Genomic DNA, 72,089 nt, shown 5'->3' with positions numbered 1-72,089 from the left:
TGACCTTTTTTGAGAAAGAAAAACAGGAATAGCCTTACTTTTGCGAGTTAAGGCCAAATTGGTATTTTTGCTATAAAATGAATTCCTTCAAAACAAGTTCAAACTCTTTTGTCCTTAATATATATCAATTCTAAGTTGGTTCCATGCATAAACTTATTTAAATGACCTTGTATGAGAAAGAAACACAAGAATAGTCTTACTTTGGCGACTTAAGTCGAAATTCGGATTTTTGCTTATAAACACCAATTCCTTCAGTCAAAACCAGTTCAAACTCCTTTGTCCTTCATATATATCCATTCTAAGTATGTTCCATGCATAAACCCCTTTAAATGACCTTGTTCGAGAAAGAAAAACAGGAATAGCGTTACTTTTGCGAGTTAAGGCCAAATTGGTATTTTTGCTATAAAATGAATTCCTTCAGTCAAAACAAGTTCAAACTCTTTTGTCCTTAATATATATCAATTCTAAGTTGGTTCCATGCATAAACTTCTTTAAATGACCTTGTATGAGAAAGAAAAACAAGAATAGTCTTACTTTGGCGAGTTAAGTCGATATTCGGATTTTTGCTTATAAACACCAATTCCTTCAGTCAAAACCAGTCCAAACTCCTTTGTCCTTCATATATATCCATTCTAAGTATGTTCCATGCATAAACCTCTTTAAATGACCTTGTATGAGAAAGAAAAACAGGAATAGCCTTACTTTTGCGAGTTAAGGCCAAATTGGTATTTTTGCTATAAACACATATTTCTTCAGTCAAAACAAGTTCAAACTCCTTTGTCCTTCATATATAGCCATTCTAAGTATGTTCCATGCATAAACCTCTTTAAATGACCTTGTATGAGAAAGAAAAACAGGAATAGCCTTACTTTTGCGAGTTAAGGCCAAATTGGTATTTTTTCTATAAAATGAATTCCTTCAGTCAAAACAAGTTCAAACTCTTTTGTCCTTAATATATATCAATTCTAAGTTGGTTCCATGCATAAACTTCTATAAATGACCTTGTATGAGAAAGAAAAACAAGAATAGCCTTACTTTGGCGAATTAAGGCCAAATTGGTATTTTTGCTATAAAATGAATTCCTTCAGTCAAAACAAGTTCAAACTCTTTTGTCCTTAATATATATCAATTCTAAGTTGGTTCCATGCATAAACCCCTTTAAATGACCTTGTTTGAGAAAGAAAAACAGGAATAGCCTTACTTTTGCGAGTTAAGGCCAAATTGGTATTTTTGCTATAAACACCAATTCCTTAAGTCAAAACCAGTTCAAACTCCTTTATCCTTAATATATATCAATTCTAAGTTGGTTCCATGCATAAACTTCTATAAATGACCTTGTATGAGAAAGAAAAACAGGAATAGCCTTACTTTTGCGATTTAAGGCCAAATTGGTATTTTTGCTATAAACACATATTTCTTCAGTCAAAACAAGTTCAAACTCCTTTGTCCTTCATATATAGCCATTCTAAGTATGTTCCATGCATAAACCTCTTTAAATGACCTTGTATGAGAAAGAAAAACAGGAATAGCCTTACTTTTGCGAGTTAAGGCCAAATTGGTATTTTTTCTATAAAATGAATTCCTTCAGTCAAAACAAGTTCAAACTCTTTTGTCCTTAATATATATCAATTCTAAGTTGGTTCCATGCATAAACTTCTATAAATGACCTTGTATGAGAAAGAAAAACAAGAATAGCCTTACTTTGGCGAATTAAGGCCAAATTGGTATTTTTGCTATAAAATGAATTCCTTCAGTCAAAACAAGTTCAAACTCTTTTGTCCTTCATATATATCAATTCTAAGTTGGTTCCATGCATAAACTTCTTTAAATGACCTTGTATGAGAAAGAAAAACAAGAATAGTCTTACTTTGGCGAGTTAAGTCGAAATTCGGATTTTTGCTTATAAACACCAATTCCTTCAGTCAAAACCAGTTCAAACTCCTTTGTCCTTCATATATATCCATTCTAAGTATGTTCCATGCATAAACCTCTTTAAATGACCTTGTATGAGAAAGAAAAACAGGAATAGCCTTACTTTTGCGAGTTAAGGCCAAATTGGTATTTTTGCTATAAACACATATTTCTTCAGTCAAAACAAGTTCAAACTCCTTTGTCCTTCATATATAGCCATTCTAAGTATGTTCCATGCATAAACCTCTTTAAATGACCTTGTATGAGAAAGAAAAACAGGAATAGCCTTACTTTTGCGAGTTAAGGCCAAATTGGTATTTTTTCTATAAAATGAATTCCTTCAGTCAAAACAAGTTCAAACTCTTTTGTCCTTAATATATATCAATTCTAAGTTGGTTCCATGCATAAACTTCTATAAATGACCTTGTATGAGAAAGAAAAACAAGAATAGCCTTACTTTGGCGAATTAAGGCCAAATTGGTATTTTTGCTATAAAATGAATTCCTTCAGTCAAAACAAGTTCAAACTCTTTTGTCCTTAATATATATCAATTCTAAGTTGGTTCCATGCATAAACCCCTTTAAATGACCTTGTTTGAGAAAGAAAAACAGGAATAGCCTTACTTTTGCGAGTTAAGGCCAAATTGGTATTTTTGCTATAAACACCAATTCCTTAAGTCAAAACCAGTTCAAACTCCTTTATCCTTCATATATATCCATTCTAAGTATGTTCCATGCATAAACCCCTTTAAATGACCTTGTTTGAGAAAGAAAAACAGGAATAGCCTTACTTTTGCGAGTTAAGGCCAAATTGGTATTTTTGCTTATAAACACATATTCCTTCAGTCAAAACAAGTTCAAACTCCTTTGTCCTTCATATATAGCCATTTTAAGTATGTTCCATGCATAAACCTCTTTAAATGACCTTGTATGAGAAAGAAAAACAGGAATAGTCTTACTTTTGGCGAGTTAAGTCGAAATTCGGATTTTTGCTTATAAACACCAATTCCTTCAGTCAAAACCAGTTCAAACTCCTTTGTCCTTCATATATATCCATTCTAAGTATGTTCCATGCATAAACCCCTTTAAATGACCTTGTTCGAGAAAGAAAAACAGGAATAGCGTTACTTTTGCGAGTTAAGGCCAAATTGGTATTTTTTCTATAAAATGAATTCCTTCAGTCAAAACAAGTTCAAACTCTTTTGTCCTTAATATATATCAATTCTAAGTTGGTTCCAAGCATAAACTTCTTTAAATGACCTTGTATGAGAAAGAAAAACAAGAATAGCCTTACTTTGGCGAGTTAAGGCCAAATTGGTATTTTTGCTATAAAATGAATTTCTTCAGTCAAAACAAGTTCAAACTCTTTTGTCCTTAATATATATCAATTCTAAGTTGGTTCCATGCATAAACCCCTTTAAATGACCTTGTTTGAGAAAGAAAAACAGGAATAGCCTTACTTTTGCGAGTTAAGGCCAAATTGGTATTTTTGCTATAAACACCAATTCCTTAAGTCAAAACCAGTTCAAACTCCTTTATCCTTCATATATATCCATTCTAAGTATGTTCCATGCATAAACCCCTTTAAATGACCTTGTTTGAGAAAGAAAAACAGGAATAGCCTTACTTTTGCGAGTTAAGGCCAAATTGGTATTTTTGCTATAAAATGAATGCCTTCAGTCAAAACAAGTTCAAACTCTTTTGTCCTTAATATATATCAATTCTAAGTTGGTTCCATGCATAAACTTCTTTAAATGACCTTGTATGAGAAAGAAAAACAAGAATAGTCTTACTTTGGCGAGTTAAGTCGAAATTCGGATTTTTGCTTATGAACACCAATTCCTTCAGTCAAAACCAGTTCAAACTCCTTTGTCCTTCATATATAGCCATTTTAAGTATGTTCCATGCATAAACCCCTTTAAATGACCTTGTATGAGAAAGAAAAACAGGAATAGCCTTACTTTTGCGAGTTAAGGCCAAATTGGTATTTTTGCTATAAACACATATTTCTTCAGTCAAAACAAGTTTAAACTCCTTTGTCCTTCATATATAGCCATTCTAAGTATGTTCCATGCATAAACCCCTTTAAATGACCTTGTATGAGAAAGAAAAACAGGAATAGCCTTACTTTTGCGAGTTAAGGCCAAATTGGTATTTTTTCTATAAAATGAATTCCTTCAGTCAAAACAAGTTCAAACTCTTTTGTCCTTAATATATATCAATTCTAAGTTGGTTCCATGCATAAACATCTTTAAATGACCTTGTATGAGAAAGAAAAACAAGAATAGCCTTACTTTGGCGAGTTAAGGCCAAATTGGTATTTTTGCTATAAAATGAATTCCTTCAGTCAAAACAAGTTCAAACTCTTTTATCCTTCATATATATCCATTCTAAGTATGTTCCATGCATAAACCCCTTTAAATGACCTTGTTTGAGAAAGAAAAACAGGAATAGCCTTACTTTTGCGAGTTAAGGCCAAATTGGTATTTTTGCTATAAAATGAATGCCTTCAGTCAAAACAAGTTCAAACTCTTTTGTCCTTAATATATATCAATTCTAAGTTGGTTCCATGCATAAACTTCTATAAATGACCTTGTATGAGAAAGAAAAACAAGAATAGTCTTACTTTGGCGAGTTAAGTCGAAATTCGGATTTTTGCTTATAAACACCAATTCCTTCAGTCAAAACCAGTTCAAACTCCTTTGTCCTTCATATATAGCCATTCTAAGTATGTTCCATGCATAAACCCCTTTAAATGACCTTGTATGAGAAAGAAAAACAGGAATAGCCTTACTTTTGCGAGTTAAGGCCAAATTGGTATTTTTGCTATAAACACATATTCCTTAAGTCAAAACCAGTTCAAACTCCTTTGTCCTTCATATATATCCATTCTAAGTATGTTCCATGCATAAACCCCTTTAAATGACCTTGTTTGAGAAAGAAAAACAGGAATAGCCTTACTTTTGCGAATTAAGGCCAAATTGGTATTTTTGCTATAAAATGAATTCCTTCAAAACAAGTTCAAACTCTTTTGTCCTTAATATATATCAATTCTAAGTTGGTTCCATGCATAAACTTATTTAAATGACCTTGTATGAGAAAGAAAAACAAGAATAGTCTTACTTTGGCGACTTAAGTCGAAATTCGGATTTTTGCTTATAAACACCAATTCCTTCAGTCAAAACCAGTTCAAACTCCTTTGTCCTTCATATATATCCATTCTAAGTATGTTCCATGCATAAACCCCTTTAAATGACCTTGTTTGAGAAAGAAAAACAGGAATAGCCTTACTTTTGCGAGTTAAGGCCAAATTGGTATTTTTGCTATGAACACATATTCCTTCAGTCAAAACAAGTTCAAACTCCTTTGTCCTTCATATATAGCCATTCTAAGTATGTTCCATGCATAAACGTCTTTAAATGACCTTGTATAAGAAAGAAAATCAGGAATAGCCTTACATTTGCGAGTTAAGGCCAAATTGGTATTTCTGCTATAAACATTAATTCCTTAAGTCAAAACTAGTTCAAACTCCTTTGTCCTTCATATATATCCATTCTAAGTATGTTCCATGCATAAACCCCTTTAAATGACCTTGTTTGAGAAAGAAAAACAGGAATAGTCTTACTTTGGCGAGTTAAGTCGAAATTCGGATTTTTGCTTATAAACACCAATTCCTTCAGTCAAAACCAGTTCAAACTCCTTTGTCCTTCATATATAGCCATTTTAAGTATGTTCCATGCATAAACCTCTTTAAATGACCTTGTATGAGAAAGAAAAACAGGAATAGCCTTACTTTTGCGAGTTAAGGCCAAATTGGTATTTCTGCTATAAACATCAATTCCTTAAGTCAAAACTAGTTCAAACTCCTTTGTCCTTCATATATATCCATTCTAAGTATGTTCCATGCATAAACCCCTTTAAATGACCTTGTTTGTGAAAGAAAACAGGAATAGCCTTACTTTTGCGAGTTAAGGCCAAATTGGTATTTTTGCTATAAACACATATTCCTTCAGTCAAAACAAGTTCAAACTCCTTTGTCCTTCATATATAGCCATTTTAAGTATGTTCCATGCATAAACCTCTTTAAATGACCTTGTATGAGAAAGAAAAACAGGAATAGCCTTACTTTTGCGAGTTAAGTCGAAATTCGGATTTTTGCTTATAAACACCAATTCCTTCAGTCAAAACCAGTTCAAACTCCTTTGTCCTTCATATATATCCATTCTAAGTATGTTCCATGCATAAACCTCTTTAAATGACCTTGTATGAGAAAGAAAAACAGGAATAGCCTTTTGCGAGTTAAGGCCAAATTGGTATTTTTGCTATAAACACCAATTCCTTAAGTCAAAACCAGTTTAAACTCCTTTGTCCTTCATATATATCCATTCTAAGTATGTTCCATGCATAAACCCCTTTAAATGACCTTTTTTGAGAAAGAAAAACAGGAATAGCCTTACTTTTGTGAGTTAAGGCCAAATTGGTATTTTTGCTATAAAATGAATTCCTTCAAAACAAGTTCAAACTCTTTTGTCCTTAATATATATCAATTCTAAGTTGGTTCCATGCATAAACTTATTTAAATGACCTTGTATGAGAAAGAAAAACAAGAATAGTCTTACTTTGGCGACTTAAGTCGAAATTCGGATTTTTGCTTATAAACACCAATTCCTTCAGTCAAAACCAGTTCAAACTCCTTTGTCCTTCATATATATCCATTCTAAGTATGTTCCATGCATAAACCCCTTTAAATGACCTTGTTTGAGAAAGAAAAACAGGAATAGCCTTACTTTTGCGAGTTAAGGCCAAATTGGTATTTTTGCTATGAACACATATTCCTTCAGTCAAAACAAGTTCAAACTCCTTTGTCCTTCATATATAGCCATTCTAAGTATGTTCCATGCATAAACCTCTTTAAATGACCTTGTATAAGAAAGAAAATCAGGAATAGCCTTACATTTGCGAGTTAAGGCCAAATTGGTATTTCTGCTATAAACATTAATTCCTTAAGTCAAAACTAGTTCAAACTCCTTTGTCCTTCATATATATCCATTCTAAGTTGGTTCCATGCATAAACCCCTTTAAATGACCTTGTTTGAGAAAGAAAAACAGGAATAGTCTTACTTTGGCGAGTTAAGTCGAAATTCGGATTTTTGCTTATAAACACCAATTCCTTCAGTCAAAACCAGTTCAAACTCCTTTGTCCTTCATATATAGCCATTTTAAGTATGTTCCATGCATAAACCTCTTTAAATGACCTTGTATGAGAAAGAAAAACAGGAATAGCCTTACTTTTGCGAGTTAAGGCCAAGTTGGTATTTCTGCTATAAACATCAATTCCTTAAGTCAAAACTAGTTCAAACTCCTTTGTCCTTCATATATATCCATTCTAAGTATGTTCCATGCATAAACCCCTTTAAATGACCTTGTTTGTGAAAGAAAACAGGAATAGCCTTACTTTTGCGAGTTAAGGCCAAATTGGTATTTTTGCTATAAACACATATTCCTTCAGTCAAAACAAGTTCAAACTCCATTGTCCTTCATATATAGCCATTTTAAGTATGTTCCATGCATAAACCTCTTTAAATGACCTTGTATGAGAAAGAAAAACAGGAATAGCCTTACTTTTGCGAGTTAAGGCCAAGTTGGTATTTCTGCTATAAACATCAATTCCTTAAGTCAAAACTAGTTCAAACTCCTTTGTCCTTCATATATATCCATTCTAAGTATGTTCCATGCATAAACCCCTTTAAATGACCTTGTTTGTGAAAGAAAACAGGAATAGCCTTACTTTTGCGAGTTAAGGCCAAATTGGTATTTTTGCTATAAACACATATTCCTTCAGTCAAAACAAGTTCAAACTCCATTGTCCTTCATATATAGCCATTTTAAGTATGTTCCATGCATAAACCTCTTTAAATGACCTTGTATGAGAAAGAAAAACAGGAATAGCCTTACTTTTGCGAGTTAAGGCCAAATTGGTATTTTTTCTATAAAATGAATTCCTTCAGTCAAAACAAGTTCAAACTCTTTTGTCCTTAATATATATCAATTCTAAGTTGGTTCCAAGCATATACTTCTTTAAATGACCTTGTATGAGAAAGAAAAACAAGAATAGCCTTACTTTGGCGAGTTAAGGCCAAATTGGTATTTTTGCTATAAAATGAATTCCTTCAGTCAAAACAAGTTCAAACTCTTTTATCCTTCATATATATCCATTCTAAGTATGTTCCATGCATAAACCCCTTTAAATGACCTTGTTTGAGAAAGAAAAACAGGAATAGCCTTACTTTTGCGAGTTAAGGCCAAATTGGTATTTTTGCTATGAACACATATTCCTTCAGTCAAAACAAGTTCAAACTCCTTTGTCCTTCATATATAGCCATTCTAAGTATGTTCCATGCATAAACCTCTTTAAATGACCTTGTATAAGAAAGAAAATCAGGAATAGCCTTACATTTGCGAGTTAAGGCCAAATTGGTATTTCTGCTATAAACATTAATTCCTTAAGTCAAAACTAGTTCAAACTCCTTTGTCCTTCATATATATCCATTCTAAGTTGGTTCCATGCATAAACCCCTTTAAATGACCTTGTTTGAGAAAGAAAAACAGGAATAGTCTTACTTTGGCGAGTTAAGTCGAAATTCGGATTTTTGCTTATAAACACCAATTCCTTCAGTCAAAACCAGTTCAAACTCCTTTGTCCTTCATATATAGCCATTTTAAGTATGTTCCATGCATAAACCTCTTTAAATGACCTTGTATGAGAAAGAAAAACAGGAATAGCCTTACTTTTGCGAGTTAAGGCCAAGTTGGTATTTCTGCTATAAACATCAATTCCTTAAGTCAAAACTAGTTCAAACTCCTTTGTCCTTCATATATATCCATTCTAAGTATGTTCCATGCATAAACCCCTTTAAATGACCTTGTTTGTGAAAGAAAACAGGAATAGCCTTACTTTTGCGAGTTAAGGCCAAATTGGTATTTTTGCTATAAACACATATTCCTTCAGTCAAAACAAGTTCAAACTCCATTGTCCTTCATATATAGCCATTTTAAGTATGTTCCATGCATAAACCTCTTTAAATGACCTTGTATGAGAAAGAAAAACAGGAATAGCCTTACTTTTGCGAGTTAAGGCCAAATTGGTATTTTTTCTATAAAATGAATTCCTTCAGTCAAAACAAGTTCAAACTCTTTTGTCCTTAATATATATCAATTCTAAGTTGGTTCCAAGCATATACTTCTTTAAATGACCTTGTATGAGAAAGAAAAACAAGAATAGCCTTACTTTGGCGAGTTAAGGCCAAATTGGTATTTTTGCTATAAAATGAATTCCTTCAGTCAAAACAAGTTCAAACTCTTTTATCCTTCATATATATCCATTCTAAGTATGTTCCATGCATAAACCCCTTTAAATGACCTTGTTTGAGAAAGAAAAACAGGAATAGCCTTACTTTTGCGAGTTAAGGCCAAATTGGTATTTTTGCTATGAACACATATTCCTTCAGTCAAAACAAGTTCAAACTCCTTTGTCCTTCATATATAGCCATTCTAAGTATGTTCCATGCATAAACCTCTTTAAATGACCTTGTATAAGAAAGAAAATCAGGAATAGCCTTACATTTGCGAGTTAAGGCCAAATTGGTATTTCTGCTATAAACACCAATTCCTTAAGTCAAAACTAGTTCAAACTCCTTTGTCCTTCATATATATCCATTCTAAGTATGTTCCATGCATAAACCCCTTTAAATGACGTTGTTTGAGAAAGAAAAACAGGAATAGCCTTAATTTTGCGAGTTAAGGCCAAATTGGTATTTTTGCTATAAAATGAATTTCTTCAGTCAAAACAAGTTCAAACTCTTTTGTCCTTAATATATATCAATTCTAAGTTGGTTCCATGCATAAACTTCTTTAAATGACCTTTTATGAGAAAGAAAAACAAGAATAGCCTTACTTTGGCGAGTTAAGGCCAAATTGGTATTTTTGCTATAAAATGAATTCCTTCAGTCAAAACAAGTTCAAACTCTTTTGTCCTTAATATATATCAATTCTAAGTTGGTTCCATGCATAAACTTCTTTAAATGACCTTGTATGAGAAAGACAAACAAGAATAGTCTTACTTTGGCGAGTTAAGTCGAAATTCGGATTTTTGCTTATAAACACCAATTCCTTCAGTCAAAACCAGTTCAAACTCCTTTGTCCTTCATATATATCCATTCTAAGTATGTTCCATGCATAAACCCCTTTAAATGACCTTGTTTGTGAAAGAAAAACAGGAATAGCCTTACTTTTGCGAGTTAAGGCCAAATTGGTATTTTTGCTATAAACACCAATTCCTTAAGTCAAAACCAGTTCAAACTCCTTTGTCCTTCATATATATCCATTCTAAGTATGTTCCATGCATAAACCCCTTTAAATGACATTGTTTGAGAAAGAAAAACAGGAATAGCCTTACTTTTGCGAGTTAAGGCCAAATTGGTATTTTTGCTATAAACACATATTTCTTCAGTCAAAACAAGTTCAAACTCCTTTGTCCTTCATATATATCCATTCTAAGTATGTTCCATGCATAAACCCCTTTAAATGACCTTGTTTGAGAAAGAAAAACAGGAATAGCCTTACTTTTGCGAGTTAAGGCCAAATTGGTATTTTTTCTATAAAATGAATTCCTTCAGTCAAAACAAGTTCAAACTCTTTTGTCCTTAATATATATAAATTCTAAGTTGGTTCCATGCATAAACTTCTTTAAATGACCTTGTATGAGAAAGAAAAACAAGAATAGCCTTACTTTGGTTAGTTAAGGCCAAATTGGTATTTTTGCTATAAAATGAATTCCTTCAGTCAAAACAAGTTCAAACTCTTTTGTCCTTAATATATATCAATTCTAAGTTGGTTCCATGCATAAACTTCTTTAAATGACCTTGTATGAGAAAGAAAAACAAGAATAGTCTTACTTTGGCGAGTTAAGTCGAAATTCGGATTTTTGCTTATAAACACCAATTCCTTCAGTCAAAACCAGTTCAAACTCCTTTGTCCTTCATATATAGCCATTTTAAGTATGTTCCATGCATAAACCTCTTTAAATGACCTTGTATGAGAAAGAAAAACAGGAATAGCCTTACTTTTGCGAGTTAAGGCCAAATTGGTATTTCTGCTATAAACATCAATTCCTTAAGTCAAAACTAGTTCAAACTCCTTTGTCCTTCATATATATCCATTCTAAGTATGTTCCATGCATAAACCCCTTTAAATGACCTTGTTTGTGAAAGAAAACAGGAATAGCCTTACTTTTGCGAGTTAAGGCCAAATTGGTATTTTTGCTATAAACACATATTCCTTCAGTCAAAACAAGTTCAAACTCCTTTGTCCTTCATATATAGCCATTTTAAGTATGTTCCATGCATAAACCTCTTTAAATGACCTTGTATGAGAAAGAAAAACAGGAATAGCCTTACTTTTGCGAGTTAAGTCGAAATTCGGATTTTTGCTTATAAACACCAATTCCTTCAGTCAAAACCAGTTCAAACTCCTTTGTCCTTCATATATATCCATTCTAAGTATGTTCCATGCATAAACCTCTTTAAATGACCTTGTATGAGAAAGAAAAACAGGAATAGCCTTTTGCGAGTTAAGGCCAAATTGGTATTTTTGCTATAAACACCAATTCCTTAAGTCAAAACCAGTTTAAACTCCTTTGTCCTTCATATATATCCATTCTAAGTATGTTCCATGCATAAACTTCTTTAAATGACCTTGTATGAGAAAGAAAAACAAGAATAGTCTTACTTTGGCGAGTTAAGTCGAAATTCGGATTTTTGCTTATAAACACCAATTCCTTCAGTCAAAACCAGTTCAAACTCCTTTGTCCTTCATATATATTAATTCTAAGTATGTTCCATGCATAAACCCCTTTAAATGACCTTGTTTGTGAAAGAAAAACAGGAAAAGCCTTACTTTTGCGAGTTAAGGCCAAATTGGTATTTTTGCTATAAAATGAATGCCTTCAGTCAAAACCAGTTCAAACTCTTTTGTCCTTAATATATATCAATTCTAAGTATGTTCCATGCATAAACCTCTTTAAATGACCTTGTATGAGAAAGAAAAACAGGAATAGCCTTACTTTTGCGAGTTAAGGCCAAATTGGTATTTTTTCTATAAAATGAATTCCTTCAGTCAAAACAAGTTCAAACTCTTTTGTCCTTAATATATATCAATTCTAAGTTGGTTCCATGCATAAACTTCTTTAAATGACCTTGTATGAGAAAGAAAAACAAGAATAGCCTTACTTTGGCGAGTTAAGGCCAAATTGGTATTTTTGATATAAAATGAATTCCTTCAGTCAAAACAAGTTCAAACTCTTTTGTCCTTAATATATATCAATTCTAAGTTGGTTCCATGCATAAACTTCTTTAAATGACCTTGTATGAGAAAGAAAAACAAGAATAGCCTTACTTTGGCGAGTTAAGTCGAAATTCGGATTTTTGCTTATAAACACCAATTCCTTCAGTCAAAACCAGTTCAAACTCCTTTGTCCTTCATATATATCCATTCTAAGTATGTTCCATGCATAAACCCCTTTAAATGACCTTGTTTGAGAAAGAAAAACAGGAATAGCCTTACTTTTGCGAGTTAAGGCCAAATTGGTATTTTTGCTATAAAATGAATGCCTTCAGTCAAAACAAGTTCAAACTCTTTTGTCCTTAATATATATCAATTCTAAGTTGGTTCCATGCATAAACTTCTTTAAATGACCTTGTATGAGAAAGAAAAACAAGAATAGCCTTACTTTGGCGAGTTAAGGCCAAATTGGTATTTTTGCTATAAAATGAATTCCTTCAGTCAAAACAAGTTCAAACTCTTTTGTCCTTAATATATATCAATTCTAAGTTGGTTCCATGCATAAACTTCTTTAAATGACCTTGTATGAGAAAGAAAAACAAGAATAGCCTTACTCTGGCGAGTTAAGGCCAAATTGGTATTTTTGCTATAAAATGAATTCCTTCAGTCAAAACAAGTTCAAACTCTTTTGTCCTTAATATATATCAATTGTAAGTTTGTTCCATGCATAAACTTCTTTAAATGACCTTGTATGAGAAAGAAAAACAGGAATAGCCTTACTTTTGCGAGTTAAGGCCAAATTGGTATTTTTGCTTATAAACACCAATTCCTTCAGTCAAAACCAGTTCAAACTCCTTTGTCCTTCATATATATCCATTCTAAGTATGTTCCATGCATAAACCCCTTTAAATGACCTTGTTTGAGAAAGAAAAACAGGAATAGCCTTACTTTTGCGAGTTAAGGCCAAATTGGTATTTTTGCTATGAACACATATTCCTTCAGTCAAAACAAGTTCAAACTCCTTTGTCCTTCATATATAGCCATTCTAAGTATGTTCCATGCATAAACCTCTTTAAATGACCTTGTATAAGAAAGAAAATCAGGAATAGCCTTACATTTGCGAGTTAAGGCCAAATTGGTATTTCTGCTATAAACACCAATTCCTTAAGTCAAAACTAGTTCAAACTCCTTTGTCCTTCATATATATCCATTCTAAGTATGTTCCATGCATAAACCCCTTTAAATGACCTTGTTTGAGAAAGAAAAACAGGAATAGCCTTACTTTTGCGAGTTAAGGCCAAATTGGTATTTTTGCTATAAACACATATTCCTTCAGTCAAAACAAGTTCAAACTCCTTTGTCCTTCATATATAGCCATTTTAAGTATGTTCCATGCATAAACCTCTTTAAATGACCTTGTATGAGAAAGAAAAACAGGAATAGTCTTACTTTTGGCGAGTTAAGTCGAAATTCGGATTTTTGCTTATAAACACCAATTCCTTCAGTCAAAACCAGTTCAAACTCCTTTGTCCTTCATATATATCCATTCTAAGTATGTTCCATGCATAAACCCCTTTAAATGACCTTGTTTGAGAAAGAAAAACAGGAATAGCCTTACTTTTGCGAGTTAAGGCCAAATTGGTATTTTTGCTATAAAATGAATGCCTTCAGTCAAAACAAGTTCAAACTCTTTTGTCCTTAATATATATCAATTCTAAGTTGGTTCCATGCATAAACTTCTTTAAATGACCTTGTATGAGAAAGAAAAACAAGAATAGCCTTACTTTGGCGAGTTAAGGCCAAATTGGTATTTTTGCTATAAAATGAATTCCTTCAGTCAAAACAAGTTCAAACTCTTTTGTCCTTAATATATATCAATTCTAAGTTGGTTCCATGCATAAACTTCTTTAAATGACCTTGTATGAGAAAGAAAAACAAGAATAGTCTTACTTTGGCGAGTTAAGTCGAAATTCGGATTTTTGCTTATAAACACCAATTCCTTCAGTCAAAACCAGTTCAAACTCCTTTGTCCTTCATATATATCCATTCTAAGTATGTTCCATGCATAAACCCCTTTAAATGACCTTGTTTGTGAAAGAAAACAGGAATAGCCTTACTTTTGCGAGTTAAGGCCAAATTGGTATTTTTGCTATAAACACATATTCCTTCAGTCAAAACAAGTTCAAACTCCTTTGTCCTTCATATATAGCCATTTTAAGTATGTTCCATGCATAAACCTCTTTAAATGACCTTGTATGAGAAAGAAAAACAGGAATAGCCTTACTTTTGCGAGTTAAGGCCAAATTGGTATTTTTTCTATAAAATGAATTCCTTCAGTCAAAACAAGTTCAAACTCTTTTGTCCTTAATATATATCAATTCTAAGTTGGTTCCAAGCATAAACTTCTTTAAATGACCTTGTATGAGAAAGAAAAACAAGAATAGCCTTACTTTTGCGAGTTAAGGCCAAATTGGTATTTTTGCTATAAAATGAATGCCTTCAGTCAAAACAAGTTCAAACTCTTTTGACCTTAATATATATCAATTCTAAGTTGGTTCCATGCATAAACTTCTTTAAATGACCTTGTATGAGAAAGAAAAACAAGAATAGCCTTACTTTGGCGAGTTAAGTCGAAATTCGGATTTTTGCTTATAAACACCAATTCCTTCAGTCAAAACCAGTTCAAACTCCTTTGTCCTTCATATATATCCATTCTAAGTATGTTCCATGCATAAACCCCTTTAAATGACCTTGTTTGAGAAAGAAAAACAGGAATAGCCTTACTTTTGCGAGTTAAGGCCAAATTGGTATTTTTGCTATGAACACATATTCCTTCAGTCAAAACAAGTTCAAACTCCTTTGTCCTTCATATATAGCCATTCTAAGTATGTTCCATGCATAAACCCCTTTAAATGACCTTGTTTGAGAAAGAAAAACAGGAATATTCTTACTTTTGCGAGTTAATGCCAAATTCGTATTTTTGCTATAAACACATATTTCTTCAGTCAAAACAAGTTCAAACTCCTTTGTCCTTCATATATATCCTTTCTAAGTATGTTCCATGCATAAACCCCTTTAAATGACCTTGTTTGAGAAAGAAAAACAGGAATATTCTTACTTTTGCGAGTGAAGGCCAAATTGGTATTTTTGCTATAAACACATATTCCTTCAGTCAAAACAAGTTCAAACTCCTTTGTCCTTCATATATAGCCATTTTAAGTATGTTCCATGCATAAACCTCTTTAAATGACCTTGTATGAGAAAGAAAAACAGGAATAGTCTTACTTTTGGCGAGTTAAGTCGAAATTCGGATTTTTGCTTATAAACACCAATTCCTTCAGTCAAAACCAGTTCAAACTCCTTTGTCCTTCATATATATCCATTCTAAGTATGTTACATGCATAAACCCCTTTAAATGACCTTGTTTGAGAAAGAAAAACAAGAATAGCCTTAGTTTTGCGAGTTAAGGCCAAATTGGTATTTTTGCTATAAAATGAATGCCTTCAGTCAAAACAAGTTCAAACTCTTTTGTCCTTAATATATATCAATTCTAAGTTGGTTCCATGCATAAACTTCTTTAAATGACCTTGTATGAGAAAGAAAAACAAGAATAGCCTTACTTTGGCGAGTTAAGGCCAAATTGGTATTTTTGCTATAAAATGAATTCCTTCAGTCAAAACAAGTTCAAACTCTTTTGTCCTTAATATATATCAATTCTAAGTTGGTTCCATGCATAAACTTCTTTAAATGACCTTGTATGAGAAAGAAAAACAAGAATAGTCTTACTTTGGCGAGTTAAGTCGAAATTCGGATTTTTGCTTATAAACACCAATTCCTTCAGTCAAAACCAGTTCAAACTCCTTTGTCCTTCATATATATCCATTCTAAGTATGTTCCATGCATAAACCCCTTTAAATGACCTTGTTTGTGAAAGAAAACAGGAATAGCCTTACTTTTGCGAGTTAAGGCCAAATTGGTATTTTTGCTATAAACACATATTCCTTCAGTCAAAACAAGTTCAAACTCCTTTGTCCTTCATATATATCCATTCTAAGTATGTTCCATGCATAAACCTCTTTAAATGACCTTGTATGAGAAAGAAAAACAGGAATAGCCTTACTTTTGCGAGTTAAGGCCAAATTGGTATTTTTTCTATAAAATGAATTCCTTCAGTCAAAACAAGTTCAAACTCTTTTGTCCTTAATATATATCAATTCTAAGTTGGTTCCAAGCATAAACTTCTTTAAATGACCTTGTATGAGAAAGAAAAACAAGAATAGCCTTACTTTGGCGAGTTAAGGCCAAATTGGTATTTTTGCTATAAAATGAATTCCTTCAGTCAAAACAAGTTCAAACTCTTTTATCCTTCATATATATCCATTCTAAGTATGTTCCATGCATAAACCCCTTTAAATGACCTTGTTTGAGAAAGAAAAACAGGAATAGCCTTACTTTTGCGAGTTAAGGCCAAATTGGTATTTTTGCTATAAAATGAATGCCTTCAGTCAAAACAAGTTCAAACTCTTTTGTCCTTAATATATATCAATTCTAAGTTGGTTCCATGCATAAACTTCTTTAAATGACCTTGTATGAGAAAGAAAAACAAGAATAGTCTTACTTTGGCGAGTTAAGTCGAAATTCGGATTTTTGCTTATAAACACCAATTCCTTCAGTCAAAACCAGTTCAAACTCCTTTGTCCTTCATATATATTAATTCTAAGTATGTTCCATGCATAAACCCCTTTAAATGACCTTGTTTGTGAAAGAAAAACAGGAAAAGCCTTACTTTTGCGAGTTAAGGCCAAATTGGTATTTTTGCTATAAAATGAATGCCTTCAGTCAAAACCAGTTCAAACTCTTTTGTCCTTAATATATATCAATTCTAAGTATGTTCCATGCATAAACCTCTTTAAATGACCTTGTATGAGAAAGAAAAACAGGAATAGCCTTACTTTTGCGAGTTAAGGCCTAATTGGTATTTTTGCTATAAACACATATTTCTTCAGTCAAAACAAGTTCAAACTCCTTTGTCCTTCATATATATCCATTCTAAGTATGTTCCATGCATAAACCCCTTTAAATGACCTTGTTTGAGAAAGAAAAACAGGAATAGCCTTACTTTTGCGAGTTAAGGCCAAATTGGTATTTTTGCTATAAAATGAATTCCTTCAGTCAAAACAAGTTCAAACTCTTTTATCCTTCATATATATCCATTCTAAGTATGTTCCATGCATAAACCCCTTTAAATGACCTTGTTTGAGAAAGAAAAACAGGAATAGCCTTACTTTTGCGAGTTAAGGCCAAATTGGTATTTTTGCTATAAAATGAATGCCTTCAGTCAAAACAAGTTCAAACTCTTTTGTCCTTAATATATATCAATTCTAAGTTGGTTCCATGCATAAACTTCTTTAAATGACCTTGTATGAGAAAGAAAAACAAGAATAGTCTTACTTTGGCGAGTTAAGTCGAAATTCGGATTTTTGCTTATAAACACCAATTCCTTCAGTCAAAACCAGTTCAAACTCCTTTGTCCTTCATATATATATTAATTCTAAGTATGTTCCATGCATAAACCCCTTTAAATGACCTTGTTTGTGAAAGAAAAACAGGAAAAGCCTTACTTTTGCGAGTTAAGGCCAAATTGGTATTTTTGCTATAAAATGAATGCCTTCAGTCAAAACCAGTTCAAACTCTTTTTTCCTTAATATATATCAATTCTAAGTATGTTCCATGCATAAACCTCTTTAAATGACCTTGTATGAGAAAGAAAAACAGGAATAGCCTTACTTTTGCGAGTTAAGGCCAAATTGGTATTTTTTCTATAAAATGAATTCCTTCAGTCAAAACAAGTTCAAACTCTTTTGTCCTTAATATATATCAATTCTAAGTTGGTTCCAAGCATAAACTTCTTTAAATGACCTTGTATGAGAAAGAAAAACAAGAATAGCCTTACTTTGGCGAGTTAAGGCCAAATTGGTATTTTTGCTATAAAATGAATTCCTTCAGTCAAAACAAGTTCAAACTCTTTTATCCTTCATATATATCCATTCTAAGTATGTTCCATGCATAAACCCCTTTAAATGACCTTGTTTGAGAAAGAAAAACAGGAATAGCCTTACTTTTGCGAGTTAAGGCCAAATTGGTATTTTTGCTATAAAATGAATGCCTTCAGTCAAAACAAGTTCAAACTCTTTTGTCCTTAATATATATCAATTCTAAGTTGGTTCCATGCATAAACTTCTTTAAATGACCTTGTATGAGAAAGAAAAACAAGAATAGTCTTACTTTGGCGAGTTAAGTCGAAATTCGGATTTTTGCTTATAAACACCAATTCCTTCAGTCAAAACCAGTTCAAACTCCTTTGTCCTTCATATATATTAATTCTAAGTATGTTCCATGCATAAACCCCTTTAAATGACCTTGTTTGTGAAAGAAAAACAGGAAAAGCCTTACTTTTGCGAGTTAAGGCCAAATTGGTATTTTTGCTATAAAATGAATGCCTTCAGTCAAAACCAGTTCAAACTCTTTTGTCCTTAATATATATCAATTCTAAGTATGTTCCATGCATAAACCTCTTTAAATGACCTTGTATGAGAAAGAAAAACAGGAATAGCCTTACTTTTGCGAGTTAAGGCCTAATTGGTATTTTTGCTATAAACACATATTTCTTCAGTCAAAACAAGTTCAAACTCCTTTGTCCTTCATATATATCCATTCTAAGTATGTTCCATGCATAAACCCCTTTAAATGACCTTGTTTGAGAAAGAAAAACAGGAATAGCCTTACTTTTGCGAGTTAAGGCCAAATTGGTATTTTTGCTATAAACACATATTCCTTCAGTCAAAACAAGTTCAAACTCCTTTGTCCTTCATATATAGCCATTTTAAGTATGTTCCATGCATAAACCTCTTTAAATGACCTTGTATGAGAAAGAAAAACAGGAATAGTCTTACTTTTGGCGAGTTAAGTCGAAATTCGGATTTTTGCTTATAAACACCAATTCCTTCAGTCAAAACAAGTTCAAACTCCTTTGTCCTTCATATATAGCCATTCTAAGTATGTTCCATGCATAAACCTCTTTAAATGACCTTGTATAAGAAAGAAAATCAGGAATAGCCTTACTTTTGCGAGTTAAGGCCAAATTGGTATTTCTGCTATAAACACCAATTCCTTAAGTCAAAACTAGTTCAAACTCCTTTGTCCTTCATATATATCCATTTTAAGTATGTTCCATGCATAAACCCCTTTAAATGACCTTGTTTGAGAAAGAAAAACAGGAATATTCTTACTTTTGCGAGTTAATGCCAAATTCGTATTTTTGCTATAAACACATATTTCTTCAGTCAAAACAAGTTCAAACTCCTTTGTCCTTCATATATATCCATTCTAAGTATGTTCCATGCATAAACCCCTTTAAATGACCTTGTTTGAGAAAGAAAAACAGGAATAGCCTTACTTTTGCGAGTTAAGGCCAAATTGGTATTTTTGCTATAAACACATATTCCTTCAGTCAAAACAAGTTCAAACTCCTTTGTCCTTCATATATAGCCATTTTAAGTATGTTCCATGCATAAACCTCTTTAAATGACCTTGTATGAGAAAGAAAAACAGGAATAGTCTTACTTTTGGCGAGTTAAGTCGAAATTCGGATTTTTGCTTATAAACACCAATTCCTTCAGTCAAAACCAGTTCAAACTCCTTTGTCCTTCATATATATCCATTCTAAGTATGTTCCATGCATAAACCCCTTTAAATGACCTTGTTTGAGAAAGAAAAACAGGAATAGCCTTACTTTTGCGAGTTAAGGCCAAATTGGTATTTTTGCTATAAAATGAATGCCTTCAGTCAAAACAAGTTCAAACTCTTTTGTCCTTAATATATATCAATTCTAAGTTGGTTCCATGCATAAACTTCTTTAAATGACCTTGTATGAGAAAGAAAAACAAGAATAGCCTTACTTTGGCGAGTTAAGGCCAAATTGGTATTTTTGCTATAAAATGAATTCCTTCAGTCAAAACAAGTTCAAACTCTTTTGTCCTTAATATATATCAATTCTAAGTTGGTTCCATGCATAAACTTCTTTAAATGACCTTGTATGAGAAAGAAAAACAAGAATAGCCTTACTCTGGCGAGTTAAGGCCAAATTGATATTTTTGCTATAAAATGAATTCCTTCAGTCAAAACAAGTAAAAACTCTTTTGTCCTTAATATATATCAATTGTAAGTTGGTTCCATGCATAAACTTCTTTAAATGACCTTGTATGAGAAAGAAAAACAAGAATAGCCTTACTTTGGCGAGTTAAGTCGAAATTCGGATTTTTGCTTATAAACACCAATTCCTTCAGTCAAAACCAGTTCAAACTCCTTTGTCCTTCATATATATCCATTCTAAGTATGTTCCATGCATAAACCCCTTTAAATGACCTTGATTGAGAAAGAAAAACAGGAATAGCCTTACTTTTGCGAGTTAAGGCCAAATTGGTATTTTTGCTATGAACACATATTCCTTCAGTCAAAACAAGTTCAAACTCCTTTGTCCTTCATATATAGCCATTTTAAGTATGTTCCATGCATAAACCTCTTTAAATGACCTTGTATAAGAAAGATAATCAGGAATAGCCTTACATTTGCGAGTTAAGGCCAAATTGGTATTTCTGCTATAAACACCAATTCCTTAAGTCAAAACTAGTTCAAACTCCTTTGTCCTTCATATATATCCATTTTAAGTATGTTCCATGCATAAACCCCTTTAAATGACCTTGTTTGAGAAAGAAAAACAGGAATATTCTTACTTTTGCGAGTTAATGCCAAATTCGTATTTTTGCTATAAACACATATTTCTTCAGTCAAAACAAGTTCAAACTCCTTTGTCCTTCATATATATCCATTCTAAGTATGTTCCATGCATAAACCCCTTTAAATGACCTTGTATGAGAAAGAAAAACAGGAATAGCGTTACTTTTGCGAGTTAAGGCCAAATTGGTATTTTTGCTATAAACACATATTCCTTCAGTCAAAACAAGTTCAAACTCCTTTGTCCTTCATATATAGCCATTCTAAGTATGTTCCATGCATAAACCTCTTTAAATGACCTTGTTTGAGAAAGAAAATCAGGAATAGCCTTACATTTGCGAGTTAAGTCCAAATTGGTATTTTTGCTATAAACACCAATTCCTTAAGTCAAAACCAGTTCAAACTCCTTTGTCCTTCATATATATCCATTCTAAGTATGTTCCATGCATAAACCCCTTTAAATGACCTTGTTTGAGAAAGAAAAACAGGAATAGCCTTACTTTTGCGAGTTAAGGCCTAATTGGTATTTTTGCTATAAACACATATTTCTTCAGTCAAAACAAGTTCAAACTCCTTTGTCCTTCATATATATCCATTCTAAGTATGTTCCATGCATAAACCCCTTTAAATGACCTTGTTTGAGAAAGAAAAACAGGAATAGCCTTACTTTTGCGAGTTAAGGCCAAATTGGTATTTTTTCTATAAAATGAATTCCTTCAGTCAAAACAAGTTCAAACTCTTTTGTCCTTAATATATATCAATTCTAAGTTGGTTCCATGCATAAACTTCTTTAAATGACCTTGTATGAGAAAGAAAAACAAGAATAGTCTTACTTTGGCGAGTTAAGTCGAAATTCGGATTTTTGCTTATAAACACCAATTCCTTCAGTCAAAACCAGTTCAAACTCCTTTGTCCTTCATATATATCCATTCTAAGTATGTTCCATGCATAAACCCCTTTAAATGACCTTGTTTGAGAAAGAAAAACAGGAATAGCCTTACTTTTGCGAGTTAAGGCCAAATTGGTATTTTTGCTATAAACACATATTCCTTCAGTCAAAACAAGTTCAAACTCCTTTGTCCTTCATATATAGCCATTTTAAGTATGTTCCATGCATAAACCTCTTTAAATGACCTTGTATGAGAAAGAAAAACAGGAATAGCCTTACTTTTGAGAGTTAAGGCCAAATTGGTATTTTTGCTATAAACACATATTCCTTAAGTCAAAACCAGTTTAAACTCCTTTGTCCTTCATATATATCCATTCTAAGTATGTTCCATGCATAAACCCCTTTAAATGACCTTGTTTGAGAAAGAAAAACAGGAATAGCCTTACTTTTGCGAGTTAAGGCCAAATTGGTATTTTTTCTATAAAATGAATTCCTTCAGTCAAAACAAGTTCAAACTCTTTTGTCCTTAATATATATCAATTCTAAGTTGGTTCCATGCATAAACTTCTTTAAATGACCTTGTTTGAGAAAGAAAAACAAGAATAGTCTTACTTTGGCGAGTTAAGTCGAAATTTGGATTTTTGCTTATAAACACCAATTCCTTCAGTCAAAACCAGTTCAAACTCCTTTGTCCTTCATATATATCCATTCTAAGTATGTTCCATGCATAAACCCCTTTAAATGACCTTGTTTGAGAAAGAAAAACAGGAATAGCCTTACTTTTGCGAGTTAAGGCCAAATTGGTATTTTTGCTATAAACACATATTCCTTCAGTCAAAACAAGTTCAAACTCCTTTGTCCTTCATATATAGCCATTCTAAGTATGTTCCATGCATAAACCTCTTTAAATGACCTTGTTTGAGAAAGAAAATCAGGAATAGCCTTACATTTGCGAGTTAAGGCCAAATTGGTATTTTTCCTATAAACACCAATTCCTTAAGTCAAAACCAGTTCAAACTCCTTTGTCCTTCATATATATCCATTTTAAGTATGTTCCATGCATAAACCCCTTTAAATGACCTTGTTTGAGAAAGAAAAACAGGAATAGCCTTACTTTTGCGAGTTAAGGCCAAATTGGTATTTTTGCTTATAAACACATATTCCTTCAGTCAAAACAAGTTCAAACTCCTTTGTCCTTCATATATAGCCATTTTAAGTATGTTCCATGCATAAACCTCTTTAAATGACCTTGTATGAGAAAGAAAAACAGGAATAGTCTTACTTTTGGCGAGTTAAGTCGAAAATCGGATTTTTGCTTATAAACACCAATTCCTTCAGTCAAAACCAGTTCAAACTCCTTTGTCCTTCATATATATCCATTCTAAGTATGTTCCATGCATAAACCCCTTTAAATGACCTTGTTTGAGAAAGAAAAACAGGAATAGCCTTACTTTTGCGAGTTAAGGCCAAATTGGTATTTTTGCTATAAAATGAATGCCTTAAGTCAAAACAAGTTCAAACTCTTTTGTCCTTAATATATATCAATTCTAAGTTGGTTCCATGCATAAACCCCTTTAAATGACCTTGTATGAGAAAGAAAAACAAGAATAGCCTTACTTTGGCGAGTTAAGTCGAAATTCGGATTTTTGCTTATAAACACCAATTCCTTCAGTCAAAACCAGTTCAAACTCCTTTGTCCTTCATATATATCCATTCTAAGTATGTTCCATGCATAAACCCCTTTAAATGACCTTGTATGAGAAAGAAAAACAGGAATAGCCTTACTTTTGCGAGTTAAGGCCAAATTGGTATTTTTGCTATAAACACATATTCCTTCAGTCAAAACAAGTTCAAACTCCTTTGTCCTTCATATATAGCCATTCTAAGTATGTTCCATGCATAAACCTCTTTAAATGACCTTGTTTGAGAAAGAAAATCAGGAATAGCCTTACATTTGCGAGTTAAGTCCAAATTGGTATTTTTGCTATAAACACCAATTCCTTAAGTCAAAACCAGTTCAAACTCCTTTGTCCTTCATATATATCCATTCTAAGTATGTTCCATGCATAAACCCCTTTAAATGACCTTGTTTGAGAAAGAAAAACAGGAATAGCCTTACTTTTGCGAGTTAAGGCCTAATTGGTATTTTTGCTATAAACACATATTTCTTCAGTCAAAACAAGTTCAAACTCCTTTGTCCTTCATATATATCCATTCTAAGTATGTTCCATGCATAAACCCCTTTAAATGACCTTGTTTGAGAAAGAAAAACAGGAATAGCCTTACTTTTGCGAGTTAAGGCCAAATTGGTATTTTTTCTATAAAATGAATTCCTTCAGTCAAAACAAGTTCAAACTCTTTTGTCCTTAATATATATCAATTCTAAGTTGTTTCCATGCATAAACTTCTTTAAATGACCTTGTATGAGAAAGAAAAACAAGAATAGCCTTACTTTGGCGAGTTAAGGCCAAATTGGTATTTTTGCTATAAAATGAATTCCTTCAGTCAAAACAAGTTCAAACTCTTTTGTCCTTAATATATATCAATTCTAAGTTGGTTCCATGCATAAACTTCTTTAAATGACCTTGTATGAGAAAGAAAAACAAGAATAGTCTTACTTTGGCGAGTTAAGTCGAAATTCGGATTTTTGCTTATAAACACCAATTCCTTCAGTCAAAACCAGTTCAAACTCCTTTGTCCTTCATATATATCCATTCTAAGTATGTTCCATGCATAAACCCCTTTAAATGACCTTGTTTGAGAAAGAAAAACAGGAATAGCCTTACTTTTGCGAGTTAAGGCCAAATTGGTATTTTTGCTATAAACACATATTCCTTCAGTCAAAACAAGTTCAAACTCCTTTGTCCTTCATATATAGCCATTTTAAGTATGTTCCATGCATAAACCTCTTTAAATGACCTTGTATGAGAAAGAAAAACAGGAATAGCCTTACTTTTGAGAGTTAAGGCCAAATTGGTATTTTTGCTATAAACACATATTCCTTAAGTCAAAACCAGTTTAAACTCCTTTGTCCTTCATATATATCCATTCTAAGTATGTTCCATGCATAAACCCCTTTAAATGACCTTGTTTGAGAAAGAAAAACAGGAATAGCCTTACTTTTGCGAGTTAAGGCCAAATTGGTATTTTTTCTATAAAATGAATTCCTTCAGTCAAAACAAGTTCAAACTCTTTTGTCCTTAATATATATCAATTCTAAGTTGGTTCCATGCATAAACTTCTTTAAATGACCTTGTATGAGAAAGAAAAACAAGAATAGCGTTACTTTGGCGAGTTAAGGCCAAATTGGTTTTTTTGCTATAAAATGAATTCCTTCAGTCAAAACAAGTTCAAACTCTTTTGTCCTTAATATATATCAATTCTAAGTTGGTTCCATGCATAAACTTCTTTAAATGACCTTGTATGAGAAAGAAAAACAAGAATAGTCTTACTTTGGCGAGTTAAGTCGAAATTTGGATTTTTGCTTATAAACACCAATTCCTTCAGTCAAAACCAGTTCAAACTCCTTTGTCCTTCATATATATCCATTCTAAGTATGTTCCATGCATAAACCCCTTTAAATGACCTTGTTTGAGAAAGAAAAACAGGAATAGCCTTACTTTTGCGAGTTAAGGCCAAATTGGTATTTTTGCTATAAACACATATTCCTTCAGTCAAAACAAGTTCAAACTCCTTTGTCCTTCATATATAGCCATTCTAAGTATGTTCCATGCATAAACCTCTTTAAATGACCTTGTTTGAGAAAGAAAATCAGGAATAGCCTTACATTTGCGAGTTAAGGCCAAATTGGTATTTTTGCTATAAACACCAATTCCTTAAGTCAAAACCAGTTCAAACTCCTTTGTCCTTCATATATATCCATTCTAAGTATGTTCCATGCATAAACCCCTTTAAATGACCTTGTTTGAGAAAGAAAAACAGGAATAGCCTTACTTTTGCGAGTTAAGGCCAAATTGGTATTTTTGCTTATAAACACATATTCCTTCAGTCAAAACAAGTTCAAACTCCTTTGTCCTTCATATATAGCCATTTTAAGTATGTTCCATGCATAAACCTCTTTAAATGACCTTGTATGAGAAAGAAAAACAGGAATAGTCTTACTTTTGGCGAGTTAAGTCGAAAATCGGATTTTTGCTTATAAACACCAATTCCTTCAGTCAAAACCAGTTCAAACTCCTTTGTCCTTCATATATATCCATTCTAAGTATGTTCCATGCATAAACCCCTTTAAATGACCTTGTTTGAGAAAGAAAAACAGGAATAGCCTTACTTTTGCGAGTTAAGGCCAAATTGGTATTTTTGCTATAAAATGAATGCCTTCAGTCAAAACAAGTTCAAACTCTTTTGTCCTTAATATATATCAATTCTAAGTTGGTTCCATGCATAAACTTCTTTAAATGACCTTGTATGAGAAAGAAAAACAAGAATAGCCTTACTTTGGCGAGTTAAGGCCAAATTGGTATTTTTGCTATAAAATGAATTCCTTCAGTCAAAACAAGTTCAAACTCTTTTGTCCTTAATATATATCAATTCTAAGTTGGTTCCATGCATAAACTTCTTTAAATGACCCTCTATGAGAAAGAAAAACAAGAATAGCCTTACTTTGGCGAGTTAAGGCCAAATTGGTATTTTTGCTATAAAATGAATTCCTTCAGTCAAAACAAGTTCAAACTCTTTTGTCCTTAATATATATCAATTCTAAGTTGGTTCCATGCATAAACTTCTTTAAATGACCTTGCATGAGAAAGAAAAACAAGAATAGTCTTACTTTGGCGAGTTAAGTCGAAATTCGGATTTTTGCTTATAAACACCAATTCCTTCAGTCAAAACCAGTTCAAACTCCTTTGTCCTTCATATATATCCATTCTAAGTATGTTCCATGCATAAACCCCTTTAAATGACCTTGTTTGTGAAAGAAAAACAGGAATAGCCTTACTTTTGCGAGTTAAGGCCAAATTGGTATTTTTGCTATAAACACCAATTCCTTAAGTCAAAACCAGTTCAAACTCCTTTGTCCTTCATATATATCCATTCTAAGTATGTTCCATGCATAAACCCCTTTAAATGACCTTGTTTGAGAAAGAAAAAAAGGAATAGCCTTACTTTTGCGTGTTAAGGCCAAATTGGTATTTTTGCTATAAAATGAATGCCTTCAGTCAAAACCAGTTCAAACTCTTTTGTCCTTAATATATATCAATTCTAAGTTGGTTCCATGCATAAACTTCTTTAAATGACCTTGTATGAGAAAGAAAAACAAGAATAGCCTTACTTTGGCGAGTTAAGTCGAAATTCGAATTTTTGCTTATAAACACCAATTCCTTCAGTCAAAACCAGTTCAAACTCCTTTGTCCTTCATATATATCCATTCTAAGTATGTTCCATGCATAAACCTCTTTAAATGACCTTGTTTGAGAAAGAAAATCAGGAATAGCCTTACATTTGCGAGTTAAGGCCAAATTGGTATTTTTGATATAAACACCAATTCCTTAAGTCAAAACCAGTTCAAACTCCTTTGTCCTTCATATATATCCATTCTAAGTATGTTCCATGCATAAACCCCTTTAAATGACCTTGTTTGAGAAAGAAAAACAGGAATAGCCTTACTTTTGCGAGTTAAGGCCAAATTGGTATTTTTGCTTATAAACACATATTCCTTCAGTCAAAACAAGTTCAAACTCCTTTGTCCTTCATATATAGCCATTTTAAGTATGTTCCATGCATAAACCTCTTTAAATGACCTTGTATGAGAAAGAAAAACAGGAATAGTCTTACTTTTGGCGAGTTAAGTCGAAATTCGTATTTTTGCTTATAAACACCAATTCCTTCAGTCAAAACCAGTTCAAACTCCTTTGTCCTTCATATATATCCATTCTAAGTATGTTCCATGCATAAACCCCTTTAAATGACCTTGTTTGAGAAAGAAAAACAGGAATAGCCTTACTTTTGCGAGTTAAGGCCAAATTGGTATTTTTGCTATAAAATGAATGCCTTCAGTCAAAACAAGTTCAAACTCTTTTGTCCTTAATATATATCAATTCTAAGTTGGTTCCATGCATAAACTTCTTTAAATGACCTTGTATGAGAAAGAAAAACAAGAATAGTCTTACTTTGGCGAGTTAAGTCGAAATTCGGATTTTTGCTTATAAACACCAATTCCTTCAGTCAAAACCAGTTCAAACTCCTTTGTCCTTCATATATATCCATTCTAAGTATGTTCCATGCATAAACCCCTTTAAATGACCTTGTTTGAGAAAGAAAAGCAGGAATATTCTTACTTTTGCGAGTTAAGGCCAAATTGGTATTTTTGCTTATAAACACATATTCCTTCAGTCAAAACAAGTTCAAACTCCTTTGTCCTTCATATATAGCCATTTTAAGTATGTTCCATGCATAAACTTCTTTAAATGACCTTGTATGAGAAAGAAAAACAAGAATAGCCTTGCTTTGGCGAGTTAAGGCCAAATTGGTATTTTTGCTATAAACACCAATTCCTTAAGTCAAAACCAGTTCAAACTCCTTTGTCCGTCATATATATCCATTCTAAGTATGTTCCATGCATAAACCCCTTTAAATGACCTTGTTTGAGAAAGAAAAACAGGAATAGCCTTACTTTTGCGAGTTAAGGCCAAATTGGTATTTTTGCTATAAACACCAATTCCTTAAGTCAAAACCAGTTCAAACTCCTTTGTCCTTCATATATATCCATTCTAAGTATGTTCCATGCATAAACCCCTTTAAATGACCTTGTTTGAGAAAGAAAAACAGGAATAGCCTTACTTTTGCGAGTTAAGGCCTAATTGGTATTTTTGCTATAAACACATATTTCTTCAGTCAAAACAAGTTCAAACTCCTTTGTCCTTCATATATATCCATTCTAAGTATGTTCCATGCATAAACCTCTTTAAATGACCTTGTTTGAGAAAGAAAATCAGGAATAGCCGTACATTTGCGAGTTAAGGCCAAATTGGTATTTTTGCTATAAACACCAATTCCTTAAGTCAAAACCAGTTCAAACTCCTTTGTCCTTCATATATATCCATTCTAAGTATGTTCCATGCATAAACCCCTTTAAATGACCTTGTTTGAGAAAGAAAAACAGGAATAGCCTTACTTTTGCGAGTTAAGGCCAAATTGGTATTTTTGCTATAAACACATATTCCTTCAGTCAAAACAAGTTCAAACTCCTTTGTCCCTCATATATAGCCATTTTAAGTATGTTCCATGCATAAACCTCTTTAAATGACCTTGTATGAGAAAGAAAAACAGGAATAGTCTTACTTTTGGCGAGGTAAGTCGAAATTCGGATTTTTGCTTATAAACACCAATTCCTTCAGTCAAAACCAGTTCAAACTCCTTTGTCCTTCATATATATCCATTCTAAGTATGTTCCATGCATAAACCCCTTTAAATGACCTTGTTTGAGAAAGAAAAACAGGAATAGCCTTACTTTTGCGAGTTAAGGCCAAATTGGTATTTTTGCTATAAAATGAATGCCTTAAGTCAAAACAAGTTCAAACTCTTTTGTCCTTAATATATATCAATTCTAAGTTGGTTCCATGCATAAACTTCTTTAAATGACCTTGTATGAGAAAGAAAAACAAGAATAGCCTTACTTTGGCGAGTTAAGGCCAAATTGGTATTTTTGCTATAAAATGAATTCCTTAAGTCAAAACAAGTTCAAACTCTTTTGTCCTTAATATATATCAATTCTAAGTTGGTTCCATGCATAAACTTCTTTAAATGACCTTGTATGAGAAAGAAAAACAAGAATAGCCTTACTTTGGCGAGTTAAGTCGAAATTCGGATTTTTGCTTATAAACACCAATTCCTTCAGTCAAAACCAGTTCAAACTCCTTTGTCCTTCATATATATCCATTCTAAGTATGTTCCATGCATAAACCCCTTTAAATGACCTTGTTTGTGAAAGAAAAACAGGAATAGCCTTACTTTTGCAAGTTAAGGCCAAATTGGTATTTTTGCTATAAACACCAATTCCTTCAGTCAAAACCAGTTCAAACTCCTTTGTCCTTCATATATATCCATTCTAAGTATGTTCCATGCATAAACCCCTTTAAATGACCTTGTTTGAGAAAGAAAAACAGGAATAGCCTTACTTTTGCGAGTTAAGGCCATATTGGTATTTTTGCTATAAAATGAATGCCTTCAGTCAAAACCAGTTCAAACTCTTTTGTCCTTAATATATATCAATTCTAAGTTGGTTCCATGCATAAACTTCTTTAAATGACCTTGTATGAGAAAGAAAAACAAGAATAGTCTTACTTTGGCGAGTTAAGTCGAAATTCGGATTTTTGCTTATAAACACCAATTCCTTCAGTCAAAACCAGTTCAAACTCCTTTGTCCTTCATATATATCCATTCTAAGTATGTTCCATGCATAAACCTCTTTAAATGACCTTGTATAAGAAAGAAAATCAGGAATAGCCTTACATTTGCGAGTTAAGGCCAAATTGGTATTTCTGCTATAAACACCAATTCCTTCAGTCAAAACCAGTTCAAACTCCTTTGTCCTTCATATATATCCATTCTAAGTATGTTCCATGCATAAACCCCTTTAAATGACCTTGTTTGAGAAAGAAAAACAGGAATAGCCTTACTTTTGCGAGTTAAGGCCAAATTGGTATTTTTGCTATAAAATGAATGCCTTCAGTCAAAACAAGTTCAAACTCTTTTGTCCTTAATATATATCAATTCTAAGTTGGTTCCATGCATAAACTTCTTTAAATGACCTTGTATGAGAAAGAAAAACAAGAATAGTCTTACTTTGGCGAGTTAAGTCGAAATTCGGATTTTTGCTTATAAACACCAATTCCTTCAGTCAAAACCAGTTCAAACTCCTTTGTCCTTCATATATATCCATTCTAAGTATGTTCCATGCATAAACCCCTTTAAATGACCTTGTTTGTGAAAGAAAAACAGGAATAGCCTTACTTTTGCGAGTTAAGGCCAAATTGGTATTTTTGCTATAAACACCAATTCCTTAAGTCAAAACCAGTTCAAACTCCTTTGTCCTTCATATATATCCATTCTAAGTATGTTCCATGCATAAACCCCTTTAAATGACCTTGTTTGAGAAAGAAAAACAGGAATAGCCTTACTTTTGCGAGTTAAGGTCAAATTGGTATTTTTGCTATAAACACATATTCCTTCAGTCAAAACAAGTTCAAACTCCTTTGTCCTTCATATATAGCCATTTTAAGTATGTTCCATGCATAAACCTCTTTAAATGACCTTGTATGAGAAAGAAAATCAGGAATAGTCTTACTTTTGGCGAGTTAAGTCGAAATTCGGATTTTTGCTTATAAACACCAATTCCTTCAGTCAAAACCAGTTCAAACTCCTTTGTCCTTCATATATATCCATTCTAAGTATGTTCCATGCATAAACCCCTTTAAATGACCTTGTTTGAGAAAGAAAAACAGGAATAGCCTTACTTTTGCGAGTTAAGGCCAAATTGGTATTTTTGCTATAAAATGAATGCCTTCAGTCAAAACAAGTTCAAACTCTTTTGTCCTTAATATATATCAATTCTAAGTTGGTTCCATGCATAAACTTCTTTAAATGACCTTGTATGAGAAAGAAAAACAGGAATAGCCTTACTTTGGCGAGTTAAGTCGAAATTCGGATTTTTGCTTATAAACACCAATTCCTTCAGTCAAAACCAGTTCAAACTCCTTTGTCCTTCATATATATCCATTCTAAGTATGTTCCATGCATAAACCCCATTAAATGACCTTGTATGAGAAAGAAAAACAGGAATAGCCTTACTTTTGCAAGTTAAGGCCAAATTGGTATTTTTGCTATAAACACATATTCCTTCAATCAAAACAAGTTCAAACTCCTTTGTCCTTCATATATAGCTATTCTAAGTATGTTCCATGCATAAACCTCTTTAAATGACCTTGTATGAGAAAGAAAAACAGGAATAGCCTTACTTTTGCGAGTTAAGGCCAAATTGGTATTTTTGCTATAAACACCAATTCCTTAAGTCAAAACCAGTTTAAACTCCTTTGTCCTTCATATATATCCATTCTAAGTATGTTCCATGCATAAACCCCTTTAAATGACCTTGTTTGAGAAAGAAAAACAGGAATAGCCTTACTTTTGCGAGTTAAGGCCAAATTGGTATTTTTGCTGTAAAATGAATTCCTTCAGTCAAAACAAGTTCAAACTCTTTTGTCCTTAATATATATCAATTCTAAGTTGGTTCCATGCATAAACTTCTTTAAATGACCTTGTATGAGAAAGAAAAACAAGAATAGTCTTACTTTGGCGAGTCAAGTCGAAATTCGGATTTTTGCTTATAAACACCAATTCCTTCAGTCAAAACCAGTTCAAACTCCTTTGTCCTTCATATATATCCATTCTAAGTATGTTCCATGCATAAACCCCTTTAAATGACCTTGTTTGTGAAAGAAAAACAGGAATAGCCTTACTTTTGCGAGTTAAGGCCAAATTGGTATTTTTGCTATAAACACCAATTCCTTAAGTCAAAACCAGTTCAAACTCCTTTGTCCTTCATATATATCCATTCTAAGTATGTTCCATGCATAAACTTCTTTAAATGACCTTGTTTGAGAAAGAAAAACAGGAATAGCCTTACTTTTGCGAGTTAAGGCCAAATTGGTATTTTTGCTATAAAATGAATGCCTTCAGTCAAAACAAGTTCAAACTCTTTTGTCCTTAATATATATCAATTCTAAGTTGGTTCCATGCATAAACTTCTTTAAATGACCTTGTATGAGAAAGAAAAACAAGAATAGCCTTACTTTGGCGAGTTAAGTCGAAATTCGGATTGTTGCTTATAAACACCAATTCCTTCAGTCAAAACCAGTTCAAACTCCTTTGTCCTTCATATATATCCATTCTAAGTATGTTCCATGCATAAACCTCTTTAAATGACCTTGTATGAGAAAGAAAAACAGGAATAGCCTTACTTTTGCGAGTTAAGGCCTAATTGGTATTTTTGCTATAAACACATATTCCTTCAGTCAAAACAAGTTCAAACTCCTTTGTCCTTCATATATATCCATTCTAAGTATGTTCCATGCATAAACCCCTTTAAATGACCTTGTTTGAGAAAGAAAAACAGGAATAGCCTTACTTTTGCGAGTTAAGGCCAAATTGGTATTTTTGCTATAAACACATATTCCTTCAGTCAAAACAAGTTCAAACTCCTTTGTCCTTCATATATAGCCATTTTAAGTATGTTCCATGCATAAACCTCTTTAAATGACCTTGTATGAGAAAGAAAAACAGGAATAGTCTTACTTTTGGCGAGTTAAGTCGAAATTCGGATTTTTGCTTATAAACACCAATTCCTTCAGTCAAAACCAGTTCAAACTCCTTTGTCCTTCATATATATCCATTCTAAGTATGTTCCATGCATAAACCCCTTTAAATGACCTTGTTTGAGAAAGAAAAACAGGAATAGCCTTACTTTTGCGAGTTAAGGCCAAATTGGTATTTTTGCTATAAAATGAATTCCTTCAGTCAAAACAAGTTCAAACTCTTTTGTCCTTAATATATATCAATTCTAAGTTGGTTCCATGCATAAACTTCTTTAAATGACCTTGTATGAGAAAGAAAAACAAGAATAGTCTTACTTTGGCGAGTTAAGTCGAAATTCGGATTTTTGCTTATAAACACCAATTCCTTCAGTCAAAACCAGTTCAAACTCCTTTGTCCTTCATATATATCCATTCTAAGTATGTTCCATGCATAAACCCCTTTAAATGACCTTGTTTGAGAAAGAAAAACAGGAATAGCCTTACTTTTGCGAGTTAAGGCCAAATTGGTATTTTTGCTATGAACACATATTCCTTCAGTCAAAACAAGTTCAAACTCCTTTGTCCTTCATATATAGCCATTCTAAGTATGTTCCATGCATAAACCTCTTTAAATGACCTTGTATAAGAAAGAAAATCAGGAATAGCTTTACATTTGCGAGTTAAGGCCAAATTGGTATTTCTGCTATAAACACCAATTCCTTCAGTCAAAACCAGTTCAAACTCCTTTGTCCTTCATATATATCCATTCTAAGTATGTTCCATGCATAAACCCCTTTAAATTACCTTGTTTGAGAAAGAAAAACAGGAATAGCCTTACTTTTGCGAGTTAAGTCCAAATTGGTATTTTTGCTATAAAATGAATGCCTTCAGTCAAAACAAGTTCAAACTCTTTTGTCCTTAATATATATCAATTCTAAGTTGGTTCCATGCATAAACTTCTTTAAATGACCTTGTATGAGAAAGAAAAACAAGAATAGTCTTACTTTTGCGAGTTAAGTCGAAATTCGGATTTTTGCTTATAAACACCAATTCCTTCAGTCAAAACCAGTTCAAACTCCTTTGTCCTTCATATATATCCATTCTAAGTATGTTCCATGCATAAACCCCTTTAAATGACCTTGTTTGAGAAAGAAAAACAGGAATAGCCTTACTTTTGCGAGTTAAGGCCAAATTGGTATTTTTGCTATAAACACCAATTCCTTAAGTCAAAACCAGTTCAAACTCCTTTGTCCTTCATATATATCCATTCTAAGTATGTTCCATGCATAAACCCCTTTAAATGACCTTGTTTGAGAAAGAAAAACAGGAATAGCCTTACTTTTGCGAGTTAATGCCTAATTGGTATTTTTGCTATAAACACATATTTCTTCAGTCAAAACAAGTTCAAACTCCTTTGTCCTTCATATATATCCATTCTAAGTATGTTCCATGCATAAACCTCTTTAAATGACCTTGTTTGAGAAAGAAAATCAGGAATAGCCGTACATTTGCGAGTTAAGGCCAAATTGGTATTTTTGCTATAAACACCAATTCCTTAAGTCAAAACCAGTTCAAACTCCTTTGTCCTTCATATATATCCATTCTAAGTATGTTCCATGCATAAACCCCTTTAAATGACCTTGTTTGAGAAAGAAAAACAGGAATAGCCTTACTTTTGCGAGTTAAGGCCAAATTGGTATTTTTGCTATAAACACATATTCCTTCAGTCAAAACAAGTTCAAACTCCTTTGTCCCTCATATATAGCCATTTTAAGTATGTTCCATGCATAAACCTCTTTAAATGACCTTGTATGAGAAAGAAAAACAGGAATAGTCTTACTTTTGGCGAGTTAAGTCGAAATTCGGATTTTTGCTTATAAACACCAATTCCTTCAGTCAAAACCAGTTCAAACTCCTTTGTCCTTCATATATATCCATTCTAAGTATGTTCCATGCATAAACCCCTTTAAATGACCTTGTTTGAGAAAGAAAAACAGGAATAGCCTTACTTTTGCGAGTTAAGGCCAAATTGGTATTTTTACTATAAAATGAATGCCTTACGTCAAAACAAGTTCAAACTCTTTTGTCCTTAATATATATCAATTCTAAGTTGGTTCCATGCATAAACTTCTTTAAATGACCTTGTATGAGAAAGAAAAACAAGAATAGCCTTACTTTGGCGAGTTAAGGCCAAATTGGTATTTTTGCTATAAAATGAATTCCTTAAGTCAAAACAAGTTCAAACTCTTTTGTCCTTAATATATATCAATTCTAAGTTGGTTCCATGCATAAACTTCTTTAAATGACCTTGTATGAGAAAGAAAAACAAGAATAGCCTTACTTTGGCGAGTTAAGTAGAAATTCGGATTTTTGCTTATAAACACCAATTCCTTCAGTCAAAACCAGTTCAAACTCCTTTGTCCTTCATATATATCCATTCTAAGTATGTTCCATGCATAAACCCCTTTAAATGACCTTGTTTGTGAAAGAAAAACAGGAATAGCCTTACTTTTGCAAGTTAAGGCCAAATTGGTATTTTTGCTATAAACACCAATTCCTTAAGTCAAAACCAGTTCAAACTCCTTTGTCCTTCATATATATCCATTCTAAGTATGTTCCATGCATAAACCCCTTTAAATGACCTTGTTTGAGAAAGAAAAACAGGAATAGCCTTACTTTTGCGAGTTAAGGCCAAATTGGTATTTTTGCTATAAAATGAATGCCTTAAGTCAAAACAAGTTCAAACTCTTTTGTCCTTAATATATATCAATTCTAAGTTGGTTCCATGCATAAACTTCTTTAAATGACCTTGTATGAGAAAGAAAAACAAGAATAGCCTTACTTTGGCGAGTTAAGGCCAAATTGGTATTTTTGCTATAAAATGAATTCCTTAAGTCAAAACAAGTTCAAACTCTTTTGTCCTTAATATATATCAATTCTAAGTTGGTTCCATGCATAAACTTCTTTAAATGACCTTGTATGAGAAAGAAAAACAAGAATAGCCTTACTTTGGCGAGTTAAGTCGAAATTCGGATTTTTGCTTATAAACACCAATTCCTTCAGTCAAAACCAGTTCAAACTCCTTTGTCCTTCATATATATCCATTCTAAGTATGTTCCATGCATAAACCCCTTTAAATGACCTTGTTTGTGAAAGAAAAACAAGAATAGCCTTACTTTTGCAAGTTAAGGCCAAATTGGTATTTTTGCTATAAACACCAATTCCTTAAGTCAAAACCAGTTCAAACTCCTTTGTCCTTCATATATATCCATTCTAAGTATGTTCCATGCATAAACCCCTTTAAATGACCTTGTTTGAGAAAGAAAAACAGGAATAGCCTTACTTTTGCGAGTTAAGGCCATATTGGTATTTTTGCTTATAAAATGAATGCCTTCAGTCAAAACCAGTTCAAACTCTTTTGTCCTTAATATATATCAATTCTAAGTTGGTTCCATGCATAAACTTCTTTAAATGACCTTGTATGAGAAAGAAAAACAAGAATAGCCTTACTTTGGCGAGTTAAGGCCAAATTGGTATTTTTGCTATAAAATGAATTCCTTCAGTCAAAACAAGTTCAAACTCTTTTGTCCTTAATATATATCAATTCTAAGTTGGTTCCATGCATAAACTTCTTTAAATGACCTTGTATGAGAAAGAAAAACAAGAATAGTCTTACGTTGGCGAGTTAAGTCGAAATTCGGATTTTTGCTTATAAACACCAATTCCTTCAGTCAAAACCAGTTCAAACTCCTTTGTCCTTCATATATATCCATTCTAAGTATGTTCCATGCATAAACCCCTTTAAATGACCTTGTTTGTGAAAGAAAAACAGGAATAGCCTTACTTTTGCGAGTTAAGGCCAAATTGGTATTTTTGCTATAAACACCAATTCCTTAAGTCAAAACCAGTTTAAACTCCTTTGTCCTTCATATATATCCATTCTAAGTATGTTTCATGCATAAACCCCTTTAAATGACCTTGTTTGAGAAAGAAAAACAGGAATAGCCTTACTTTTGCGAGTTAAGGCCAAATTGGTATTTTTGCTGTAAAATGAATTCCTTCAGTCAAAACAAGTTCAAACTCTTTTGTCCTTAATATATATCAATTCTAAGTTGGTTCCATGCATAAACTTCTTTAAATGACCTTGTATGAGAAAGAAAAACAAGAATAGTCTTACTTTGGCGAGTCAAGTCGAAATTCGGATTTTTGCTTATAAACACCAATTCCTTCAGTCAAAACCAGTTCAAACTCCTTTGTCCTTCATATATATCCATTCTAAGTATGTTCCATGCATAAACCCCTTTAAATGACCTTGTTTGTGAAAGAAAAACAGGAATAGCCTTACTTTTGCGAGTTAAGGCCAAATTGGTATTTTTGCTATAAACACCAATTCCTTAAGTCAAAACCAGTTCAAACTCCTTTGTCCTTCATATATATCCATTCTAAGTATGTTCCATGCATAAACTTCTTTAAATGACCTTGTTTGAGAAAGAAAAACAGGAATAGCCTTACTTTTGCGAGTTAAGGCCAAATTGGTATTTTTGCTATAAAATGAATGCCTTCAGTCAAAACAAGTTCAAACTCTTTTGTCCTTAATATATATAATTCTAAGTTGGTTCCATGCATAAACTTCTTTAAATGACCTTGTATGAGAAAGAAAAACAAGAATAGCCTTACTTTGGCGAGTTAAGTCGAAATTCGGATTGTTGCTTATAAACACCAATTCCTTCAGTCAAAACCAGTTCAAACTCCTTTGTCCTTCATATATATCCATTCTAAGTATGTTCCATGCATAAACCTCTTTAAATGACCTTGTATGAGAAAGAAAAACAGGAATAGCCTTACTTTTGCGAGTTAAGGCCTAATTGGTATTTTTGCTATAAACACATATTCCTTCAGTCAAAACAAGTTCAAACTCCTTTGTCCTTCATATATATCCATTCTAAGTATGTTCCATGCATAAACCCCTTTAAATGACCTTGTTTGAGAAAGAAAAACAGGAATAGCCTTACTTTTGCGAGTTAAGGCCAAATTGGTATTTTTGCTATAAACACATATTCCTTCAGTCAAAACAAGTTCAAACTCCTTTGTCCTTCATATATAGCCATTTTAAGTATGTTCCATGCATAAACCTCTTTAAATGACCTTGTATGAGAAAGAAAAACAGGAATAGTCTTACTTTTGGCGAGTTAAGTCGAAATTCGGATTTTTGCTTATAAACACCAATTCCTTCAGTCAAAACCAGTTCAAACTCCTTTGTCCTTCATATATATCCATTCTAAGTATGTTCCATGCATAAACCCCTTTAAATGACCTTGTTTGAGAAAGAAAAACAGGAATAGCCTTACTTTTGCGAGTTAAGGCCAAATTGGTATTTTTGCTATAAAATGAATTCCTTCAGTCAAAACAAGTTCAAACTCTTTTGTCCTTAATATATATCAATTCTAAGTTGGTTCCATGCATAAACTTCTTTAAATGACCTTGTATGAGAAAGAAAAACAAGAATAGTCTTACTTTGGCGAGTTAAGTCGAAATTCGGATTTTTGCTTATAAACACCAATTCCTTCAGTCAAAACCAGTTCAAACTCCTTTGTCCTTCATATATATCCATTCTAAGTATGTTCCATGCATAAACCCCTTTAAATGACCTTGTTTGAGAAAGAAAAACAGGAATAGCCTTACTTTTGCGAGTTAAGGCCAAATTGGTATTTTTGCTATGAACACATATTCCTTCAGTCAAAACAAGTTCAAACTCCTTTGTCCTTCATATATAGCCATTCTAAGTATGTTCCATGCATAAACCTCTTTAAATGACCTTGTATAAGAAAGAAAATCAGGAATAGCTTTACATTTGCGAGTTAAGGCCAAATTGGTATTTCTGCTATAAACACCAATTCCTTCAGTCAAAACCAGTTCAAACTCCTTTGTCCTTCATATATATCCATTCTAAGTATGTTCCATGCATAAACCCCTTTAAATTACCTTGTTTGAGAAAGAAAAACAGGAATAGCCTTACTTTTGCGAGTTAAGTCCAAATTGGTATTTTTGCTATAAAATGAATGCCTTCAGTCAAAACAAGTTCAAACTCTTTTGTCCTTAATATATATCAATTCTAAGTTGGTTCCATGCATAAACTTCTTTAAATGACCTTGTATGAGAAAGAAAAACAAGAATAGTCTTACTTTTGCGAGTTAAGTCGAAATTCGGATTTTTGCTTATAAACACCAATTCCTTCAGTCAAAACCAGTTCAAACTCCTTTGTCCTTCATATATATACATTCTAAGTATGTTCCATGCATAAACCCCTTTAAATGACCTTGTTTGAGAAAGAAAAACAGGAATAGCCTTACTTTTGCGAGTTAAGGCCAAATTGGTATTTTTGCTATAAACACCAATTCCTTAAGTCAAAACCAGTTCAAACTCCTTTGTCCTTCATATATATCCATTCTAAGTATGTTCCATGCATAAACCCCTTTAAATGACCTTGTTTGAGAAAGAAAAACAGGAATAGCCTTACTTTTGCGAGTTAATGCCTAATTGGTATTTTTGCTATAAACACATATTTCTTCAGTCAAAACAAGTTCAAACTCCTTTGTCCTTCATATATATCCATTCTAAGTATGTTCCATGCATAAACCTCTTTAAATGACCTTGTTTGAGAAAGAAAATCAGGAATAGCCGTACATTTGCGAGTTAAGGCCAAATTGGTATTTTTGCTATAAACACCAATTCCTTAAGTCAAAACCAGTTCAAACTCCTTTGTCCTTCATATATATCCATTCTAAGTATGTTCCATGCATAAACCCCTTTAAATGACCTTGTTTGAGAAAGAAAAACAGGAATAGCCTTACTTTTGCGAGTTAAGGCCAAATTGGTATTTTTGCTATAAACACATATTCCTTCAGTCAAAACAAGTTCAAACTCCTTTGTCCCTCATATATAGCCATTTTAAGTATGTTCCATGCATAAACCTCTTTAAATGACCTTGTATGAGAAAGAAAAACAGGAATAGTCTTACTTTTGGCGAGTTAAGTCGAAATTCGGATTTTTGCTTATAAACACCAATTCCTTCAGTCAAAACCAGTTCAAACTCCTTTGTCCTTCATATATATCCATTCTAAGTATGTTCCATGCATAAACCCCTTTAAATGACCTTGTTTGAGAAAGAAAAACAGGAATAGCCTTACTTTTGCGATTTAAGGCCAAATTGGTATTTTTACTATAAAATGAATGCCTTACGTCAAAACAAGTTCAAACTCTTTTGTCCTTAATATATATCAATTCTAAGTTGGTGCCATGCATAAACTTCTTTAAATGACCTTGTATGAGAAAGAAAAACAAGAATAGCCTTACTTTGGCGAGTTAAGGCCAAATTGGTATTTTTGCTATAAAATGAATTCCTTAAGTCAAAACAAGTTCAAACTCTTTTGTCCTTAATATATATCAATTCTAAGTTGGTTCCATGCATAAACTTCTTTAAATGACCTTGTATGAGAAAGAAAAACAAGAATAGCCTTACTTTGGCGAGTTAAGTAGAAATTCGGATTTTTGCTTATAAACACCAATTCCTTCAGTCAAAACCAGTTCAAACTCCTTTGTCCTTCATATATATCCATTCTAAGTATGTTCCATGCATAAACCCCTTTAAATGACCTTGTTTGTGAAAGAAAAACAGGAATAGCCTTACTTTTGCAAGTTAAGGCCAAATTGGTATTTTTGCTATAAACACCAATTCCTTAAGTCAAAACCAGTTCAAACTCCTTTGTCCTTCATATATATCCATTCTAAGTATGTTCCATGCATAAACCCCTTTAAATGACCTTGTTTGAGAAAGAAAAACAGGAATAGCCTTACTTTTGCGAGTTAAGGCCATATTGGTATTTTTGCTATAAAATGAATGCCTTCAGTCAAAACCAGTTCAAACTCTTTTGTCCTTAATATATATCAATTCTAAGTTGGTTCCATGCATAAACTTCTTTAAATGACCTTGTATGAGAAAGAAAAACAAGAATAGCCTTACTTTGGCGAGTTAAGGCCAAATTGGTATTTTTGCTATAAAATGAATTCCTTCAGTCAAAACAAGTTCAAACTCTTTTGTCCTTAATATATATCAATTCTAAGTTGGTTCCATGCATAAACTTCTTTAAATGACCTTGTATGAGAAAGAAAAACAAGAATAGCCTTACTTTGGCGAGTTAAGTCGAAATTCGGATTTTTGCTTATAAACACCAATTCCTTCAGTCAAAACCAGTTCAAACTCCTTTGTCCTTCATATATATCCATTCTAAGTATGTTCCATGCATAAACCCCTTTAAATGACCTTGTTTGTGAAAGAAAAACAAGAATAGCCTTACTTTTGCAAGTTAAGGCCAAATTGGTATTTTTGCTATAAACACCAATTCCTTAAGTCAAAACCAGTTCAAACTCCTTTGTCCTTCATATATATCCATTCTAAGTATGTTCCATGCATAAACCCCTTTAAATGACCTTGTTTGAGAAAGAAAAACAGGAATAGCCTTACTTTTGCGAGTTAAGGCCATATTGGTATTTTTGCTTATAAAATGAATGCCTTCAGTCAAAACCAGTTCAAACTCTTTTGTCCTTAATATATATCAATTCTAAGTTGGTTCCATGCATAAACTTCTTTAAATGACCTTGTATGAGAAAGAAAAACAAGAATAGCCTTACTTTGGCGAGTTAAGGCCAAATTGGTATTTTTGCTATAAAATGAATTCCTTCAGTCAAAACAAGTTCAAACTCTTTTGTCCTTAATATATATCAATTCTAAGTTGGTTCCATGCATAAACTTCTTTAAATGACCTTGTATGAGAAAGAAAAACAAGAATAGTCTTACGTTGGCGAGTTAAGTCGAAATTCGGATTTTTGCTTATAAACACCAATTCCTTCAGTCAAAACCAGTTCAAACTCCTTTGTCCTTCATATATATCCATTCTAAGTATGTTCCATGCATAAACCCCTTTAAATGACCTTGTTTGTGAAAGAAAAACAGGAATAGCCTTACTTTTGCGAGTTAAGGCCAAATTGGTATTTTTGCTATAAACACCAATTCCTTAAGTCAAAACCAGTTCAAACTCCTTTGTCCTTCATATATATCCATTCTAAGTATGTTCCATGCATAAACTTCTTTAAATGACCTTGTTTGAGAAAGAAAAACAGGAATAGCCTTACTTTTGCGAGTTAAGGCCAAATTGGTATTTTTGCTATAAACACATATTCCTTCAGTCAAAACAAGTTCAAACTCCTTTGTCCCTCATATATAGCCATTTTAAGTATGTTCCATGCATAAACCTCTTTAAATGACCTTGTATGAGAAAGAAAAACAGGAATAGTCTTACTTTTGGCGAGTTAAGTCGAAATTCGGATTTTTGCTTATAAACACCAATTCCTTCAGTCAAAACCAGTTCAAACTCCTTTGTCCTTCATATATATCCATTCTAAGTATGTTCCATGCATAAACCCCTTTAAATGACCTTGTTTGAGAAAGAAAAACAGGAATAGCCTTACTTTTGCGAGTTAAGGCCAAATTGGTATTTTTGCTATAAAATGAATGCCTTAAGTCAAAACAAGTTCAAACTCTTTTGTCCTTAATATATATCAATTCTAAGTTGGTTCCATGCATAAACTTCTTTAAATGACCTTGTATGAGAAAGAAAAACAAGAATAGCCTTACTTTGGCGAGTTAAGGCCAAATTGGTATTGTTGCTATAAAATGAATTCCTTAAGTCAAAACAAGTTCAAACTCTTTTGTCCTTAATATATATCAATTCTAAGTTGGTTCCATGCATAAACTTCTTTAAATGACCTTGTATGAGAAAGAAAAACAAGAATAGCCTTACTTTGGCGAGTTAAGTAGAAATTCGGATTTTTGCTTATAAACACCAATTCCTTCAGTCAAAACCAGTTCAAACTCCTTTGTCCTTCATATATATCCATTCTAAGTATGTTCCATGCATAAACCCCTTTAAATGACCTTGTTTGTGAAACAAAAACAGGAATAGCCTTACTTTTGCAAGTTAAGGCCAAATTGGTATTTTTGCTATAAACACTAATTCCTTAAGTCAAAACCAGTTCAAACTCCTTTGTCCTTCATATATATCCATTCTAAGTATGTTCCATGCATAAACCCCTTTAAATGACCTTGTTTGAGAAAGAAAAACAGGAATAGCCTTACTTTTGCGAGTTAAGGCCATATTGGTATTTTTGCTATAAAATGAATGCCTTCAGTCAAAACCAGTTCAAACTCTTTTGTCCTTAATATATATCAATTCTAAGTTGGTTCCATGCATAAACTTCTTTAAATGACCTTGTATGAGAAAGAAAAACAAGAATAGTCTTACTTTGGCGAGTTAAGTCGAAATTCGGATTTTTGCTTATAAACACCAATTCCTTCAGTCAAAACCAGTTCAAACTCCTTTGTCCTTCATATATATCCATTCTAAGTATGTTCCATGCATAAACCCCTTTAAATGACCTTGTTTGAGAAAGAAAAACAGGAATAGCCTTACTTTTGCGAGTTAAGGCCATATTGGTATTTTTGCTTATAAAATGAATGCCTTCAGTCAAAACCAGTTCAAACTCTTTTGTCCTTAATATATATCAATTCTAAGTTGGTTCCATGCATAAACTTCTTTAAATGACCTTGTATGAGAAAGAAAAACAAGAATAGCCTTACTTTGGCGAGTTAAGGCCAAATTGGTATTTTTGCTATAAAATGAATTCCTTCAGTCAAAACAAGTTCAAACTCTTTTGTCCTTAATATATATCAATTCTAAGTTGGTTCCATGCATAAACTTCTTTAAATGACCTTGTATGAGAAAGAAAAACAAGAATAGTCTTACGTTGGCGAGTTAAGTCGAAATTCGGATTTTTGCTTATAAACACCAATTCCTTCAGTCAAAACCAGTTCAAACTCCTTTGTCCTTCATATATATCCATTCTAAGTATGTTCCATGCATAAACCCCTTTAAATGACCTTGTTTGTGAAAGAAAAACAGGAATAGCCTTACTTTTGCGAGTTAAGGCCAAATTGGTATTTTTGCTATAAACACCAATTCCTTAAGTCAAAACCAGTTCAAACTCCTTTGTCCTTCATATATATCCATTCTAAGTATGTTCCATGCATAAACTTCTTTAAATGACCTTGTTTGAGAAAGAAAAACAGGAATAGCCTTACTTTTGCGAGTTAAGGCCAAATTGGTATTTTTGCTATAAACACATATTCCTTCAGTCAAAACAAGTTCAAACTCCTTTGTCCCTCATATATAGCCATTTTAAGTATGTTCCATGCATAAACCTCTTTAAATGACCTTGTATGAGAAAGAAAAACAGGAATAGTCTTACTTTTGGCGAGTTAAGTCGAAATTCGGATTTTTGCTTATAAACACCAATTCCTTCAGTCAAAACCAGTTCAAACTCCTTTGTCCTTCATATATATCCATTCTAAGTATGTTCCATGCATAAACCCCTTTAAATGACCTTGTTTGAGAAAGAAAAACAGGAATAGCCTTACTTTTGCGAGTTAAGGCCAAATTGGTATTTTTGCTATAAAATGAATGCCTTAAGTCAAAACAAGTTCAAACTCTTTTGTCCTTAATATATATCAATTCTAAGTTGGTTCCATGCATAAACTTCTTTAAATGACCTTGTATGAGAAAGAAAAACAAGAATAGCCTTACTTTGGCGAGTTAAGGCCAAATTGGTATTGTTGCTATAAAATGAATTCCTTAAGTCAAAACAAGTTCAAACTCTTTTGTCCTTAATATATATCAATTCTAAGTTGGTTCCATGCATAAACTTCTTTAAATGACCTTGTATGAGAAAGAAAAACAAGAATAGCCTTACTTTGGCGAGTTAAGTAGAAATTCGGATTTTTGCTTATAAACACCAATTCCTTCAGTCAAAACCAGTTCAAACTCCTTTGTCCTTCATATATATCCATTCTAAGTATGTTCCATGCATAAACCCCTTTAAATGACCTTGTTTGTGAAACAAAAACAGGAATAGCCTTACTTTTGCAAGTTAAGGCCAAATTGGTATTTTTGCTATAAACACTAATTCCTTAAGTCAAAACCAGTTCAAACTCCTTTGTCCTTCATATATATCCATTCTAAGTATGTTCCATGCATAAACCCCTTTAAATGACCTTGTTTGAGAAAGAAAAACAGGAATAGCCTTACTTTTGCGAGTTAAGGCCATATTGGTATTTTTGCTATAAAATGAATGCCTTCAGTCAAAACCAGTTCAAACTCTTTTGTCCTTAATATATATCAATTCTAAGTTGGTTCCATGCATAAACTTCTTTAAATGACCTTGTATGAGAAAGAAAAACAAGAATAGTCTTACTTTGGCGAGTTAAGTCGAAATTCGGATTTTTGCTTATAAACACCAATTCCTTCAGTCAAAACCAGTTCAAACTCCTTTGTCCTTCATATATATCCATTCTAAGTATGTTCCATGCATAAACCCCTTTAAATGACCTTGATTGAGAAAGAAAAACAGGAATAGCCTTACTTTTGCGAGTTAAGGCCAAATTGGTATTTTTGCTATAAACACATATTCCTTCAATCAAAACAAGTTCAAACTCCTTTGTCCTTCATATATATCAATTCTAAGTATGTTCCATGCATAAACCTCTTTAAATGACCTTGTATGAGAAAGAAAAACAAGAATAGTCTTACTTTGGCGAGTTAAGTCGAAATTCGGATTTTTGCTTATAAACACCAATTCCTTCAGTCAAAACCAGTTCAAACTCCTTTGTCCTTCATATATATCCATTCTAAGTATGTTCCATGCATAAACCTCTTTAAATGACCTTGTATAAGAAAGAAAATCAGGAATAGCCTTACATTTGCTAGTTAAGGCCAAATTGGTATTTCTGCTATAAACACCAATTCCTTCAGTCAAAACCAGTTCAAACTCCTTTGTCCTTCATATATATCCATTCTAAGTATATTCCATGCATAAACCCCTTTAAATGACCTTGTTTGAGAAAGAAAAACAGGAATAGCCTTACTTTTGCGAGTTAAGGCCAAATTGGTATTTTTGCTATAAAATGAATGCCTTAAGTCAAAACAAGTTCAAACTCTTTTGTCCTTAATATATATCAATTCTAAGTTGGTTCCATGCATAAACTTCTTTAAATGACCTTGTATGAGAAAGAAAAACAAGAATAGCCTTACTTTGGCGAGTTAAGGCCAAATTGGTATTTTTGCTATAAAATGAATTCCTTAAGTCAAAACAAGTTCAAACTCTTTTGTCCTTCATATATATCAATTCTAAGTTGGTTCCATGCATAAACTTCTTTAAATGACCTTGTATGAGAAAGAAAAACAAGAATAGCCTTACTTTGGCGAGTTAAGTCGAAATTCGGATTTTTGCTTATAAACACCAATTCCTTCAGTCAAAACCAGTTCAAACTCCTTTGTCCTTCATATATATCCATTCTAAGTATGTTCCATGCATAAACCCCTTTAAATGACCTTGTTTGTGAAAGAAAAACAAGAATAGCCTTACTTTTGCAAGTTAAGGCCAAATTGGTATTTTTGCTATAAACACCAATTCCTTAAGTCAAAACCAGTTCAAACTCCTTTGTCCTTCATATATATCCATTCTAAGTATGTTCCATGCATAAACCCCTTTAAATGACCTTGTTTGAGAAAGAAAAACAGGAATAGCCTTACTTTTGCGAGTTAAGGCCATATTGGTATTTTTGCTATAAAATGAATGCCTTCAGTCAAAACCAGTTCAAACTCTTTTGTCCTTAATATATATCAATTCTAAGTTGGTTCCATGCATAAACTTCTTTAAATGACCTTGTATGAGAAAGAAAAACAAGAATAGCCTTACTTTGGCGAGTTAAGGCCAAATTGGTATTTTTGCTATAAAATGAATTCCTTCAGTCAAAACAAGTTCAAACTCTTTTGTCCTTAATATATATCAATTCTAAGTTGGTTCCATGCATAAACTTCTTTAAATGACCTTGTATGAGAAAGAAAAACAAGAATAGTCTTACGTTGGCGAGTTAAGTCGAAATTCGGATTTTTGCTTATAAACACCAATTCCTTCAGTCAAAACCAGTTCAAACTCCTTTGTCCTTCATATATATCCATTCTAAGTATGTTCCATGCATAAACCCCTTTAAATGACCTTGTTTGTGAAAGAAAAACAGGAATAGCCTTACTTTTGCGAGTTAAGGCCAAATTGGTATTTTTGCTATAAACACCAATTCCTTAAGTCAAAACCAGTTCAAACTCCTTTGTCCTTCATATATATCCATTCTAAGTATGTTCCATGCATAAACTTCTTTAAATGACCTTGTTTGAGAAAGAAAAACAGGAATAGCCTTACTTTGTCGAGTTAAGGCCAAATTGGTATTTTTGCTATAAAATGAATTCCTTCAGTCAAAACAAGTTCAAACTCTTTTGTCCTTAATATATATCAATTCTAAGTTGGTTCCATGCATAAACTTCTTTAAATGACCTTGTATGAGAAAGAAAAACAAGAATAGTCTTACTTTTGCGAGTTAAGTCGAAATTCGGATTTTTGCTTATAAACACCAATTCCTTCAGTCAAAACCAGTTCAAACTCCTTTGTCCTTCATATATATCCATTCTAAGTATGTTCCATGCATAAACCCCTTTAAATGACCTTGTTTGAGAAAGAAAAACAGGAATAGCCTTACTTTTGCGAGTTAAGGCCAAATTGGTATTTTTGCTATAAACACCAATTCCTTAAGTCAAAACCAGTTCAAACTCCTTTGTCCTTCATATATATCCATTCTAAGTATGTTCCATGCATAAACCCCTTTAAATGACCTTGTTTGAGAAAGAAAAACAGGAATAGCCTTACTTTTGCGAGTTAAGGCCTAATTGGTATTTTTGCTATAAACACATATTTCTTCAGTCAAAACAAGTTCAAACTCCTTTGTCCTTCATATATATCCATTCTAAGTATGTTCCATGCATAAACCTCTTTAAATGACCTTGTTTGAGAAAGAAAATCAGGAATAGCCGTACATTTGCGAGTTAAGGCCAAATTGGTATTTTTGCTATAAACACCAATTCCTTAAGTCAAAACCAGTTCAAACTCCTTTGTCCTTCATATATATCCATTCTAAGTATGTTCCATGCATAAACCCCTTTAAATGACCTTGTTTGAGAAAGAAAAACAGGAATAGCCTTACTTTTGCGAGTTAAGGCCAAATTGGTATTTTTGCTATAAACACATATTCCTTCAGTCAAAACCAGTTCAAACTCCTTTGTCCTTCATATATATCCATTCTAAGTATGTTCCATGCATAAACCCCTTTAAATGACCTTGTTTGAGAAAGAAAAACAGGAATAGCCTCACTTTTGCGAGTTAAGGCCAAATTGGTATTTTTGCTATAAAATGAATGCCTTAAGTCAAAACAAGTTCAAACTCTTTTGTCCTTAATATATATCAATTCTAAGTTGGTTCCATGCATACACTTCTTTAAATGACCTTGTATGAGAAAGAAAAACAAGAATAGCCTTACTTTGGCGAGTTAAGGCCAAATTGGTATTTTTGCTATAAAATGAATTCCTTAAGTCAAAACAAGTTCAAACTCTTTTGTCCTTAATATATATCAATTCTAAGTTGGTTCCATGCATAAACTTCTTTAAATGACCTTGTATGAGAAAGAAAAACAAGAATAGCCTTACTTTGGCGAGTTAAGTCGAAATTCGGATTTTTGCTTATAAACACCAATTCCTTCAGTCAAAACCATTTCAAACTCCTTTGTCCTTCATATATATCCATTCTAAGTATGTTCCATGCATAAACCCCTTTAAATGACCTTGATTGAGAAAGAAAAACAGGAATAGCCTTACTTTTGCGAGTTAAGGCCAAATTGGTATTTTTGCTATAAACACATATTCCTTCAATCAAAACAAGTTCAAACTCCTTTGTCCTTCATATATAGCTATTCTAAGTATGTTCCATGCATAAACCTCTTTAAATGACCTTGTATGAGAAAGAAAAACAAGAATAGTCTTACTTTGGCGAGTTAAGTCGAAATTCGGATTTTTGCTTATAAACACCAATTCCTTCAGTCAAAACCAGTTCAAACTCCTTTGTCCTTCATATATAGCCATTTTAAGTATGTTCCATGCATAAACCTCTTTAAATGACCTTGTATGAGAAAGAAAAACAGGAATAGTCTTACTTTTGGCGAGTTAAGTCGAAATTCGGATTTTTGCTTATAAACACCAATTCCTTCAGTCAAAACCAGTTCAAACTCCTTTGTCCTTCATATATATCCATTCTAAGTATGTTCCATGCATAAACCCCTTTAAATGACCTTGTTTGAGAAAGAAAAACAGGAATAGCCTTACTTTTGCGAGTTAAGGCCAAATTGGTATTTTTGCTATAAAATGAATTCCTTCAGTCAAAACAAGTTCAAACTCTTTTGTCCTTAATATATATCAATTCTAAGTTGGTTCCATGCATAAACTTCTTTAAATGACCTTGTATGAGAAAGAAAAACAAGAATAGTCTTACTTTGGCGAGTTAAGTCGAAATTCGGATTTTTGCTTATAAACACCAATTCCTTCAGTCAAAACCAGTTCAAACTCCTTTGTCCTTCATATATATCCATTCTAAGTATGTTCCATGCATAAACCCCTTTAAATGACCTTGTTTGAGAAAGAAAAACAGGAATAGCCTTACTTTTGCGAGTTAAGGCCAAATTGGTATTTTTGCTATGAACACATATTCCTTCAGTCAAAACAAGTTCAAACTCCTTTGTCCTTCATATATAGCCATTCTAAGTATGTTCCATGCATAAACCTCTTTAAATGACCTTGTATAAGAAAGAAAATCAGGAATAGCTTTACATTTGCGAGTTAAGGCCAAATTGGTATTTCTGCTATAAACACCAATTCCTTCAGTCAAAACCAGTTCAAACTCCTTTGTCCTTCATATATATCCATTCTAAGTATGTTCCATGCATAAACCCCTTTAAATGACCTTGTTTGAGAAAGAAAAACAGGAATAGACTTACTTTTGCGAGTTAAGTCCAAATTGGTATTTTTGCTATAAAATGAATGCCTTCAGTCAAAACAAGTTCAAACTCTTTTGTCCTTAATATATATCAATTCTAAGTTGGTTCCATGCATAAACTTCTTTAAATGACCTTGTATGAGAAAGAAAAACAAGATTAGCCTTACTTTGGCGAGTTAAGGCCAAATTGGTATTTTTGCTATAAAATGAATTCCTTCAGTCAAAACAAGTTCAAACTCTTTTGTCCTTAATATATATCAATTCTAAGTTGGTTCCATGCATAAACTTCTTTAAATGACCTTGTATGAGAAAGAAAAACAAGAATAGTCTTACGTTGGCGAGTTAAGTCGAAATTCGGATTTTTGCTTATAAACACCAATTCCTTCAGTCAAAACCAGTTCAAACTCCTTTGTCCTTCATATATATCCATTCTAAGTATGTTCCATGCATAAACCCCTTTAAATGACCTTGTTTGTGAAAGAAAAACAGGAATAGCCTTACTTTTGCGAGTTAAGGCCAAATTGGTATTTTTGCTATAAACACCAATTCCTTAAGTCAAAACCAGTTCAAACTCCTTTGTCCTTCATATATATCCATTCTAAGTATGTTCCATGCATAAACCCCTTTAAATGACCTTGTTTGAGAAAGAAAAACAGGAATAGCCTTACTTTTGCGAGTTAAGGCCAAATTGGTATTTTTGCTATAAAATGAATGCCTTCAGTCAAAACCAGTTCAAACTCTTTTGTCCTTAATATATATCAATTCTAAGTTGGTTCCATGCATAAACTTCTTTAAATGACCTTGTATGAGAAAGAAAAACAAGAATAGCCTTACTTTGGCGAGTTAAGTCGAAATTCGGATTTTTGCTTATAAACACCAATTCCTTCAGTCAAAATCAGTTCAAACTCCTTTGTCCTTCATATATAGCCATTCTAAGTATGTTCCATGCATAAACCTCTTTAAATGACCTTGTATGAGAAAGAAAAACAGGAATAGCCTTACTTTTGCGAGTTAAGGCCAAATTGGTATTTTTGCTATAAACACCAATTCCTTAAGTCAAAACCAGTTTAAACTCCTTTGTCCTTCATATATATCAATTCTAAGTTGGTTCCATGCATAAACCCCTTTAAATGACCTTGTTTGAGAAAGAAAATCAGGAATAGCCTTGCATTTGCGAGTTAAGGCCAAATTGGTATTTCTGCTATAAACACCAATTCCTTTAGTCAAAACTAGTTCAAACTCCTTTGTCCTTCATATATATCCATTCTAAGTATGTTCCATGCATAAACCCCTTTAAATGACCTTGTTTGAGAAAGAAAAACAGGAATATTCTTACTTTTGCGAGTTAAGGCCAAATTCGTATTTTTGCTATAAACACATATTTCTTCAGTCAAAACAAGTTCAAACTCCTTTGTCCTTCATATATATCCATTCTAAGTATGTTCCATGCATAAACCCCTTTAAATGACCTTGTTTGAGAAAGAAAAACAGGAATAGCCTTACTTTTGCGAGTTAAGGCCAAATTGGTATTTTTGCTATAAACACATATTCCTTCAGTCAAAACAAGTTCAAACTCCTTTGTCCTTCATATATAGCCATTTTAAGTATGTTCCATGCATAAACCTCTTTAAATGACCTTGTATGAGAAAGAAAAACAAGAATAGTCTTACTTTGGCGAGTTAAGTCGAAATTCGGATTTTTGCTTATAAACACCAATTCCTTCAGTCAAAATCAGTTCAAACTCCTTTGTCCTTCATATATAGCCATTCTAAGTATGTTCCATGCATAAACCTCTTTAAATGACCTTGTATGAGAAAGAAAAACAGGAATAGCCTTACTTTTGCGAGTTAAGGCCAAATTGGTATTTTTGCTATAAACACCAATTCCTTAAGTCAAAACCAGTTTAAACTCCTTTGTCCTTCATATATATCAATTCTAAGTTGGTTCCATGCATAAACCCCTTTAAATGACCTTGTTTGAGAAAGAAAATCAGGAATAGCCTTACATTTGCGAGTTAAGGCCAAATTGGTATTTCTGCTATAAACACCAATTCCTTTAGTCAAAACTAGTTCAAACTCCTTTGTCCTTCATATATATCCATTCTAAGTATGTTCCATGCATAAACCCCTTTAAATGACCTTGTTTGAGAAAGAAAAACAGGAATATTCTTACTTTTGCGAGTTAAGGCCAAATTCGTATTTTTGCTATAAACACATATTTCTTCAGTCAAAACAAGTTCAAACTCCTTTGTCCTTCATATATATCCATTCTAAGTATGTTCCATGCATAAACCCCTTTAAATGACCTTGTTTGAGAAAGAAAAACAGGAATAGCCTTACTTTTGCGAGTTAAGGCCAAATTGGTATTTTTGCTATTAAATGAATGCCTTCAGTCAAAACAAGTTCAAACTCTTTTGTCCTTAATATATATCAATTCTAAGTTGGTTCCATGCATAAACTTCTTTAAATGACCTTGTATGAGAAAGAAAAACAAGAATAGCCTTACTTTGGCGAGTTAAGGCCAAATTGGTATTTTTGCTGTAAAATGAATTCCTTCAGTCAAAACAAGTTCAAACTCTTTTGTCCTTAATATATATCAATTCTAAGTTGGTTCCATGCATAAACTTCTTTAAATGACCTTGTATGAGAAAGAAAAACAAGAATAGTCTTACTTTGGCGAGTTAAGTCGAAATTCTGATTTTTGCTTATAAACACCAATTCCTTCAGTCAAAACCAGTTCAAACTCCTTTGTCCTTAATATATATCAATTCTAAGTTGGTTCCATGCATAAACTTCTTTAAATGACCTTGTATGAGAAAGAAAAACAAGAAAAGCCTTACTTTGGCGAGTTAAGGCCAAATTGGTATTTTTGCTATAAAATGAATTCCTTCAGTCAAAACAAGTTCAAACTCTTTTGTCCTTAATATATATCAATTCTAAGTTGGTTCCATGCATAAACTTCTTTAAATGACCTTGTATGAGAAAGAAAAACAAGAATAGTCTTACTTTGGCGAGTTAAGTCGAAATTCGGATTTTTGCTTATAAACACCAATTCCTTCAGTCAAAACCAGTTCAAACTCCTTTGTCCTTCATATATATCCATTCTAAGTATGTTCCATGCATAAACCCCTTTAAATGACCTTGTTTGAGAAAGAAAAACAGGAATAGCCTTACTTTTGCGAGTTAAGGCCAAATTGGTATTTTTGCTATGAACACATATTCCTTCAGTCAAAACAAGTTCAAACTCCTTTGTCCTTCATATATAGCCATTCTAAGTATGTTCCATGCATAAACCTCTTTAAATGACCTTGTATAAGAAAGAAAAACAGGAATAGCCTTACTTTTGCGAGTTAAGGCCAAATTGGTATTTTTGCTATAAAATGAATGCCTTCAGTCAAAACAAGTTCAAACTCTTTTGTCCTTAATATATATCAATTCTAAGTTGGTTCCATGCATAAACTTCTTTAAATGACCTTGTATGAGAAAGAAAAACAAGAATAGCCTTACTTTGGCGAGTTAAGTCGAAATTCGGATTTTTGCTTATAAACACCAATTCCTTCAGTCAAAACCAGTTCAAACTCCTTTGTCCTTCATATATATCCATTCTAAGTATGTTCCATGCATAAACCTCTTTAAATGACCTTGTATGAGAAAGAAAAACAGGAATAGCCTTACTTTTGCGAGTTAAGGCCAAATTGGTATTTTTGCTATAAACACATATTCCTTCAGTCAAAACAAGTTCAAACTCCTTTGTCCTTCATATATAGCCATTTTAAGTATGTTCCATGCATAAACCTCTTTAAATGACCTTGTATGAGAAAGAAAAACAGGAATAGTCTTACTTTTGGCGAGTTAAGTCGAAATTCGGATTTTTGCTTATAAACACCAATTCCTTCAGTCAAAACCAGTTCAAACTCCTTTGTCCTTCATATATATCCATTCTAAGTATGTTCCATGCATAAACCCCTTTTAATGACCTTGTTTGAGAAAGAAAAACAGGAATAGCCTTACTTTTGCGAGTTAAGGCCAAATTGGTATTTTTGCTATTAAATGAATGCCTTCAGTCAAAACAAGTTCAAACTCTTTTGTCCTTAATATATATCAATTCTAAGTTGGTTCCATGCATAAACTTCTTTAAATGACCTTGTATGAGAAAGAAAAACAAGAATAGCCTTACTTTGGCGAGTTAAGGCCAAATTGGTATTTTTGCTGTAAAATGAATTCCTTCAGTCAAAACAAGTTCAAACTCTTTTGTCCTTAATATATATCAATTCTAAGTTGGTTCCATGCATAAACTTCTTTAAATGACCTTGTATGAGAAAGAAAAACAAGAATAGTCTTACTTTGGCGAGTTAAGTCGAAATTCTGATTTTTGCTTATAAACACCAATTCCTTCAGTCAAAACCAGTTCAAACTCCTTTGTCCTTCATATATATCCATTCTAAGTATGTTCCATGCATAAACCCCTTTAAATGACCTTGTTTGAGAAAGAAAAACAGGAATAGCCTTACTTTTGCGAGTTAAGGCCAAATTGGTATTTTTGCTATAAAATGAATGCCTTCAGTCAAAACAAGTTCAAACTCTTTTGTCCTTAATATATATCAATTCTAAGTTGGTTCCATGCATAAACTTCTTTAAATGACCTTGTATGAGAAAGAAAAACAAGAAAAGCCTTACTTTGGCGAGTTAAGGCCAAATTGGTATTTTTGCTATAAAATGAATTCCTTCAGTCAAAACAAGTTCAAACTCTTTTGTCCTTAATATATATCAATTCTAAGTTGGTTCCATGCATAAACTTCTTTAAATGACCTTGTATGAGAAAGAAAAACAAGAATAGTCTTACTTTGGCGAGTTAAGTCGAAATTCGGATTTTTGCTTATAAACACCAATTCCTTCAGTCAAAACCAGTTCAAACTCCTTTGTCCTTCATATATATCCATTCTAAGTATGTTCCATGCATAAACCCCTTTAAATGACCTTGTTTGAGAAAGAAAAACAGGAATAGCCTTACTTTTGCGAGTTAAGGCCAAATTGGTATTTTTGCTATGAACACATATTCCTTCAGTCAAAACAAGTTCAAACTCCTTTGTCCTTCATATATAGCCATTCTAAGTATGTTCCATGCATAAACCTCTTTAAATGACCTTGTATAAGAAAGAAAAACAGGAATAGCCTTACTTTTGCGAGTTAAGGCCAAATTGGTATTTTTGCTATAAAATGAATGCCTTCAGTCAAAACAAGTTCAAACTCTTTTGTCCTTAATATATATCAATTCTAAGTTGGTTCCATGCATAAACTTCTTTAAATGACCTTGTATGAGAAAGAAAAACAAGAATAGCCTTACTTTGGCGAGTTAAGGCCAAATTGGTATTTTTGCTATAAAATGAATTCCTTCAGTCAAAACAAGTTCAAACTCTTTTGTCCTTAATATATATCAATTCTAAGTTGGTTCCATGCATAAACTTCTTTAAATGACCTTGTATGAGAAAGAAAAACAAGAATAGTCTTACTTTGGCGAGTTAAGTCGAAATTCGGATTTTTGCTTATAAACACCAATTCCTTCAGTCAAAACCAGTTCAAACTCCTTTGTCCTTCATATATATCCATTCTAAGTATGTTCCATGCATAAACCCCTTTAAATGACCTTGTTTGAGAAAGAAAATCAGGAATAGCCTTACATTTGCGAGTTAAGGCCAAATTGGTATTTCTGCTATAAACACCAATTCCTTAAGTCAAAACAAGTTCAAACTCCTTTGTCCTTCATATATATCCATTCTAAGTATGTTCCATGCATAAACCCCTTTAAATGACCTTGTTTGAGAAAGAAAAACAGGAATAGCCTTACTTTTGCGAGTTAAGGCCAAATTGGTATTTTTGCTATAAACACATATTCCTTCAGTCAAAACAAGTTCAAACTCCTTTGTCCTTCATATATAGCCATTTTAAGTATGTTCCATGCATAAACCTCTTTAAATGACCTTGTATGAGAAAGAAAAACAAGAATAGTCTTACTTTGGCGAGTTAAGTCGAAATTCGGATTTTTGCTTATAAACACCAATTCCTTCAGTCAAAATCAGTTCAAACTCCTTTGTCCTTCATATATATCCATTCTAAGTATGTTCCATGCATAAACCCCTTTTAATGACCTTGTTTGAGAAAGAAAAACAGGAATAGCCTTACTTTTGCGAGTTAAGGCCAAATTGGTATTTTTGCTATTAAATGAATGCCTTCAGTCAAAACAAGTTCAAACTCTTTTGTCCTTAATATATATCAATTCTAAGTTGGTTCCATGCATAAATTTCTTTAAATGACCTTGTATGAGAAAGAAAAACAAGAATAGCCTTACTTTGGCGAGTTAAGGCCAAATTGGTATTTTTGCTGTAAAATGAATTCCTTCAGTCAAAACAAGTTCAAACTCTTTTGTCCTTAATATATATCAATTCTAAGTTGGTTCCATGCATAAACTTCTTTAAATGACCTTGTATGAGAAAGAAAAACAAGAATAGTCTTACTTTGGCGAGTTAAGTCGAAATTCGGATTTTTGCTTATAAACACCAATTCCTTCAGTCAAAACCAGTTCAAACTCCTTTGTCCTTCATATATATCCATTCTAAGTATGTTCCATGCATAAACCCCTTTAAATGACCTTGTTTGTGAAAGAAAAACAGGAATAGCCTTACTTTTGCGAGTTAAGGCCAAATTGGTATTTTTGCTATAAACACCAATTCCTTAAGTCAAAACCAGTTCAAACTCCTTTGTCCTTCATATATATCCATTCTAAGTATGTTCCATGCATAAACTTCTTTAAATGACCTTGTTTGAGAAAGAAAAACAGGAATAGCCTTACTTTTGCGAGTTAAGGCCAAATTGGTATTTTTGCTATAAAATGAATGCCTTCAGTCAAAACAAGTTCAAACTCTTTTGTCCTTAATATATATCAATTCTAAGTTGGTTCCATGCATAAACTTCTTTAAATGACCTTGTATGAGAAAGAAAAACAAGAATAGCCTTACTTTGGCGAGTTAAGTCGAAATTCGGATTTTTGCTTATAAACACCAATTCCTTCAGTCAAAACCAGTTCAAACTCCTTTGTCCTTCATATATATCCATTCTAAGTATGTTCCATGCATAAACCCCTTTAAATGACCTTGTTTGTGAAAGAAAAACAGGAATAGCCTTACTTTTGCGAGTTAAGGCCAAATTGGTATTTTTGCTATAAACACCAATTCCTTAAGTCAAAACCAGTTCAAACTCCTTTGTCCTTCATATATAGCCATTCTAAGTATGTTCCATGCATAAACCTCTTTAAATGACCTTGTATAAGAAAGAAAATCAGGAATAGCCTTACATTTGCGAGTCATGGCCAAATTGGTAATTCTGCTATAAACACCAATTCCTTCAGTCAAAACCAGTTCAAACTCCTTTGTCCTTCATATATATCCATTCTAAGTATGTTCCATGCATAAACCCCTTTAAATGACCTTGTTTGAGAAAGAAAAACAGGAATAGCCTTACTTTTGCGAGTCATGGCCAAATTGGTAATTCTGCTATAAACACCAATTCCTTCAGTCAAAACCAGTTCAAACTCCTTTGTCCTTCATATATATCCATTCTAAGTATGTTCCATGCATAAACCCCTTTAAATGACCTTGTTTGAGAAAGAAAAACAGGAATAGCCTTACTTTTGCGAGTTAAGGCCAAATTGGTATTTTTGCTATAAAATGAATGCCTTCAGTCAAAACAAGTTCAAACTCTTTTGTCCTTAATATATATCAATTCTAAGTTGGTTCCATGCATAAACTTCTTTAAATGACCTTGTATGAGAAAGAAAAACAAGAAAAGCCTTACTTTGGCGAGTTAAGGCCAAATTGGTATTTTTGCTATAAAATGAATTCCTTCAGTCAAAACAAGTTCAAACTCTTTTGTCCTTAATATATATCAATTCTAAGTTGGTTCCATGCATAAACTTCTTTAAATGACCTTGTATGAGAAAGAAAAACAAGAATAGTCTTACTTTGGCGAGTTAAGTCGAAATTCGGATTTTTGCTTATAAACACCAATTCCTTCAGTCAAAACAAGTTCAAACTCCTTTGTCCTTCATATATAGCCATTCTAAGTATGTTCCATGCATAAACCTCTTTAAATGACCTTGTATAAGAAAGAAAAACAGGAATAGCCTTACTTTTGCGAGTTAAGGCCAAATTGGTATTTTTGCTATAAAATGAATGCCTTCAGTCAAAACAAGTTCAAACTCTTTTGTCCTTAATATATATCAATTCTAAGTTGGTTCCATGCATAAACTTCTTTAAATGACCTTGTATGAGAAAGAAAAACAAGAATAGCCTTACTTTGGCGAGTTAAGTCGAAATTCGGATTTTTGCTTATAAACACCAATTCCTTCAGTCAAAACCAGTTCAAACTCCTTTGTCCTTCATATATATCCATTCTAAGTATGTTCCATGCATAAACCTCTTTAAATGACCTTGTATGAGAAAGAAAAACAGGAACAGCCTTACTTTTGCGAGTTAAGGCCTAATTGGTATTTTTGCTATAAACACATATTTCTTCAGTCAAAACAAGTTCAAACTCCTTTGTCCTTCATATATATCCATTCTAAGTATGTTCCATGCATAAACCCCTTTAAATGACCTTGTTTGAGAAAGAAAAACAGGAATAGCCTTACTTTTGCGAGTTAAGGCCAAATTGGTATTTTTGCTATAAACACATATTCCTTCAGTCAAAACAAGTTCAAACTCCTTTGTCCTTCATATATAGCCATTTTAAGTATGTTCCATGCATAAACCTCTTTAAATGACCTTGTATGAGAAAGAAAAACAGGAATAGTCTTACTTTTGGCGAGTTAAGTCGAAATTCGGATTTTTGCTTATAAACACCAATTCCTTCAGTCAAAACCAGTTCAAACTCCTTTGTCCTTCATATATATCCATTCTAAGTATGTTCCATGCATAAACCCCTTTAAATGACCTTGTTTGAGAAAGAAAAACAGGAATAGCCTTACTTTTGCGAGTTAAGGCCAAATTGGTATTTTTGCTATAAAATGAATGCCTTCAGTCAAAACAAGTTCAAACTCTTTTGTCCTTAATATATATCAATTCTAAGTTGGTTCCATGCATAAACTTCTTTAAATGACCTTGTATGAGAAAGAAAAACAAGAATAGCCTTACTTTGGCGAGTTAAGGCCAAATTGGTATTTTTGCTATAAAATGAATTCCTTCAGTCAAAACAAGTTCAAACTCTTTTGTCCTTAATATATATCAATTCTAAGTTGGTTCCATGCATAAACTTCTTTAAATGACCTTGTATGAGAAAGAAAAACAAGAATAGTCTTACGTTGGCGAGTTAAGTCGAAATTCGGATTTTTGCTTATAAACACCAATTCCTTCAGTCAAAACCAGTTCAAACTCCTTTGTCCTTCATATATATCCATTCTAAGTATGTTCCATGCATAAACCCCTTTAAATGACCTTGTTTGTGAAAGAAAAACAGGAATAGCCTTACTTTTGCGAGTTAAGGCCAAATTGGTATTTTTGCTATAAACACCAATTCCTTAAGTCAAAACCAGTTCAAACTCCTTTGTCCTTCATATATATCCATTCTAAGTATGTTCCATGCATAAACCCCTTTAAATGACCTTGTTTGAGAAAGAAAAACAGGAATAGCCTTACTTTTGCGAGTTAAGGCCAAATTGGTATTTTTGCTATAAAATGAATGCCTTCAGTCAAAACCAGTTCAAACTCTTTTGTCCTTAATATATATCAATTCTAAGTTGGTTCCATGCATAAACTTCTTTAAATGACCTTGTATGAGAAAGAAAAACAAGAATAGCCTTACTTTGGCGAGTTAAGTCGAAATTCGGATTTTTGCTTATAAACACCAATTCCTTCAGTCAAAACCAGTTCAAACTCCTTTGTCCTTCCTATATATATCCATTCTAAGTATGTTCCATGCATAAACCCCTTTAAATGACCTTGTATGAGAAAGAAAAACAGGAATAGCCTTACTTTTGCGAGTTAAGGCCAAATTGGTATTTTTGCTATAAACACATATTCCTTCAATCAAAACAAGTTCAAACTCCTTTGTCCTTCATATATAGCCATTCTAAGTATGTTCCATGCATAAACCTCTTTAAATGACCTTGTATGAGAAAGAAAAACAGGAATAGCCTTACTTTTGCGAGTTAAGGCCAAATTGGTATTTTTGCTATAAACACCAATTCCTTAAGTCAAAACCAGTTTAAACTCCTTTGTCCTTCATATATATCCATTCTAAGTATGTTCCATGCATAAACCCTTTTAAATGACCTTGTTTGAGAAAGAAAAACAGGAATAGCCTTACTTTTGCGAGTTAAGGCCAAATTGGTATTTTTGCTATAAAATGAATTCCTTCAGTCAAAACAAGTTCAAACTCTTTTGTCCTTAATATATATCAATTCTAAGTTGGTTCCATGCATAAACTTCTTTAAATGACCTTGTATGAGAAAGAAAAACAAGAATAGTCTTACTTTGGCGAGTTAAGTCGAAATTCGGATTTTTGCTTATAAACACCAATTCCTTCAGTCAAAACCACTTCAAACTCCTTTGTCCTTCATATATATCCATTCTAAGTATGTTCCATGCATAAACCCCTTTAAATGACCTTGTTTGAGAAAGAAAATCAGGAATAGCCTTACATTTGCGAGTTAAGGCCAAATTGGTATTTCTGCTATAAACACCAATTCCTTAAGTCAAAACAAGTTCAAACTCCTTTGTCCTTCATATATATCCATTCTAAGTATGTTCCATGCATAAACCCCTTTAAATGACCTTGTTTGAGAAAGAAAAACAGGAATAGCCTTACTTTTGCGAGTTAAGGCCAAATTGGTATTTTTGCTATAAACACATATTCCTTCAGTCAAAACAAGTTCAAACTCCTTTGTCCTTCATATATAGCCATTTTAAGTATGTTCCATGCATAAACCTCTTTAAATGACCTTGTATGAGAAAGAAAAACAAGAATAGTCTTACTTTGGCGAGTTAAGTCGAAATTCGGATTTTTGCTTATAAACACCAATTCCTTCAGTCAAAATCAGTTCAAACTCCTTTGTCCTTCATATATATCCATTCTAAGTATGTTCCATGCATAAACCCCTTTAAATGACCTTGTTTGTGAAAGAAAAACAGGAATAGCCTTACTTTTGCGAGTTAAGGCCAAATTGGTATTTTTGCTATAAACACCAATTCCTTAAGTCAAAACCAGTTCAAACTCCTTTGTCCTTCATATATATCCATTCTAAGTATGTTCCATGCATAAACTTCTTTAAATGACCTTGTTTGAGAAAGAAAAACAGGAATAGCCTTACTTTTGCGAGTTAAGGCCAAATTGGTATTTTTGCTATAAAATGAATGCCTTCAGTCAAAACAAGTTCAAACTCTTTTGTCCTTAATATATATCAATTCTAAGTTGGTTCCATGCATAAACTTCTTTAAATGACCTTGTATGAGAAAGAAAAACAAGAATAGCCTTACTTTGGCGAGTTAAGTCGAAATTCGGATTTTTGCTTATAAACACCAATTCCTTCAGTCAAAACCAGTTCAAACTCCTTTGTCCTTCATATATATCCATTCTAAGTATGTTCCATGCATAAACCTCTTTAAATGACCTTGTATGAGAAAGAAAAACAGGAATAGCCTTACTTTTGCGAGTTAAGGCCAAATTGGTATTTTTGCTATGAACACATATTCCTTCAGTCAAAACAAGTTCAAACTCCTTTGTCCTTCATATATAGCCATTCTAAGTATGTTCCATGCATAAACCTATTTAAATGACCTTGTATAAGAAAGAAAATCAGGAATAGCCTTACATTTGCGAGTCATGGCCAAATTGGTAATTCTGCTATAAACACCAATTCCTTCAGTCAAAACCAGTTCAAACTCCTTTGTCCTTCATATATATCCATTCTAAGTATGTTCCATGCATAAACCCCTTTAAATGACCTTGTTTGAGAAAGAAAAACAGGAATAGCCTTACTTTTGCGAGTTAAGGCCAAATTGGTATTTTTGCTATAAAATGAATGCCTTCAGTCAAAACAAGTTCAAACTCTTTTGTCCTTAATATATATCAATTCTAAGTTGGTTCCATGCATAAACTTCTTTAAATGACCTTGTATGAGAAAGAAAAACAAGAATAGTCTTACTTTGGCGAGTTAGGTCGAAATTCGGATTTTTGCTTATAAACACCAATTCCTTCAGTCAAAACCAGTTCAAACTCCTTTGTCCTTCATATATATCCATTCTAAGTATGTTCCATGCATAAACCCCTTTAAATGACCTTGTTTGAGAAAGAAAAACAGGAATAGCCTTACTTTTGCGAGTTAAGGCCAAATTGGTATTTTTGCTATAAACACCAATTCCTTAAGTCAAAACCAGTTCAAACTCCTTTGTCCTTCATATATATCCATTCTAAGTATGTTCCATGCATAAACCCCTTTAAATGACCTTGTTTGAGAAAGAAAAACAGGAATAGCCTTACTTTTGCGAGTTAAGGCCAAATTGGTATTTTTGCTATAAAATGAATGCCTTCAGTCAAAACCAGTTCAAACTCTTTTGTCCTTAATATATATCAATTCTAAGTTGGTTCCATGCATAAACTTCTTTAAATGACCTTGTATGAGAAAGAAAAACAAGAATAGCCTTACTTTGGCGAGTTAAGTCGAAATTCGGATTTTTGCTTATAAACACCAATTCCTTCAGTCAAAACCAGTTCAAACTCCTTTGTCCTTAATATATATCCATTCTAAGTATGTTCCATGCATAAACCCCTTTAAATGACCTTGTATGAGAAAGAAAAACAGGAATAGCCTTACTTTTGCGAGTTAAGGCCAAATTGGTATTTTTGCTATAAACACATATTCCTTCAATCAAAACAAGTTCAAACTCCTTTGTCCTTCATATATAGCCATTCTAAGTATGTTCCATGCATAAACCTCTTTAAATGACCTTGTATGAGAAAGAAAAACAGGAATAGCCTTACTTTTGCGAGTTAAGGCCAAATTGGTATTTTTGCTATAAACACCAATTCCTTAAGTCAAAACCAGTTTAAACTCCTTTGTCCTTCATATATATCCATTCTAAGTATGTTCCATGCATAAACCCTTTTAAATGACCTTGTTTGAGAAAGAAAAACAGGAATAGCCTTACTTTTGCGAGTTAAGGCCAAATTGGTATTTTTGCTATAAAATGAATTCCTTCAGTCAAAACAAGTTCAAACTCTTTTGTCCTTAATATATATCAATTCTAAGTTGGTTCCATGCATAAACTTCTTTAAATGACCTTGTATGAGAAAGAAAAACAAGAATAGTCTTACTTTGGCGAGTTAAGTCGAAATTCGGATTTTTGCTTATAAACACCAATTCCTTCAGTCAAAACCACTTCAAACTCCTTTGTCCTTCATATATATCCATTCTAAGTATGTTCCATGCATAAACCGCTTTAAATGACCTTGTTTGAGAAAGAAAATCAGGAATAGCCTTACATTTGCGAGTTAAGGCCAAATTGGTATTTCTGCTATAAACACCAATTCCTTAAGTCAAAACAAGTTCAAACTCCTTTGTCCTTCATATATATCCATTCTAAGTATGTTCCATGCATAAACCCCTTTAAATGACCTTGTTTGAGAAAGAAAAACAGGAATAGCCTTACTTTTGCGAGTTAAGGCCAAATTGGTATTTTTGCTATAAAATGAATGCCTTCAGTCAAAACAAGTTCAAACTCTTTTGTCCTTAATATATATCAATTCTAAGTTGGTTCCATGCATAAACTTCTTTAAATGACCTTGTATGAGAAAGAAAAACAAGAATAGTCTTACTTTGGCGAGTTAAGTCGAAATTCGGATTTTTGCTTATAAACACCAATTCCTTCAGTCAAAACCAGTTCAAACTAACTTTGTCCTTCATATATATCCATTCTAAGTATGTTCCATGCATAAACCCCTTTAAATTACCTTGTTTGTGAAAGAAAAACAGGAATAGCCTTACTTTTGCGAGTTAAGGCCAAATTGGTATTTTTGCTATAAACACCAATTCCTTAAGTCAAAACCAGTTCAAACTCCTTTGTCCTTCATATATATCCATTCTAAGTATGTTCCATGCATAAACTTCTTTAAATGACCTTGTTTGAGAAAGAAAAACAGGAATAGCCTTACTTTTGCGAGTTAAGGCCAAATTGGTATTTTTGCTATAAAATGAATGCCTTCAGTCAAAACAAGTTCAAACTCTTTTGTCCTTAATATATATCAATTCTAAGTTGGTTCCATGCATAAACTTCTTTAAATGACCTTGTATGAGAAAGAAAAACAAGAATAGCCTTACTTTGGCGAGTTAAGTCGAAATTCGGATTTTTGCTTATAAACACCAATTCCTTCAGTCAAAACCAGTTCAAACTCCTTTGTCCTTCATATATATCCATTCTAAGTATGTTCCATGCATAAACCTCTTTAAATGACCTTGTATGAGAAAGAAAAACAGGAACAGCCTTACTTTTGCGAGTTAAGGCCAAATTGGTATTTTTGCTATAAAATGAATGCCTTCAGTCAAAACAAGTTCAAACTCTTTTGTCCTTAATATATATCAATTCTAAGTTGGTTCCATGCATAAACTTCTTTAAATGACCTTGTATGAGAAAGAAAAACAAGAATAGCCTTACTTTGGCGAGTTAAGTCGAAATTCGGATTTTTGCTTATAAACACCAATTCCTTCAGTCAAAACCAGTTCAAACTCCTTTGTCCTTCCTATATATATCCATTCTAAGTATGTTCCATGCATAAACCCCTTTAAATGACCTTGTATGAGAAAGAAAAACAGGAATAGCCTTACTTTTGCGAGTTAAGGCCAAATTGGTATTTTTGCTATAAACACATATTCCTTCAATCAAAACGAGTTCAAACTCCTTTGTCCTTCATATATAGCCATTCTAAGTATGTTCCATGCATAAACCTCTTTAAATGACCTTGTATGAGAAAGAAAAACAGGAATAGCCTTACTTTTGCGAGTTAAGACCAAATTGGTATTTTTGCTATAAACACCAATTCCTTAAGTCAAAACCAGTTTAAACTCCTTTGTCCTTCATATATATCCATTCTAAGTATGTTCCATGCATAAACCCTTTTAAATGACCTTGTTTGAGAAAGAAAAACAGGAATAGCCTTACTTTTGCGAGTTAAGGCCAAATTGGTATTTTTGCTATAAAATGAATTCCTTCAGTCAAAACAAGTTCAAACTCTTTTGTCCTTAATATATATCATTTCTAAGTTGGTTCCATGCATAAACTTCTTTAAATGACCTTGTATGAGAAAGAAAAACAAGAATAGTCTTACTTTGGCGAGTTAAGTCGAAATTCGGATTTTTGCTTATAAACACCAATTCCTTCAGTCAAAACCAGTTCAAACTCCTTTGTCCTTCATATATATCCATTCTAAGTATGTTCCATGCATAAACCCCTTTAAATGACCTTGTTTGAGAAAGAAAAACAGGAATAGCCTTACTTTTGCGAGTTAAGTCCAAATTGGTATTTTTGCTATAAAATGAATGCCTTCAGTCAAAACAAGTTCAAACTCTTTTGTCCTTAATATATATCAATTCTAAGTTGGTTCCATGCATAAACTTCTTTAAATGACCTTGTATGAGAAAGAAAAACAAGAATAGCCTTACTTTGGCGAGTTAAGGCCAAATTGGTATTTTTGCTATAAAATGAATTCCTTCAGTCAAAACAAGTTCAAACTCTTTTGTCCTTAATATATATCAATTCTAAGTTGGTTCCATGCATAAACTTCTTTAAATGACCTTGTATGAGAAAGAAAAACAAGAATAGTCTTACTTTGGCGAGTTAAGTCGAAATTCGGATTTTTGCTTATAAACACCAATTCCTTCAGTCAAAACCAGTTCAAACTCCTTTGTCCTTCATATATATCCATTCTAAGTATGTTCCATGCATAAACCCCTTTAAATGACCTTGTATAAGAAAGAAAATCAGGAATAGCCTTACATTTGCGAGTCATGGCCAAATTGGTAATTCTGCTATAAACACCAATTTCTTCAGTCAAAACCAGTTCAAACTCCTTTGTCCTTCATATATATCCATTCTAAGTATGTTCCATGCATAAACCCCTTTAAATGACCTTGTTTGATAAAGAAAAACAGGAATAGCCTTACTTTTGCGAGTTAAGGCCAAATTGGTATTTTTGCTATAAAATGAATGCCTTCAGTCAAAACAAGTTCAAACTCTTTTGTCCTTAATATATATCAATTCTAAGTTGGTTCCATGCATAAACTTCTTTAAATGACCTTGTATGAGAAAGAAAAACAAGAATAGCCTTACTTTGGCGAGTTAAGTCGAAATTCGGATTTTTGCTATAAACACCAATTCCTTCAGTCAAAACAAGTTCAAACTCCTTTGTCCTTCATATACAGCCATTCTAAGTATGTTCCATGCATAAACCCCTTTAAATGACCTTGTTTGAGAAAGAAAAACAGGAATAGCCTTACTTTTGCGAGTTAAGGCCAAATTGGTATTTTTGCTATAAACACCAATTCCTTCAGTCAAAACCAGTTCAAACTCTTTTGTCCTTAATATATATCAATTCTAAGTTGGTTCCATGCATAAACTTCTTTAAATGACCTTGTATGAGAAAGAAAAACAAGAATAGCCTTACTTTGGCGAGTTAAGTCGAAATTCGGATTTTTGCTTGTAAACACCAATTCCTTCAGTCAAAACCAGTTCAAACTCCTTTGTCCTTCATATATATCCATTCTAAGTATGTTCCATGCATAAACCCCTTTAAATGACCTTGTTTGAGAAAGAAAAACAGGAATAGCCTTACTTTTGCGAGTTAAGGCCAAATTGGTATTTTTGCTATAAACACATATTCCTTCAGTCAAAACAAGTTCAAACTCCTTTGTCCTTCATATATAGCCATTCTAAGTATGTTCCATGCATAAACGTCTTTAAATGACCTTGTATGAGAAAGAAAAACAGGAATAGCCTTACTTTTGCGAGTTAAGGCCAAATTGGTATTTTTGCTATAAACACCAATTCCTTCAGTCAAAACCAGTTCAAACTCTTTTGTCCTTAATATATATCAATTCTAAGTATGTTCCATGCATAAACTTCTTTAAATGACCTTGTATGAGAAAGAAAAACAAGAATAGGCTTACTTTGGCGAGTTAAGTCGAAATTCGGATTTTTGCTTATAAACACATATTCCTTCAGTCAAAACCAGTTCAAACTCCTTTGTCCTTCATATATATCCATTCTAAGTATGTTCCATGCATAAACCCCTTTAAATGACCTTGTTTGAGAAAGAAAAACAGGAATAGCCTTACTTTTGCGAGTTAAGGCCAAATTGGTATTTTTGCTATAAACACCAATTCCTTCAGTCAAAACAAGTTCAAACTCCTTTGTCCTTCATATATGGCCATTCTAAGTATGTTCCATGCATAAACCCCTTTAAATGACCTTGTTTGATAAAGAAAAACAGGAATAGCCTTACTTTTGCGAGTTAAGGCCAAATTGGTATTTTTGCTATAAAATGAATGCCTTCTGTCAAAACAAGTTCAAACTCTTTTGTCCTTAATATATATCAATTCTAAGTTGGTTCCATGCATAAACTTCTTTAAATGACCTTGTATGAGAAAGAAAAACAAGAATAGCCTTACTTTGGCGAGTTAAGTCGAAATTCGGATTTTTGCTTATAAACACCAATTCCTTCAGTCAAAACCAGTTCAAACTCCTTTGTCCTTCATATATATCCATTCTAAGTATGTTCCATGCATAAACCCCTTTAAATGACCTTGTTTGAGAAAGAAAAACAGGAATAGCCTTACTTTTGCGAGTTAAGGCCAAATTGGTATTTTTGCTATAAACACCAATTCCTTCAGTCAAAACCAGTTCAAACTCTTTTGTCCTTAATATATATCAATTCTAAGTTGGTTCCATGCATAAACTTCTTTAAATGACCTTGTATGAGAAAGAAAAACAAGAATAGCCTTACTTTGGCGAGTTAAGTCGAAATTCGGATTTTTGCTTATAAACACCAATTCCTTCAGTCAAAACCAGTTCAAACTCCTTTGTCCTTCATATATATCCATTCTAAGTATGTTCCATGCATAAACCCCTTTAAATGACCTTGTTTGAGAAAGAAAAACAGGAATAGCCTTACTTTTGCGAGTTAAGGCCAAATTGGTATTTTTGCTATAAACACATATTCCTTCAGTCAAAACAAGTTCAAACTCCTTTGTCCTTCATATATAGCCATTCTAAGTATGTTCCATGCATAAACGTCTTTAAATGACCTTGTATGAGAAAGAAAAACAGGAATAGCCTTACTTTTGCGAGTTAAGGCCAAATTGGTATTTTTGCTATAAACACCAATTCCTTCAGTCAAAACCAGTTCAAACTCTTTTGTCCTTAATATATATCAATTCTAAGTATGTTCCATGCATAAACTTCTTTAAATGACCTTGTATGAGAAAGAAAAACAAGAATAGGCTTACTTTGGCGAGTTAAGTCGAAATTCGGATTTTTGCTTATAAACACATATTCCTTCAGTCAAAACCAGTTCAAACTCCTTTGTCCTTCATATATATCCATTCTAAGTATGTTCCATGCATAAACCCCTTTAAATGACCTTGTTTGAGAAAGAAAAACAGGAATAGCCTTACTTTTGCGAGTTAAGGCCAAATTGGTATTTTTGCTATAAACACCAATTCCTTCAGTCAAAACAAGTTCAAACTCCTTTGTCCTTCATATATGGCCATTCTAAGTATGTTCCATGCATAAACCCCTTTAAATGACCTTGTTTGATAAAGAAAAACAGGAATAGCCTTACTTTTGCGAGTTAAGGCCAAATTGGTATTTTTGCTATAAAATGAATGCCTTCTGTCAAAACAAGTTCAAACTCTTTTGTCCTTAATATATATCAATTCTAAGTTGGTTCCATGCATAAACTTCTTTAAATGACCTTGTATGAGAAAGAAAAACAAGAATAGCCTTACTTTGGCGAGTTAAGTCGAAATTCGGATTTTTGCTTATAAACACATATTCCTTCAGTCAAAACAAGTTCAAACTCCTTTGTCCTTCATATATAGCCATTCTAAGTATGTTCCATGCATAAACCCCTTTAAATGACCTTGTTTGAGAAAGAAAAACAGGAATAGCCTTACTTTTGCGAGTTAAGGCCAAATTGGTATTTTTGCTATAAAATGAATTCCTTCAGTCAAAACAAGTTCAAACTCTTTTGTCCTTAATATATATCATTTCTAAGTTGGTTCCATGCATAAACTTCTTTAAATGACCTTGTATGAGAAAGAAAAACAAGAATAGTCTTACTTTGGCGAGTTAAGTCGAAATTCGGATTTTTGCTTATAAACACCAATTCCTTCAGTCAAAACCAGTTCAAACTCCTTTGTCCTTCATATATATCCATTCTAAGTATGTTCCATGCATAAACCCCTTTAAATGACCTTGTTTGAGAAAGAAAAACAGGAATAGCCTTACTTTTGCGAGTTAAGTCCAAATTGGTATTTTTGCTATAAAATGAATGCCTTCAGTCAAAACAAGTTCAAACTCTTTTGTCCTTAATATATATCAATTCTAAGTTGGTTCCATGCATAAACTTCTTTAAATGACCTTGTATGAGAAAGAAAAACAAGAATAGCCTTACTTTGGCGAGTTAAGGCCAAATTGGTATTTTTGCTATAAAATGAATTCCTTCAGTCAAAACAAGTTCAAACTCTTTTGTCCTTAATATATATCAATTCTAAGTTGGTTCCATGCATAAACTTCTTTAAATGACCTTGTATGAGAAAGAAAAACAAGAATAGTCTTACTTTGGCGAGTTAAGTCGAAATTCGGATTTTTGCTTATAAACACCAATTCCTTCAGTCAAAACCAGTTCAAACTCCTTTGTCCTTCATATATATCCATTCTAAGTATGTTCCATGCATAAACCCCTTTAAATGACCTTGTATAAGAAAGAAAATCAGGAATAGCCTTACATTTGCGAGTCATGGCCAAATTGGTAATTCTGCTATAAACACCAATTCCTTCAGTCAAAACCAGTTCAAACTCCTTTGTCCTTCATATATATCCATTCTAAGTATGTTCCATGCATAAACCCCTTTAAATGACCTTGTTTGATAAAGAAAAACAGGAATAGCCTTACTTTTGCGAGTTAAGGCCAAATTGGTATTTTTGCTATAAAATGAATGCCTTCAGTCAAAACAAGTTCAAACTCTTTTGTCCTTAATATATATCAATTCTAAGTTGGTTCCATGCATAAACTTCTTTAAATGACCTTGTATGAGAAAGAAAAACAAGAATAGCCTTACTTTGGCGAGTTAAGTCGAAATTCGGATTTTTGCTTATAAACACATATTCCTTCATTCAAAACAAGTTCAAACTCCTTTGTCCTTCATATATAGCCATTCTAAGTATGTTCCATGCATAAACCCCTTTAAATGACCTTGTTTGAGAAAGAAAAACAGGAATAGCCTTACTTTTGCGAGTTAAGGCCAAATTGGTATTTTTGCTATAAACACCAATTCCTTCAGTCAAAACAAGTTCAAACTCCTTTGTCCTTCATATACAGCCATTCTAAGTATGTTCCATGCATAAACCCCTTTAAATGACCTTGTTTGAGAAAGAAAAACAGGAATAGCCTTACTTTTGCGAGTTAAGGCCAAATTGGTATTTTTGCTATAAACACCAATTCCTTCAGTCAAAACCAGTTCAAACTCTTTTGTCCTTAATATATATCAATTCTAAGTTGGTTCCATGCATAAACTTCTTTAAATGACCTTGTATGAGAAAGAAAAACAAGAATAGCCTTACTTTGGCGAGTTAAGTCGAAATTCGGATTTTTGCTTGTAAACACCAATTCCTTCAGTCAAAACCAGTTCAAACTCCTTTGTCCTTCATATATATCCATTCTAAGTATGTTCCATGCATAAACCCCTTTAAATGACCTTGTTTGAGAAAGAAAAACAGGAATAGCCTTACTTTTGCGAGTTAAGGCCAAATTGGTATTTTTGCTATAAACACATATTCCTTCAGTCAAAACAAGTTCAAACTCCTTTGTCCTTCATATATAGCCATTCTAAGTATGTTCCATGCATAAACGTCTTTAAATGACCTTGTATGAGAAAGAAAAACAGGAATAGCCTTACTTTTGCGAGTTAAGGCCAAATTGGTATTTTTGCTATAAAATGAATGCCTTCTGTCAAAACAAGTTCAAACTCTTTTGTCCTTAATATATATCAATTCTAAGTTGGTTCCATGCATAAACTTCTTTAAATGACCTTGTATGAGAAAGAAAAACAAGAATAGCCTTACTTTGGCGAGTTAAGTCGAAATTCGGATTTTTGCTTATAAACACATATTCCTTCAGTCAAAACAAGTTCAAACTCCTTTGTCCTTCATATATAGCCATTCTAAGTATGTTCCATGCATAAACCCCTTTAAATGACCTTGTTTGAGAAAGAAAAACAGGAATAGCCTTACTTTTGCGAGTTAAGGCCAAATTGGTATTTTTGCTATAAACACCAATTCCTTCAGTCAAAACCAGTTCAAACTCTTTTGTCCTTAATATATATCAATTCTAAGTTGGTTCCATGCATAAACTTCTTTAAATGACCTTGTATGAGAAAGAAAAACAAGAATAGCCTTACTTTGGCGAGTTAAGTCGAAATTCGGATTTTTGCTTATAAACACCAATTCCTTCAGTCAAAACCAGTTCAAACTCCTTTGTCCTTCATATATAT

Source organism: Odontesthes bonariensis, chromosome 9 (assembly GCF_027942865.1).
Source record: "Odontesthes bonariensis isolate fOdoBon6 chromosome 9, fOdoBon6.hap1, whole genome shotgun sequence".
NCBI lineage: Eukaryota > Metazoa > Chordata > Actinopteri > Atheriniformes > Atherinopsidae > Odontesthes > Odontesthes bonariensis.
This window is presented reverse-complemented; position numbering follows the sequence as displayed.